The 60,948-nt window shown below is 35.5% G+C and overlaps 1 long non-coding RNA gene across 1 annotated transcript; it reads left to right on the forward strand.

Annotated features, from left to right (window-relative positions):
- The first annotated feature begins 17,190 nt into the window (after positions 1-17,190).
- Positions 17,191-58,831, forward strand: LOC141523440 (uncharacterized). The gene is made up of 3 exons (XR_012478487.1): positions 17,191-17,309; positions 21,785-21,893; positions 56,559-58,831. It is a non-coding gene; the product is annotated as an uncharacterized LOC141523440 (long non-coding RNA).
- Positions 58,832-60,948: the final 2,117 nt, after the last annotated feature.

The following is a 60,948-nucleotide window of genomic DNA, read 5'->3' on the forward strand; positions in this document are numbered from 1 at the left end:
TAGAAAATAGTTGGGAGTCTACCATTCAAGACATACACAGGGGCTATGTGATTACAATTACAAAATACTTTTCTCATAAAACAAGATACAAAGAACTGGAGAAATATTGATTGTTCATGGAAGGCTAAGTTAATAAATTAAAAGTGATTATTATACCTAAATTAATTTTCCTTATTCAGTGCCACAGGAATCAAAATACCAAAGGAATATTATATAGGGTTATAAAAAAATAATCAAATTCAACTGGTAGAAAACAAAAGGTTCAGATTATGAAGGGAATAAATGAAAAAAAATATGAAAGATAGAAATCTAGCAAGATAAGATTTCAAAATACATTACAATGTGCTAAATAAAAAAAAATTAGCTAAGAAAAAGAGTGGTGGATCAGTGGAATAGATTAGATACACAATATATTGTAGTAAGTTTCCATAGTAATTTAGTTTTTGATAAAAGACAAGCTATTGATCTAAGAACTCAGAATATGACAAAAATTACTGAAAAATACTAGAAATCGATTTGGCAAAAAACTGGGAATAGATCAAGATTTTATTTCCTTAAACAAGAAATGGACAAAATATATGTACAATTTAGACATAAAACTTGATGTCATAAATAAATCAGGGAAGCCTGGAAAAATTTATTTGCTAGATTTTTGGATAAAGGAAGATTTTATGACCAAATAAAAGATAGAAACACAAGGAGTAAAATGGATAATTTTGATTACAAGAAATTAGAAAAATTCTACACAAACAAAACCAAAATGTGGTAAAAGAAGAAAGAATTAAGGAAACTGGGGGTAAATTTATAGCTATTTCCCTGATAAAAATCTCATTTCTCAAATATATAGTAAATGAACTCAAATTTATGAAAATGACCACTCATCAATTGATAAATGGCCAAAAGATTTGCATATGAAAAGAACTCTAAATAATGTCTTATACCTATCAGACAGACAAACATGACAGGATAGGACAATAACAAGTACTGGAGGAGATGTGGTAAAATAGTTCCACTTATGGAGTTTTGAACTGTAAAACAATTTGAAACTATTTCCAATAGGCTAAAAAATATAACTACTCTTTAGCTTAAAAGACAAAGGGAAAAGACTTACATATGCAAAAATATCTGTAGCAGATTTTTTTTTGTTACATCAGAGAATTGGAAATTGGGGGGATGACTATCAATTGGAAAATGGCTGAACAAGTTGTGGTAAAGAGTTGTTATGAAATATTTTTGTGTTACGAGGAATAATGAGTGATGTTTTCAGTATAACCTGAGAAGACTTCTGTAAACTAGTGTAATGTGAGGTCAGCAGAACAAAATTCAGGACACAGTTCACAGAAATATTGTATTAATGACCAACTATGAAGGACTTAGCAACTCTAATCAGTATTTTCATCCAATGTAATTCCAAGGATGGATGATGATAAATTATATCCACCTCTGGAGAGAGAATTGTTGAATTCTGAGTTCAGATTGAAACATTCATTTTTCATTTTATTTTTCTTGTTTTTTTCCACATTGCTAAAATGAATTCTATTTTACATGACTGTTCATGTACAATTTATGCCATATTGCTTGCTTTCTTACAGGCTAAAGTAACAACTTAGAAAGTACCCATTCTTTGTCTTTACTTAGAAAATTCTTCATTCTGGGACTTCTGGTCAAGATAGTAGAGAGAAGCCAGGCACTGTCTTAAGCCCTCTTGTCTTTCCCTCAGAATTAAGATGAACTAAAACACAGAGAGGAACTTAGGAGAAGAACATATACCAATAAGGTCTGTCTCAAGGGAGTATGGACAAAATGAGGGCAGAGAGCAGAGAGCCAGCATAGGGGAGGAGGGATGAGGCCTCTGGACCAAACTGAGAAGAGTGGTGGAAGCATTTGCTGTGTGCATGGTGGCAGAGAAAGTTCCAACTTGGAAACATTTTCTGTGTAGGGTAGGAGAGTTCCAGTGTGGGAGCATCTGCTCAGTTTGACTGTGAAGTCCCTGTGTTTCCAGTTAAGTCCTCTTACCCCCATTTCTTGTGGGAGAAAGTGACTCTTCCCAGAACAAAGGCAGTAACAGTCTCCCCCCTCCCCCCCTTCCCCAGTCTCAGGTGTGGTTGGCAAATCTTCCCCTAGTGCTAATTGAAGATTAAGTTAGTTAACAATATAGCCTGAGGGCACAGCTCACATTTTTCAAGTATATCCCTGATTCTGCTGCCCTCCTGCCCAGGCCTAGGGAGTGGGTTACTAATCAAGGTCACAGACATTCCAGAGAAAGCATCCAACATCCCCTATTGGCCTACCCACTTAAAGTTACTAAATCCAGTGAGCAAAACCTCTAGATATCTCAACACCAAAGGTCCATTTACATGCCCCTCCCACAACACAAGATCCTAGGAAAATGAAGAAAGGCCAGTGAAAAAATGGGGTCCATCCAATGTTATCCTGAAGACAAGGATCCTAACTCAGAACTAGAGCTTCAGAGGAGAATATGAATGAGCTCATGTTCAGAAAGACTTCTTAGAGGAGATCAGGAAGGAGTTTAAAATCAATTGGAAATATTAGAAAAAGAAACACAAGAGGAAATTAACACTTTGCAAGAGAAAATTATCATCTTGCAACAAGAAAATGAAACTACAATTTGACAAGTGCAAAAAAGAAAATAATTCTCTCAAAACCACAATTGTGCAAATGGAAAACTCTTTCAAAAAATATAATTGACCAAATGGAAAGTCAAGTGAGTTGCAAAAGGAAAATGATGAAAATTTTTCTCTAAAAAAATTTGGAATCTATGGAAGCTAATGACTTCATGAGACAAAAAGACTATTAAACAAAACCCCAAACAATGAAAAATAGAAGAAAATGAAAATATCTCATTGACAAAAGAACTGTTCTGGAGAATAGATCCAAGAGACACAATTTAAGAATCATTGGGCTTCTTGAAAACATTGAGGAGGAAAAAAAAGCCTGGACTCCAGACTTCAGGATATAGTGGAGGAGAACTGCTCTTGTATCATGGAACCAGAGGACAAATAGTTATTGAAAGAATACAGTGATCACCTCCTGAAAGGGGTCCTAAAATGAAAATACCAAAGAATATTGTGGCCACACTCCAGAACTATCAGATAAAAGAGAAAATCCTTCAAGCAACCAGAAAGGAAAAAATTTAAATACCAAGCAGCCACAGTAAGGATTACACAGGACCTGACTACATAAGGGATCAAAGAGCCTGGAATATGATATTTTACAGAGCAAGGGAGCTTGTAATGCAGCCAAGAATTCACTATTTTGCAAAATTGAGCCTTCTCAGGGAGAAGAGATAGACATTTAACAAAATAGACTTCCAACGTTTTCTAATAAAAAGACCAGAGCTTAATAGAAAATTTGGACTTCAAAGAGGTGACTAAAGAAATATATGGAAAGGTAAAAAAAATGGGTAAAGAAAAAAAAGCCTTAGTAGGCTAAAAGCACTAGAGAGTGTAGGTGTTCCTTTGAATGATAAGAAGTATCTATTGGGGGGCAATTAGGTGGCACAGTAGATAGAGCACTGGCCCTAGGATGAGGACATGAGTTCAAATGTGACCCTCATACACTTAATAATTGCCTAGCTGTGTGACCTTGGGCAAGTCACTTAATTCCATTGCCTTGAATAAATAAGATTTAAAAAAAGAAGTGTCTATCTGCCACTATCAGCAAGCAATGGGGATAAGTTAATGGCATTTCCAATAAGATCATTGGTTAAACAAGGATGCCTGTTGCCTCTACAATTATTCAATATTGTATCAGATATGTTAGTTTCAGAAATAAGTGAAGAAAAAGAATTTGATGGAATTAGAATTGGGAAGGAAGAAACAAAACTCTCATTCTTTGCAGATGACAGGATGGTATACCTAGAGAACCCTAAAAATTATTATAAACAATTAGCAACTTTAGCAAAGTTGCAGGATATAAAATAAACCCATAAAAATCCTTAGCATTTCTATATATTACTAGCAAGATACAGAAGCAAGAACTAGAAACAGAAATTCCATTTAAAGTAGCTTCAGACAATATAAAATACTTGGGAGTCCAACTGCCAAATCAGACTCATAAACTCTATGAAAACAACTATAAAACAGTTTTCACACATATAAAATTAGATTTGAAGAACTGGGCAAATATCAACTGCTCATGGATAGGCTAAGCTAATATAATAAAAATGACAATTCTACCTAATTTAAACCATGTATTTAGTGCCAACCAAACCTTCAAAAAATTACTTTAATGAGCTAGAAAATATTGTAACTAAATTCTTTAAGGGGAACCAAAAAGTCAAAAGTGCAAAAGAAGGGGGGCGTCTAGGTGGCGCTAGGGGACGGCTAGGTGGAACAGTGGATAAGGCAATGGCCCTGGAGTCAGGAGTACCTGGGTTCAAATCCTGTCTCAGACACTTAATAATTACCTAGCTGTGTGGCCTTGGGCAAGCCACTTAACCCCATTGCCTTGTAAAAACCTAAAAACAAAAAAAGTGCAAAAGAAGGCAGGTTAATGTTATCAGATCTAAAATTATATTATAAAGCATCAGTTATCAAAACTGTCTGGTACTGGTTAAGAAATAGAGTGGTGGATTAGTGGAATAGAACAGGTGCAAAAGACACAGCAGGAAATGATTATAGCAATCTGCTGTTTGATAAACTCAAAGATTCCAGCTTCTGGGATAAGAACTCATTCTTCGATAAAAACTGTTGGGAAAATTGGATGATAGGATGGCAGAAACCTGGATTAGACTAACATCTCACACCCTATGGCAAAATAAGATCAAAATGGGTGCTGGATTTAGACAGAAAAGACAATATTATAAGCACACTAGCTGTCAGATCTGTGGAAAGGGGAATAGTTTATGATCAAGGAAGAGATGGAGAACATCATAAAAAACTGGATAATTTTAATTCATTAAATTAAAAAACTTTAGCACAAACAAAACCACTGCAACCAAGATAAAAAGAAATTTAGTAAATTGGAAAATAATTTTATCAACTATTGTTTCTGAAAAAGAACTCATTTCAAAAATACATAGAGAACTGAGTCAAATTTATATAAAAAACAAGCCATTCCCCAAATGACAAATGGTTAAAGGATATGCAAAGGCAATTTGCAGATGAGGAAATTGAAGCTATCTATAGTCATGAAAAATTGCTGTAAATCATTACTGATTAGAGAAAAACCACCTAAAGCATCTTTGAGGTACCACCTCACACCTCTCAGATTGGCCAATCTTGCCAAAAAAGACAATGATCCATGTTGAAGGGATGTGGGAAATCTGGGATGTTAATGCATTTTTGATGGAGCTGTGAACTGATCCAACCTTTCTGGAGAGTAATTTGGAATTATGCCCAAAGGGAAATAAAAATGTACCTACCCTTTAATTAAGCAATAGCACTACTGGGTCTATATCCTGGAGAGATCATGAAAAAGGGTAAAAATATCACTTGTACAAAAATATTCTAAACAATTCTGTTTATGGTGGCAAAGAATTGGAAATCAAGGGGATGTCCATCAACTGGGGAATGGCTGAACAAATTGTTCTTTTAAAAACCAGGAAGGGTAGGAATTCAGAGAAGCCTGGAGAGACTTGTATGAACTGATGCTGAGTGAGATGAGCAGAACCAGAAGAACATTGTACACTGTAAGAGCCAACATGGGGGTGATGATCAACCCTGATAGACTTGCTCACTCCATCAGTGATAATTTAGAGAAAGACCTGTGGAGTTTTAACAAAGACCAAAGTTATTACCTTCAATTTCCTTTTAAAAATTGTCTTATACATCATAATTTTACTATTTCTAATATTTTATTTATTCCTCAAAGCTACATTTTTTATCACATTAAATTTTGATCAGTGCATAGCATGGAAACAATGTAAAGATTAGTTTCTCTCTATACATTAAACTGCTATTGTATATAATTGGAAAACAAAATATTTATATAATAAAAATGAAAAAAATTATTCACTCTATCTATAGGGAATACATAGTTCAACTTTCATCCTCTTGTCTTCTGAATTTTTTTCATTCTGTTTCTTTCTGAATTTTTTAGACACTTTGAAAGAATAAGGGGTGGCTAGGTGGCATAGTGGATAAAGCACCGGCCCTGGAGTCAGGAGTACCTGGTTTCAAAACTGGTCTCAGACACTTAATAATTACCTAGCTGTGTGGCCTTGGGCAAGCCACTTAACCCCATTTGCCTTGCAAAAACCTAAAAAAAAAGAAAGAATAGAGTGTACATTCCTGAGAAGATATAAAGTATTTTAAAAACCTCTATGTTATTCAGGAGGTTTGGGTGATATCAGCAAGGACCAGTGACATGAAGTCAGAGGCTGCCATTTACTTGACATGATCATTCACTCAATGAGACAATGCACATTATTTTTTACCTTTGGGGTTTCCAGTTTCATCATTTGTAAAGTGAGAGGGTTGGATCACATGACTCAAAGGTCTCAACTCATCTAAATTAAACCTTAAAGTTGACAAAGCGCTTTCTTCATCACGGTCTCTTGAAATGACCATGATAATTTTTCTTATTCCCATTTTATGAATAATTAAACCAAGACTCAGAGAATTTATCTGTGATGATTTCCAAGTTTTATAGAATGAAGCCCCAGGTATATAGAGAGTCCTGTGCCACAGGAGCCCATTGTCTCACCTCTAGCAGGGGCTGTCTGTGTGTGGGTCAAAGGGAGGAAGCTCACCTTTTCCATCAATCTGAGGGAGATTTTAATCCCTCACAGGAAGGGGAGAAGGAAGTGGAGCCAGAGGCCACTGCGCTGTTCTTCTTAGAGAGATGGAATACTAAGTTACAACCCTCTCTATTCTTTTAAATCTTATTGGTCTAGGAGAGCATGATACAATTGAATCCAACTTTTGATCACTGTTATTATTGTTATGGAGGATCCCTAGTTTTCCCACTGGGAGAGAGGTTATCTCAACTCAATACAAGAGTTCTAGATCTCACCAAAGAGAAAACTTCCTGATGACTGCTCCATCAAGTTATGGTCAGGGACATGATGACTAGCTCCTCTCATATCCTTGTAGAATCTTTTTATTTCATTAACCTAAAGTGAGACTGGCCTCTTCCATCTTGGCTTTTGAAGCTGGAAATCATAAACACCTAAAGTGCCTGGAAGTTGAAGAATCCCAAAGAGAACAAAGAAGACTGGAGTTTCTCCTCCCCGCTCCAGAATCTGGGTTACCTCTTATATGGGCAAGGCCTTCACCCCCACCAATAAGGAGAGAGACCCATGCCAGTGGACTTTGGAACTGGGGTACATAAATAACTATGCTGAGATTCAGAAATTTTGGCCATGGTTACAAATCAAGTTTAAACCCAGGTTTTCTACTACTCTCTCTACTATGTTGTAATGTAAAATGAATGAGCAAATAGTCATTCATTAATCATTTTGTATGTACCAGATATTTACTAGTCACAGAGGATATAAATGCAAATAAAATGAAGGCAAATGAATGCAACAATTAAATCAATTCCATTAATGCTAAAGAAAGTGAATACATGTATAGGCATGGTGATCAAGAGGGGTGGTCTGCTGCAAAAATGTCAATAGCATGGTGAGTGGAGTCACAACAATTGGTACAAAAGAAGAGTTTAGACAAGTGATATAAATTTTTAAAAATGTAATGAAGTGGGGTGGCTAGGTGGTGCAATGGATAAAGCACCGGCCCTGGAGTCAGGAGTACCTGGGTTCAAATCCGGTCTCAGACACTTAATAATTACCTAGCCGGGTGGCCTTGGGCAAGCCACTTAACCCCATTTGCCTTGCAAAAAACAACACCTAAAAAATGTAATGAAGGAAAGTTTTATGGAAGAGGCTTCATTTAAATGGAAAACTTTGAGAGCAGGTCATTCCACCCTCTCATGGGTAGTTCCTGAAGGAAGAGTAGAAATTCAAGAAGCAGAAATATGAGGGAAGAATTTGCTGGTATAGAGAATAAGCATATGCTAATAATACTGTGACTATAAGAAATTGAGAAGACAGAATAGGATATGAAGTAGATAATCTCTTTTTTGCAGACATATATACACACACTCACACACACACATACATACATGCACATAGAATTATCCAGGATATTTCCAGGATATTTTCCAGGAATTAACTTTATTAGATTATCATCTACTCTCAAAGTTTAAAGAGGTATGCTAGTTTCTGCCTTCCCACCACTACCCCAGGAGCTAAGACAATCTCTTGGGTAATTTTGCCCCTCATAGAAAGTTATCATAATTGTGCTCTTTAGTTATATTTCATGGGAGCATAAACAGTACAAAGTATGAACATTTATGTAAAGCACTACATCACATAGGGCTCAGTAAGATTCAGTCCAGAGGCCAGCGATATCCAGCTCAGTAGCAAACCCAATAGAGAACCTTGCACATATTTAGTATTTAATATATTTTTGTGTCATTGAATCATAGTTTCACTGATATTCCTATATATAGAATTCTTGTATTGTCCAATGTGCTGTTTGTCTAGGGTCCTTTTGTCTTCAACATTCAAAAATCTACACTCTCAACTCCTAGTCCTAACTGAGGTTGATTTTCTTCAATCCCAAAATTGCATCTTTTTGATTGTCCTAATTATATTTTGAAGTTATTTTTTCAAATGTTCTTTTTCATTTTATCTAATGAGATGTGCCACAAAGTCCAATTTTATCAAATATCCCTGCATCTGGCCCATGCAGAGCACTGAGTGTCTACAACATCACCAATTGTGACTGCATTTGCATTGTGTAGATCATGAAAATGATACCCACAGAGGAATGAGAGTCACACAGATGCAATTTTTTTCAACATTTCTGAGATGTACATGTTATTTCTATTCTCATAGATAGAATTTTTGTCACAGAGACCTCTTCCCTCATATATGGAAATATGGAAGGTTCAATTGACTTTTGAATTTTTTTTTCTTTGGAAGGTGAAGTTTCTGATATTGATTGAAATGGCTCCCAGCACAGGTGGCATGGTCAGGAGCTGAATCTATATATTCTTCTCCTATTGCTATATGTCTCTCATTACTGAATGATTGCTCTGGTGTCTCTCAGGAGAACTGGGGGCGTCAGCATGACTTTAGAGAGATTTCCCATTGCCTAGAGCCTAATCTTCCTTTTCTTCAGTTTCCTAATGCCTGCCTCTGGTAAGATTTCACTTTTCTTCCTTCACAAGGTCTGAACCACTAGTAGCTGAACTGAGATAGATGGGGCTGCTGGACATGGGGAAAAATTATTAGTCAGAAAATGATAATATAATATTTATTTCTATTTTGGGTAATGCAAGGAGATTACAGTTAGCAAATGTTTATTCTCTTTTGGGGACCTTCTCAATTAGGCTTGGAGGAGTATTTTTCATCAAGAGAGATAATATGGAGCGGCTAGGTGGCATAGTGCCCTGGAGTCAGGAATACCTGGGTTCAAATCCGGTCTCAGATGCTTACTAATTACCTAGCTGTATGGCCTTGGGCAAGCCACTTAACCCCGTTTGCCTTGCAAAAACCTAAAAAAAGATAAAATTTTTGTATCAGAATTAGATTTTGCAAGCAATGGTCTGAGTTTTCATGTGACTTCTAATATGGTATATGGTCAAGGAACTAATAAAAGGTTATTTAGGGCTAATCGAACTACTACTTTTGACCTACCCTGGAGCATCATCACAGTACTTCTAAAAGACTAAAAGAAATTTCAAATTATTTCCATTTGTCAAATTCAGTATATGAACATGTGAAAGTAAAAACTTCACACAGGAAGGAAACAAAGAAATTCCCTAATCTAATGACTCCAATCATGTTCTGACCTGACCTGGATTGACTGACTGGGAGGACATTGTGACTTTGTGAAATCAACAGAACCTTTTCTATAATCCCTGTGGTTGAGAGAGAATTATTGATATTAGCTCCTGTAAGAACTCAGTTACTGTGGACCTGCTGCCTAGGTCTGAACCCCAATCTTGGGTTTCTGCTTTTAAGACCTTTACCCCTCCTTTAAGCAAAGTAATTTGCAAATATTTTGCTCCATAGGAAGTTCTGAAGTACTCTCTCTGAAATTAGTCCTCCCAATATCTAAGAAACTGGTCTATCACATCCGCATTATAAAGATGGTGAATAACCTGATGTCTCCTCATAATCACTGAAGGGGACAGTGAGGAGTGGAGTTGGGATCTGGCCAGAGATTCAGGAGTACCTAAACTCCTCTAATTAGATCCGAATTTTATGTTTCCATAGTGATTGTTTCCAAGTTTCCTGTGAATGCTTAGAATTTCACATGCTTCTATATTCCCTGGAATGTCAAGCCCTATTCATGATAAGTACTCAATAAAGATGAGTTCACTGATTTCTTTTGTGCTAACCTTTCCAAGGAAAGAAACTGCACAACTTACAGGCCTCTATTCTTTCTGTAAAATAAACTTTTAACTATAGTGGAAACAAGACTGGTTGTTGTTAGGATACCTTGACTTTAGAAAGTTGCTTTACCACTTATTTTTTTTTCTTTCATTTTTAATTTATTTATTTTCAATTTTACAATTTCCCCCCCCAATTCTCACTTCTCTCCCTCCACCTCCCACAGAAGTCAGTCCGTTAGTCTTTCCATTATTTCCATGGTATACATTGATGTAAGTTGAATGTAATAAGAGAGAAATCATATCCTTAAGAAAAAAATAAAGTATAAGAGATAGCAAAATTACATAATAAAATAACAGTTAAAAGAATTAAAGGTAGAGGGCAGCTAGGTGGCACAGTGGATATAACACTGGCCCTGGAGTCAGGAGTACCTGAGTTCAAATCTGGCCTCAGACACTTAATAGTTAGCTAGCTGTGTGGTCTTGGGCAAGCCACTTAACCCCACTGCCTTGCAAAAACTAAAAAAAAAAAAAAAAACCTAAAAAAAATTTAAAGGTAACAGTCTTTGGTCTTTGTTCAAACTCCACAATTCTTTCTCTGGAAAGAGATGGTATTCTCCATTGTAGGTATCTCAAAATTGTGCTTGATTGTTGCACTGATGAAATGAGCAAGTCTATTAAGGTTGATCATCAACCCCATGTTGCTGTTAGTGTGTACAATGTTCTTCTGGTTCTGCTCATCTCACTCAGCATCAGTTCATGCAAATCTTTCCAGGCTTCCTTGAATTCCCATCCCTCCTGGTTTTTAATAGAAAAATAGTGTTCTGTCACATACATACACCACAGTTTAAGATGTTCCCCAATTAATGGACATACACTCAACTTCCAGTTCTTTGCCACCACAAACAGGGCTGCTATGAATATTTTTGTACAAGTAATGTTTTTTATGCTTTTTCATAATGTCATCAGGGTATAGGCCCAGTAGTGGTATTGCTGGATCAAAGGGAATGCACAGTTTTGCTGCCATTTGAGTATAATTCCAAATTGCTCTCTAGAAAGGTTAGATGAGTTCACAGCTCCACCAACAATGTATTAGTATCCTGGATTTCCCACATCCCTTCCAGCATTGATCATTGACCTTTTTGGTCATATTGGTCAGTCTGAGAGGTATGGGGTGGTACCTCAGAGATGCTTTAATTTTTATTTCTTTAATAAGTGATTTAGAGAAATTTTTCATATGACTATGGATTGCTTTGATTTCCTCATCTGTAAATTATCTTGGCATATCATTTGACCATTTGTCAATTGGAGTATGGTTATTTTTTTAAATTGGCTCAGTTCTCTGAATATTTTAGAAATGAGTAATCAAAATTATCTAGTTTGTTTATAATGATGTTCTCTATCTCTACCTTGGTCATAAAGAGCTTCCCTTTTCATAGATCTGACAGGTAAACTATTCCTTGATCTCTTAATTTGTTGACAATATTTTTTTTATGTCAAAATCCTGTATCCATTTTGATCTCATCTTGGTATATGGACTGAGGTGTTGGTCTATTCCATGTTTCTGCCATACAAATTTCCAATTTTTTCCAACTTTTTTTTTGAAGAGAGAGTTTTTATCCCCAAAACTGGACTCTTTGGTTTATCAAAAAGCAGATTACATAATTGTTTCCTGCTCTTGCACCCAGTATATTTCACTGAAACACCACCCTATTCCTGCCAACACCAGACAGTTTTGATGACTGATGCTTTATAATATAATTTTAGATGTGGTAGGATTAAGCCACCTTCTTTTGTTCTTTTTTCCATTAAATCCCTGAAAATCTTTGGCTTTTTATTTCTCCATAGGAATTTTACTTACAATTTTTTTCTAATTCATTAAAGTAAATTTTTAGAATTTTGATTGGTAGGAACTAAATAAATAGCCTAAATTGTTGTTGTTAAATTGTTGTTAAAATTGTCATTTTTATTATATTAGCTTGGCCTATCCATGAACAGTTGATACATGCTCAGTTAATAAAATCTGATTTTATTTGTGTGAGAAATGTTTTGTAATTGTTTTCAAAAAGTTTCTGAGTCTGCCTTGGCAGATAGACTCCAAGTATTTTATATTGTCTGAAGTTACTTTGAATGAGATTTCTCTTTCTAGCTCTTGCTGCTGTATCTTGCTATATGACTATATATATATATATATATATATATATATATATATATATATATATATATATGTGTGTGTGTGTGTGTGTGTGTGTGTGTGTGTGTGTATAAATGTTGAGGATTTATGAGGGTTTATTTTATATCCTGCTAACTATTTCTAGTAGTTTTCTTAAGTAATTTTAAGTAGTTTTTTAAGATGATTTTTTTGGAATTCTCTAGGTATACCATCATGTCATCTGAAAAGAATGAGAAGTTTGTCTCTTCCCAATTCTAATTCCTTCAATTTCTTTTTCTTCTCTTATTTCAGAAGCTAACATTTCTAATACAATATTGAATAGTGGTGGTGATAATGGGCATCCTTGTTTCACCCCTAATCTTATTGGGAATGCCTCTAGCTTATCCCTGTTGCATATAATGCTTGTTGATGGTTTCAAATAGATGCTGCTTATTATTCTAAGGGAAAATTCATTTATTCCTATACTCTCTATTGTTTTTGGCAGGAATGAGAGCTATATTTTGTTGAAAGCTTTTTCAGCATCTATTGATTTAATCATGATTTCTGATAGGTTTGTTATCATATTCTCCTTGCCTGATTTAAGGATTGCTGGAAGGGTAGACTTTGAGAAACTATGAGAGGAATGAAATGTTTAGTGTTAGTAAAGGATTGGAGTAAAATGAGGTGACCAATAACAGATAATATTAACTATCTTGTGAAGGCTGATATTTCCAGACAAGCAGATATTTACTCATACATTATATACATTTGCAAATATTTTTATGGCAGTGAGAAGAAGAAAAAGTAGGCCAGAGAAAGAAGTTAGAATTAAAAGGCAGAGAGTTGAAGATGAAAAGGTGGAACTAGATGCTGGAGGTCAGAGGCTGATAGATGAAAGTAAGACTTGGAAGTCAAAAGGGAGGGACTGGAGGTTTTAGATTAGAAAGAAGGAAGTGGTTGGAAGATTAACAATTCCCCTGCAGCCAACTCATCTTAATTAAATACACAAATCAGATACTGAGATAACAATGGATAATACTAGGAAAAGCAAAAGATAGTCACTGTTCCCAGGTAGCTCATTGAAAGACATTATGCAAATAAATAAGCAAAAAAAGTTGTGTGTAGAGTAAATTGAAGATAATCTTGGAGGAAAGGCACCAAAATTGTGGATTAGAAAAGACTTCTTGTAGAAGATAGGACTTTCACTAAGGACTTGAAGGAAGCCAGGATGTATAGATGAGAAGGAAGAATGTTCCAGACTTGGAAAACAGCAAGTGATATTGTCTAGAGTGAGATGTTGGATCTGATATGATCAGAACTGTATTTCAGGAAGATGCATTTAAAAGAACTGGTGTGGAGAGATAACACTACAATAATCCAGGTGTGTGGTGATGAAGGCCTGACTTAGGATCTTGAAACTGTCAGAAGAGTTATGGGGAGATATGTTTAAAAGGTAGGCAAGATAAGACTTGATTTAGAGAGAATTAAATAATGATAACTAGCTTGTAAACTGAATGACAGGGAAGGGGCTGGTACCCTCCATACTAATTGGAAAGTTAGGAAGGGGGAGAGTTTGGAGGGGGAGAAAGATAATAAATTTAGTTTTGAATTTGTTGTGTTTAAGTGAATTTCAAATAATTAGAAAAAAATTAATAAGAAATGAAATTTAAACTGTCCAATAGACAGTCAGGAATAAAGAGACTAGAGGACGGAAGAGAGGTTAAGACTGAATAGATAAATCTTAGAAACATCTGCAAAGACAAGATCATTCAATTCCTGGATCCTGGAGAGATCACTAAGTGAAAGAATTGAAGAAGAATAAAAAAAAGAGACTGAGAGAGATCACAATGGTACACAAATGATTAGTGGATATATAATGTCAGTGAAGAAATAGGAAAAGAGACTGAGAAGAAACAGTTAGGTAACCAACAAGAGCAAAGGAGAGAGCATTTTCCCAAAAACCTAGAGAACTTTCTCCTATCATGGAGAAGAAGATTATGTGTAGTGTCAAAGGTCTCTGTGTTATCTATTAACAACCTGAGGCCTTGTGCAACCATGACAAACCATTTAACTTCTTTGGGCCTCAGTTTCCTCATCTTTTGCATAATGGAGTTGAATCCATTCACCTATTTTTTAATTGTGTATTTCTGTTTGTGTCTGTCTGTCTGTGTGTGTTTGTGTGTGTGTGCTTGCAATAGATCCCTTTGGCAGTCTGCTGAAGGCAATGAATCCCTTCTCAAAATAATGTCTTTAAAATATATAAAAGAAGGGGACAGCTAGGTGGCAGCAAATCACTTAACCCCATTGCTTTAAATAAATAAAAAAAGTTTAAAAATAAAATGTATGAAATAGAATGCAAAAGTTTACAAAGAAAGCCAAAGATTAGTGAAAATAAAGATGGAAATTTTTTTTCTTGGTAAGTTCATAGATATCTTTACATGCAAATTTGATTAAAGAAGCCGCTAAACTTGATGATCACTGAATTTCCTTCCAGCTCCATTCCAAGAGATGCCAATCAGACATTATTTATATGCGTAATTTTAGTCAGTCAGACCAAACTCCACACATATTAACATCCTGTTTATCTTATTACAGTTAATTAGAGCTGAAGCTCAACACCTTGTGGTTTTCCTCCTGCCAGTCATTTACAGTGAGCCTTGCTTATCACAAGTTTAGCTAGATGCACATAACTCTTAAGTGCTCCCTGACTGGGAAGATAAGGTCATCTCTGATCTTGGCAGGATAAAATTAAATTGACTTTACAATGTCTTGTATTATCTTTACCTCAAACCAAATGTTAGATTTGGAAGGCACTTTAAGGGTTTATGAGTGTCTTTAATTTTGTAGGTGGGTTATTTTGCATTTGTGTACAAACTGTACTAGAGCCTTCCAAGGTCACATAAGTCTGATCATCCATGGTCAGCTACACTGGACCTTGGCCCCAACATAGTGATGCCATTTTGATCCTCTTCAAGCAAGAAGGACGATCACCATTATCAGTTTTGTACATGAAAAACTGAAATTCACAGAGATAGAGCATGATTCAGAGACATTCAAGGAAAAACTTCAAGACTGAACCTGGTTTATGTAAATCTAGAACCCTAATAAGTGGCTACATTTATTAACATATAAATTTATTTTTCAGTTTTGTGTATTAATTTGTCATCTGTGACAAAGTTGCCATGAACTACTTTTCTTCAATGAAAAGTAACCATCATGAAAGTTAAGAGACTCAGTATTTGAAATATGTTCTTCTTTTTCTCTTGGTCAGAAAAAAGGAAATTAAAAAGAGAACTATAGCATTAGAAACTTTCCTGGACCAAGAAAGTAAATACTACAAACAATTTGAAATACTATAAAGTATTATCTGAAATAAGTACTTATTAAAACAGTATAATGGAAGAAGGGAAGTAATTTGTACCTGGGTATTCACTTTTAATTACATCTTGTCTAATATTTGTTTCTTTGTTTTTGTAATGGGTGGATTTTTTTGTTATTGTTCAAGCACCATCATCTGGGGAAAGTTCTTTCCTAGTCCTCTCCCTGAACATGCTCTACTGTTTACTTCTAAAGTGGTCCTTTCTTCTGTCCTGTCTGAACCTTGTATGTGCTTATTTATTTATGTTTTATTTGCCATTAGACTACAAGCCTCTGTCAGTTTTTTTTACTTTTCTTTGGATCTACTGTACTCAGTACAGTCCTAGCACAAAGGAAGCACTTAATAAATATTTATTGGATGACAGATTGGTTTGGTGAAAAAGAGTTTTGTTCTTCTGGGGAAAAAGCAACTTTTAACTTTTATGCTTATTACTCTAATGCCTTTGGAGTGCCTCATAGATGTGTCTGAACTCAATGATTAGGTACCAGAGTCTGCTTTAATGGAGAGATTATTAGAAATGAAATCAGAGAACTGATGCCTTTTCTTATTTCCTATGTGAGCTAGTTCCTTCATCTCTTTAAGACTTCAGTTTTATTCATCAATATAGTTATCATGGTTAGACTGGGTGACCTCTGAAATCTTTTCTAGTTCTAAATTTCTAATTTAGCCTCTGATAACTGAGCATTGTCAGCTTCTGATATAAACATAATGCTTATGTGGAAATGATCAGTTTCTAGGGGACACCTAGAATGTATGAGTTTGAAAGCACCTTAGGGGATCTAATGCAACTGACAAAAAACTGCTGTCTAAGTAAAATAATAATAGCAATAATGGTAAATTATAATAACTGTTTTTCACAGTTATGTTCATGGTAAAAAGATGGATTTCTTTAAAACAGTATTCAACCTTTACTTTATAAGAGCTTTATAAGAGTCATTGATTATCTCCCCTTATGGTGATTACAATCTCAGAAAGAATAATGATCAAGATGCTGGAATATTTTGGATGTGGGATTTCTAAAACAACTAGGACAAATTTTGAATCTAACCAAAGCTGGTTTTGAAATAAAATCAATCGACTACTTTTTCAACTTAATTGCTCTATTTTTGAATTTTTGTTTTGCCTGAAGATGAACTATTTTCTGGATTTTACCTTGGTATTCTGAAGTTCTTTTCTCTGGTAAGAATCCATGGTTTAAGGCCTCTGAATTCTTCTGGTTACTGAAATTCTTGCCTCTGAGAATTTCCTCTGATTTAGGCTCCGGGTTCTTCTCTTGATTTGCCAACACCCCACTGTGTGAGAGCCTTAGTTTGGGTGCCTCACTCTATTTTGATGGTTTTTAGGGTTGTGTCTTTGGCACCAGATATGTGAGTTCATTTGGGTAATGCTTCGTTTTTGGAGTATGTTCAGGTACCTGTGTTTATTTGTTCCTCTGCTCATCTTTGCTATTGACTAGTACTATTGTTTTCCCTGCCTGGGAAGTTGGCTTCTAGTCATCTTTCATTTCACTTCTGTAATTTGTTTCAACTGTAAAATGATAAGGAAGAATTAGATTTTCTCACTTAAAATTTGTAATTTAGACACCATGGATTATATTGTCAGAAATTACAGTTTTGAGGAGAGAAAGTCTACTTTTCCTATTCCTAGATTAGGTTAAAAATGGCATATTTATTTCTTAAATTTTGCTCTGAAAACTAGACTGCACAGTTCTCTCTCTTATATCTCTCTTTTTTGTCTTACCTCATTCACATGAGAGGTTTTCCTAATATCTTACCTCTCTCTCTTTGAAAATCTTAAAAAAAAATAATGCAGGTTTGTTGCTATTTTGAAACACAAAATTTGTTTTTAACAAAACTGGACTCAAAATACTAGAGATATTTAGATTTTGACTGAGTATATTACAAATTGAAAAATTATGGATTATTTAATATAAAAATTCCTGTTGATTTGAAAGGTATATTGTAGAAATTTAGAATGTAACTGTAAATTATATATGAAAGATGAATCCATTTAAAAATTTCAAAAATCTGCATTTTTAATTTTAAAATAAATGTCTTTCAAGACAGGAAGAAATATGAAAATATTATGTAAGTGATTTATCAGAATTTGAATAATAATAATAAGACCAATGATAATAATAATAATAATAATAATGATAATGATAATAATAACAATAACACTGTTTGTCCTTCATTCTTGAGGAAGACCATAACATGAAGGAGGTAAATCTGAATAGATATTGAAAGTTTTTGTATTTGTGTTTTGTATTTCATAACTTTATACATATAGTGTATGTAAATATATATGTATAAAATTATGAAATCTTTTTAGGAGTGTGGAACTCAGATTTGAAATGGTTTTAGGATGTTCTCATGTTTGGGATAGAATGAATTATAGCATCATGAAAATGAGTGCAGTTCTTGTTTGAGAAGTTCTGAGGAAGTTACTAGAATTTGCTTTCGAAATAGAAGTTGGTGGGTTCAAATCCAGTCTGACACTTAATAATTACCTAGCTGTGTGGCCTTGGGCAAGCCACTTAACCCCATTTGCCTTTCAAAAGCTTAAAAAAAAAAGAATAAAAGAACAAAATAGAAGTTGGAAGCTGTAAAATTTTGTTCTGATATTATCTGTTTTGAATGTATGCATATTCATATATATTTATATACATACATATTTATATACATACATAACTTAGAATGCTAATTTATATATATAAAACAATTTGACAACAGTTGGTCAATAAAATCCATGGGCAACTAAGTTTATTTCTAGTCACAGATTCTTGTCACATTATAAATTATTTAGTAAATCAGGTTTAAACCAGGAAAAAAAGTTTGAAATAAATACATCTTGTTAGCAGCAAGTTGGTTTGTTTTCAGAAAGAAAATTTTTAGTCCAAAAGGAAAAAGGAACAAGAGTATCTAAGTTAAGAAATGTATTCAAGTTATGTGATCTCTTTTTAAAATAATCATATGTATGGACTTATCTTTTATGCATTACTAAATATATATTAACTTAAGAAGCTTTAAACTTTTAAAATGTAGCATTGTGATTATGTTATTTTGAATGTCCTAAATATTCTAATATATAGAAATATTTGATAAATGTAATAGCTAGAATTATTATTAAAGGACAGATTCTCTCACAAATTAAATATGAAGGAATTTAAAAATGTGATTCTCTGACCAGTCTTAATAGACTTGACCTCAAAGAAATTTTAAACAGTCTAGTTTCTTCAGGGGTGGCCAGAGAGGCCATTTGTGCCATTCTACAGTAGCATAAGCCACTGCATATGTCCTAGACATTTTTGTAGTTATTGAACATGAGGGAACAAGAGACCTGGAACTCTTTGACAGGAAAATCTCTGAGTTTTTTTTAAAAATTAGGAATTTAGTAAAACAATGTCTTTAAAGGTAGAATGTGAAATTGATCCATTATAGTTCATATGTAAAACTAATGTTAAATTGAAATTTAGTATCATAATAATATTAGGTAACTTGTAAGTGGTTTTTAAGTCAAGTTGTCTAATCTGTAAAAAAGAAATTATAATTCAAATTTCTGCAATAAGCTGGAAAATCTAGGTATAATTTATTTTGGTCTTATGTTAAGTGAAATTTAGTCTAAGATATAGGATTTATAAAGGGGACTTCCTTGATCACAGTGAAAGTCATATAACTGTATAATGCTTAATATAATGTTTCCTTTTTATTTCCTTAATAATTTATGTCCTTAAAAATATCATTTCCTTGTAATTCTACATGTTTTTTTAAATTAGGAAATTCAATATTTTTGATGCAATTTTCTGCATGGAACTCTGGATGGGTATTTAATAAAGTTTAAGACATTGAATTGGTAATTCTAATTAATTTATTTGATAATAAATGGGTTACCCATGTGCTCTTTAAAGCCTAAATTTGAAAAGAATTTGACAAGATTACTTGACTTTATAAACATTGTGAAATTTTTAGTTTGAATTAATGTAGTAGTGGAAATATTAAACTAAGAATATTTTATACATAAAGAATATAACAGAAATCTATTTCTGTTTCAAGAGTATCAGTCATATAGAATTCTGGCAAAATTCTTGCACAACATGGGGCTGTAATTGTGCGATTGTAATTGTTATGCGTGTTTCTTCTAAAGATATATTTATATGTTAAGGTGGAAGATATACGACAAATTTGTCAGTGCTACTCAAATGAAGTATTTATTTAGGATTATTTCTAGTGATATGGCTAAAGACGATATTGAGTTAACTTTAAAGGTCTGGTCAAATTTCATGATAATAAGAGTACTTTATGTATTTTCCCTATCTGACTTAGAAAGCTTAGTCACTCTAAAAATCTTAGTCTCCTTACTTTGACCAAGGAAAAGTGACGTTTAGAAACATTGTGATATAACAGACTGCCTTCTGGGGGGGGGGGAGTGAGATTATGGAAAAATTGTAAAATTCAAAATAAATTAAATTAAAAAAAACATTGTGATGAAAGTGTAAACTTCCCTTACTTTGAAAAACTTTTATGCACAAGTTAAATCTTTATAATATTAATCTGATATTGATGATCATAGCTGTGTCAAACCTACTTTAATTGATTAGGTTGTAGGAACTCCATATAGGCTTTAAATAGCATTGTGTAAGGAAAAACTCCGGGAGCATGCTAACTTCATGCTGCTATCTTAGTTCTGCCCCAGGACTTAAATAACTCTCCTTTAAATTAAATAATGTCAAAGTTTTGAGAATGGTGTATGGAGGACACAGCCATTTCAGACTCTAGGCTATCCATCAGATAAAAGATATTCCAAAACCCCTGAGGAATCTAAGAACTCTGAATGGGCAGATCTGCTGGACCTGACTATGGGGGAGTTGGCCAGTTTGTACTTCTGTATCTAATTATCCCAGTCCTAGTTCACTTTGCCCCATAATATTTTTAATTTTTCCTCACAATTCTGCAGATAACCACACAGAATCTTATGTTTAACTATTGCTCCTATGAGATGATCCAAAAAGACTTTTGAAAACTGGATGAGTGTAGGCTTTTCTAGCTTCAGTGTTTGACAGAACCAAAAATAATTCTGCATATATGAAAACTGTTGAATAAGTAAATTCTCCTGATTGATCAACTGATTCTCTAAGTAATAGTAATCTTGATCTTGAAATTTTATCTTATAAAAACTGCAACATGCTCATTCAAATTTAGATCATTAGGTAGTGACAAGTCAGAAGAGCTATACTGTAGACATAATCAATTCCTCAGTGTGGATATGTGTGTGTGTGAGAGAGAGAAGGGTTGGAAAGGGTAAAGAAGGAGGGGAGATAGAGAGATAGAGAGATAGAGATAGAGAGAGAGAGAGAGAGAGAGAGAGAGAGAGAGAGAGAGAGAGAGAGAGAAAGACAAAGACAGAGAGAAAGAGAACATGTTACTTCAAATAGATTACTAAGACAATAAAAGAAGTAATAAAATTAAGGACCAAAGAAGTAATATATTTAAAGCAATTTAAAAGCATGAAGCACTACATAAATGTAAGCAATTTTTATCACTAAGTAGCCTTGAGGTGAGTCCTAGGGCTACTGTTATTCCCTGTTCTATGTTGGAAAAAATATTAAAGAACAGGTGACCCTAGAATTTACATTAGTCAAATACTAAGTGATCTACTGAGTCAGGACAGGACAAGTGAGAAACATCATCAGGTATAGGAGATTTCAGTAAAAAGAAATCAGATTTCTCTAAATGGAAAGATTTGCATTTTATTTTCTAAGTCTAGAGAGAGAGAGAGACTGATGCTAAAAATCATTTACTGATTTCCTAAATCAGCACAGAGAGGTAACAACCCCAGAACTGGTACATTGGAGTAGCTGCCAAATCCTTCTTCCTTTTCTGATTTAGGACCCAGCTGCTAAGCAAATGGAGCAGAAAAAAATCTCATACTTTCATGACCTTTAAGCTGTCTGATACCTTTCAGCAGTTATACACCTATAGGTCACAAAAACCACAGGTAAGTGTTCGTTTAGTCACAAGTACCATGAAATCAGTTATTGACACATAAACCTCTTCCTAGTGACACTGTCGTGGCTGATCAGGGCTAGACCTTTCAAAGTCTTGTGGGTTTCCACCTACCAGGAGACTGTGTTGTGTCTTCTACACCTGAAGAGGCAACAAGATCTGGAGGAAAAAATGAAAATTTCTCTAATTGATTATCTGAGAAGCAAATCTTTCTCTGGTTCTGGGTGTGGTAGGGTTGAAATTTTGTGGTTTTGAATGTATATTGTCAACCCCTTTCTGTGCTGTTCTCAATTCATTCTTTTTTTTCTAGGATAAAACAGATCACATTGATGCTGGATAATCCTGAGTCTTTGGGTTTAGTTTTTAAATCATGACTTTATCATGTACTAGTAATGTAATCATGGTCAAATCACTTGACCATCCTGAATCTGTTTCCTCATTTATAGAATGAGATTAATAATATTATATTAATAAGTATTAATAAAGATGAATAAGAATAATGATAAGTAGTTAGGTGGCAGAGTAGATAGAACACAGGGTCTAGAGTCAGGAGGACCTGAGTTCAAATCTAGACTCAGATACTTATTAATTGTGGGACCCTGAGCAAATCAATCTGACTTCCTCAATTTCCTCAATTCTAAAATAGAGCCCTTCACAGTGCCTGTGTTATTGTGAGGATCAACTGAGGTAATATTTGTAAATATTTGGCATAAAACTTGGTTTATAGCAGAAATTGTAGATCCCCTTCATTCTCCTCTTAGGACATGAGACAAGAGGCTTGATATAACTCATTAGCTTTCAGATTATTTGTCTTCCTTCTCAGGTTAGTCCTTGACTCCCAGCCTTTTAACATTAACAGCAACATCATGAGATTATCAACCCTGATGGATGCAGCTTCTCTCAGCAGTTAAGCCTACTAGACAGTCCATGGCAAATGCCATCCCCATCCAGAGAATGAAAAAAAATTAAAACAGAAAACAAAACTAAAACAAAAAACAACAAAAAAAGACTCATCTATAAACATGTTTAACTCAAATGTGTATGTACAATATTATTTTGACTATTTTCTGCTGAGTGGAGGAGAATGGGAAGGGAGAGTGGAAGTAAATTTTGAAACTTAAAAATATACATATGCTTATGGATGAATGTTGGAAAACTTTCCTAACATGCATTTGGAAAAATAAAAGATCAATAAGAGACCAAAATAAGTTAATAGTGCATTAGTATTCTAAGTTTTCTAACCCCTTCAACAAGAGATGTTTATTATTACCACTAATTTTTAATATTGTATTAGAAATACTTGCTAAAGCAATATGACAAGAATATCAAACTAGAGTAATAAAGAGACAAAACTATCATTCTTTGCAGATGATATGATGATATACTAAGAGAATTCTAGAAAATCAACTTAAAAACTGGTTGGAAACAATAAGCAATTCTAACAAATTTTCAGGATATAAAATAAATCCATAAAAATCACCCAGCATTTCTATATATGACCAAGAAAACTTGGTAAGGAGAGATTAAAAAAAAAAAAGAAAAGCCACTGAAAGTATGTGTAGACATCAGAAAACAATTGGGACACTTCCAGCCAAGATGGTGGAGAGAAGACAAGCACAGTTCTAAAGTCTCCTTATCTTCCTTCATAAATAATATGAAACAAACCTCTTAACAGAAATCTGACAGACAAAACCCAGAAAGAAAAGCCAGGAGAAGAACATCTAACTCAGGATTTGTTTTCTGAGATCTTGGGTGAGTCTAGGCGCAGAGGGAGGACTCTGTTAGGAGCACAAGATAGGATGAGAGCTTGGGAGCCTGGATTAACCTGATTAGTGGCAGGACTGAAGCCCAGAGCCTGAGGGCCCAAGAACCCGACTGACTTGATCAGTAGCAGGGCTAGAACCTGTTCTACTGAGGGGGCTTGGGTCAACTAGGGAGCAGAAGAACTGGTTGTGGCTCTGACTGTCTGGAGCTTGCTGGTGGAGCTGGAGGGAGAATTCCTGTGCAGCAGAGTTGCAATCAATGATCCCTGGGCCCTCTGGTCAGGAGGAACTCAGTGCATACCTCCATTTCAGCTGAAGCTTCTTCCCAGAACAAACACAATTTCAGACTACTTCTGCCCCAGAAGCAGTTGTGTGAGCAGCAGATTACCACCTCAGCTGTCAATAGGGAGAGAGATTACCTCACCCTAGGCTATAGTCCACCACTGATCAAAGACAAAAGTATTTAACAGCTTCAACCGCTCCCTCCAGGCCAAAGGAAAGGGCCTCGATCAAGGTCACAGACACTCCAGAGAAAGTAACCAGCACTCCCTACTGGTCAGCTGGAGATATTACACTGTGAGCAAAATCTCTACCACCCCCTGCTGGGCCGCTGGAGATACTGCACTCAGTTAGCAAAACCTCTAGCACAACCTACTGGCCAGCTGGAGATATTACACTCAGTGAGTAAAACCTCTAGGGATCCCAACACCATACCTCTGTGAACCAGCCTCTCCCCAACACAAGGTCTTAGTAAAATGAAGAAAATAATTGGGAGTCTAGCATTCAAGACATATACATGGACTATATGATGACAATTACAAAATACTTTTCTCACAAAGTAAAATACAAACAATTGGAGAAATTATGATTTTTCTTGGAAGGCTAAGGTAATAAAATAAAAATGATTATTCTACCTAAGGTAATTTACTTATTCAGTGCCACACCAATCAAAATACCAAGGGAATATTATACAAGGTTAGAAAGAATAATCAAATTCAACTGGACAAAAAGAAAAGGTAAAGATTACGAAGGGAAAAAGCATGAAAGAAGATAGCCTAGCAGAAAAAGATTTCAAAATACACTACAATGTACTGAACAACAAAACACTCAAACTAGCTAAGAAAAAGAGTGGTACATGGTCCATCCTTTTCATTATCTTCTCACTGCAGAGACAGTGGAGATAATCCTGGATTTTGGTCAGATAAACTGAGTTTTAGCTATATGAACAGCCAACTTATTTTTCTAATACTATTGGACAATGGACCATGATATGATACTTACAGTTTTCTATGAGAAGAGATCAGTACTGCAATCTGCTTTCCTTTTTGTTTTCCCAAAAAGTACCAGCTGCCAGACTGAGCCACTTCCTATTTCCTTCAGCTATCTGTGCAGACCATGTCTATTCTTGAATGAATTCTTACTCAAATATTTCTTACCAAGGGACTTACCTTCATTTGCTTCTATGCTGCAGAAGTAAAAGGATCAGGGGTGGCTAGGTGGTGTAGTAGATAAAGCACCAGCCTTGGAGTCAGGATTACCTGAGTTCAAATCTGGTCTCAGACACTTAATAATTACCTAGCTGTGTGGCCTTGGGCAAGCCACTTAACCCCATTGCCTTGCCAAAACCTAAAAAAAAAGAAGTAAAGGGATCTCACATTGTAGGGTGATAATTTTCTTTCAAAAAAAAGGCAGGGAGTGGTAGGGGAGAGAAAGATTTAAAAAAAATTTCTTCAAAAATCAGGCCAAACCCAAAGACTGCTGCATTTTCAACAAACATGCAAAGAAAGATAGAAAAATAATCCCTAAACCAGATCATTTCTTTATTGAGAACAAGACCTCTAACATGTGCTTCTTTATTGTAATTCAGGTCTATAAAATGTTCATTGGAAGAAAGTTTGCAATTTTTTCTAAGGAAAGAAGTAGTGAAAATACAGTATATCTCAGTAGTAAATGTCTTGCACTCTTGGCCACCAACACTTTCTAATTGGTTGGAAGGCACTGAAACTGACAATTAGAAAATAATCTTTAATAGTATACCAACACCACCAAGAGTTCAGTATTTCCAATTACTTGCCATTTAGCATTCACATCAACTTGCCCAGTACACATTTCAATAGTGGCACCATTTCTCCTAAGCTAGAGTTCTCTTTCTGTAGGGAACTTGGCTATTATAATCCTGGGAGTTGGTTTTTTTTTGGATCTCTTTCCAGGGGAGATCAGTGGATTCCCTCAATTTCTATTTTTCCCTCTGCTTCTAGGATATCTGGGCAATTTATCTGTAGGAATACTTTAAAAATGAGGTCAAGGATCTTTTCTTGATCATGACTTTCAGGTATGCCAATAATCTTTAAATTATCTTTCCTTAATTTTTTTTCCAGATCAGTTGTTGTTTCAATGAAATGTTTCACATTTTCTTCTAATTTTTCATACTTTTGGTGTTGAAGTATTGTGTCTTGATTTCTCATAAAACCAGCAGCTTCTCAGTTCCATTCTATATCTGAAGGATTTGTTTTCCTCAGGGAGCTTTCTTATCTTTTTTTCCCATCTGGTCAATTCTGCTTTTCAAAGCATTCTTCTCCTCAATAACTTTTTGAACTGTTTTATCCATTTGACCTATTCTGGTTTTTAACATGGTATTTCATTCAGCATTTTTTGGATCTTCTTGACTGAGCTGCTGGCTTCTTTTTTCATGTTTTTCCTGTATATATCTCTCTCTCTTTTCTTTCCCCAGTTTTTCTTCTATCTCCCTTACTTGATTTTCAAAATCTTTTTTGAACTTTGTCATAGCCTGGGCCCAATTTTCATTTTTCCTGGAGTCCTTAGATGCAGGAGCTTGTACTTCCTCATCTTCAGATTGACTATTTTGATCCTTCTTGGGATCATAGACAATGCATTTCTCAATGATGTTCCTCTTTTTTCTCTGTTCATTCATTTCTCCAGTCTGTGCCTGGTTTGGGGGTGCTTCCTGAGCTTTTGAGTATTATTGGGACACCTCTCTATAAGGATCTCAGTGTGTAAAGCTCTAACTTCCCTCCTGGTCTGTGTTTCCCAAGCCACAGGCCTGGGGGGGGGGTCCTTGTTCTTGGGGAGGGCCTAGACTGTGATCAGAATCTGAATGTGGTCAGAGCCCCAGAGTCTTGTTCCAGGTACAGAGGACAGACCTCTGAAGTCTCTCTCCACTCCCCTACATTCGGTGGGCTGAGCACACAAGGCTCAGTTGGCTAGGGACTTTTTCTTACCAGCTCCATGCCTGCATCCTTTTCCTGGATCTGGGCTGCCTTGTGGTTGCTGTTGACTGCCACAACTGCCCTGAGGGCCTGGGCTTTGCATGGCTTCTGACTTCTCATGCTTGCTCTGGCAGAAGTCCCCTCCACTGATCCTCCAATTTGTGCCCAGTGCTCCCCTGGGTATAGGTCAGGAAACTGCCCCCACTGCCATGAGCCATGGCTCTTAGGCACTCTGGGGCTGCCTCCAGGAACCTGAAGTTTCTTTATTCTGGCAGGTCACCCCTCTAACCCAGTGGAGCTGGAGCCTTTTCACTATTTGCCAGGTTACCCTGGTCTGGAGAATTGCCTCATTTGACCTTTCCTTGGGTTCTGTCTCTTGAAAATTTAGTTAAAGGCATAATTTAAAGATTTTTGTAATATTATGGACACAGCACCTAAGAGAGGCTCTTCTCCTGTCACCATCTTGGCTCTACCCTAAGGATATGTAAAGTTAATTTACAGATGAGGAAACCAAAGCTAAACTAAATCATATCAAAAATTGTTCTAAATTGTTATTGACTAGAGAAATGCAATTAAAGTATCTCTAAGGAACCATTGCACACCTATCAGATTCACCAAATTACCAGAAAGGACAATGTTCAATATTGAAAGGGATGTGGGAAATCTGGGTTACTAATATGTTGTTGATAGAGCAATTTGGATTTATACCTAAATGGCAAAAAAATGTGCATACCCTTTAATCTAGATACTGGGGTCTATAATCTGAAGAGATCATGAAAAAGGGTAAAATAATCACTTGTTCAAAAATATTGATAGCTGCTCTGTTTGTAGTAGCAAAGAATTGGAAATCAAGGGATGTCCATCAATTGGTGAATGAATGAACAAATTGTGGCATATATATATATATATATATATATATATATATATATATATATATATATACATATATATATATATATATTATGAAACACTATTGTTCTATTAGAAACCAGGAGGGATAGGATTTCAGAGAAGCCTGGAAAGATTTGCTTGAATTGATGCTGAGATTAATTATAACAACAGTTTTCCTAATATTGAACCAACCCTCCATTCCTGGAATAAATCCTACTTGATCATAATGTATTATCCTAGTGTTAACTTGTAATCATTTTGTTAAGATTATATTTAAGATTTTTGCATCTCTATTCATCAGGGAGATAGGTCTATAATTTTCTTTCTTTGTTTTACCTCTTCCTGGTTTAGGTATCAGCACCATATAGGTGTCATTGAAAGAGTTAGGCAGAGTTCCATCTTCACCTACATTTCCAAAGAGTTTATATAGTATTGGAACCAATTGTTCCTTAAATGTTTGATAAAATTCACTTGTGAATCCATCTAGTCCTGCAAATTTTATCTTAGGGAGTTCAATATTGGCTTATTGAATTTCTTTTTATAAGGGTTATTTAGGTTTTTAATTTCCTCTTCATTTAATCTGGACAACTTATATTTTTGTAAATATTCAGCCATTTCACTCAGATTGTCAAATTTATTGGCATAGAGCTTGGAAAAATAATCCCAATTTATTGCTCTAATTTCCTCCTCATTGGTGGTGAGTTCACCTTTTTTCATTTATGATACTAGCAATATGGCTTTCTTCTTTCTTTTTTTTAAAATCAAATTGAGCAGAAGTTTAACAGTATTATTGCTTTTTTGGTAAAACCAGCTCTTGGTTTTATTTATTAGTTCAATAGTTTTCTTGCTTTTGATTTTATTAATTTCTTCTTTAATTTTTAGAATTTCTAATTTGGGGTTTTTAATTTTATCTTTCTCTAATTTTTTTAGTTGCATATTTAGTTCATTGATTTCTTCTTTCTCTAATTTATTCATGTAAGCATTTAAAGATATAATATATCCCCTGTCAGCACCTTGAGTTTTTTATCCCATAGGTTTTGGTATGTTGTTTGATTATTGTCATTATCTTGGATGAAATAATTCTTTCTATAATCTGTTGCTTACTCCATTCATTCTTGAAAATGTGGTTATTTAGTTTCCAATTAGTCTTGGCTCTATATCTCCCTCACCCAGTATTGCATATGATTTTTATTGTATTATGATCTGAGAAAGGTATATTCACTATCTCTGTCTTTCTGCAATTGATCATTAGGTTTGTATGCCTTAGTATATGGTCAATTTTTGTGTAAGTGCCATGTACTGCAGAAAAAAATGTATATTCCTTTCTATCCCCATTCAGTTTCCTACATAGGTCTATCATATCTAGGTTTTCTAACAATCTATTTACCCCCCCCTTAATTTCCTTCTTGTTTATTTTATGCTGTATTTATCTAAATCTGAGAGTAGGAGGTTGAGGTCTCCCACTAGTAGAGTTTTGCTATCTATGTCTTCCTGTAGCTAGTTCAGCTTCTCCTCTAAGAATTTGGATGCTGTTCCATTGGGTGCATGCCTATTTAGTATTGAAATTATTTTATTGTCTATGGTACCTTTTAGGCAGATATAGTTTCCTTCCTTATCTCTTTTAAAGCTATCTATTTTTGCAGTTGCTTTGTCTGAGATAAAGATTGCTACCCCTGCTTTTTTCACTTCAGCTGAAGCAAAATATATTTTATTCCAACCTTTTACCTTACTCTCTCTGTATGTGTATATGTGTGTGTGTGTGTGTGTGTGTGTGTGTGTGTGTGTGTGTGTATGTCTCAAACGAGTTTCTTGTAGGATTCTGGTTTTTAGTCCACCTTGCTATCTGCTTATGTTTTAAGGAAGAGTTCATCCCATTCACATTCAAAGTTATAATTACTAACTCTTTATTATCCTCCATGCCATCTTCCTTCTGTTTGTATTTTCCCCCTTTTTTCTCTCTTTATCCATATTCCCCAGTGTTTGTTTTGTTTCTGAATACCACTACCTTCATTGTGTTTGGCCTCTTATATCAACCCCCTCCCCTTTCTTTCCGCTTTCCCTTTCCCCCTTCTTCCCTTCCTTCTGTTAGTCCCCCTTTTTCTCCCACTCCCTGTCCTCCCTCCTCTTCTTCCCTTTTAATTCTTGAAAGGTAAGATAAATTTCTTAACTTAACTTAGTGTCTAAGTTAACTTTAAGCCAAGTCTGATGAGATGAAGATTCAGGTGGTTCTTATCTCCTCTCTTCTTCCCCTCAATTACAATACATCTTCTGTAGCTCTTGATGTAAGGAGATTTACCCCATTCAGTCTCCTCCATCTTCCCATCTCCTTACTGTCCCCCCCTTTTAAGGAGGTATTGTTTTTAAATCATTCTCTCTGAGTCACAGAAAAGCTATGAGTGTCCATCACTTCTGGCTAAGTATATTCTCTCTAATAGAGTTACAGTTCTCAAGAGTTATGAGACTCTTTCTTCCAAGTGGGTATATAGCCAGTTTCATCTTATTAGATAGCAGCTTTTTTTCATTACCCTTTTTTCTTTACCCTTTTCATGTGTCTCTTGAGCCTCCTATTTGATGTCCAAATTTTCTATTTAGCTCTAATCTTTTCATCATGAAATATTGGAAGAGAAGGCTCAGCTTTGCCGGGTAGCAGATTCTTGGCCACATTCCAAGCTCTCTTGCCCTTCGTAATATCTCATTTCAGGCCCTTCGATCCCTTAATGTTGCTACATCCAGGACCTGTATAACCCTTACTGTGACTCCTTGGTATTTAAATTTTTTTCTTTCTGGCTACTTGCAGGATTTTTCCTTTTATCTGATAGTTCTGGAATTTTGCCACAAAATTCCTTGGTGTTTTCATTTTAGGATCTCTCTCCAGAGGGGATCGATGTATTCTATGTGGAACCCTCTGGTTCCATGATATCAGGGCAATTTACCATCACTAAATCCTGTAATATTAAGTCCAGGCTTTTTTTGTCTTCAATGTTTTCATAAAGACCTACAATACTCAGGTTGTCCCTTTTTGATCTGTTCTTGAGGTCAGTGGTTTTGCTGATGAGGTATGTTACATTTTCTTCTATTTTTTGATCTTTTGGTTTTGTTTAATAGGCTCTTTCTGTCTCATGAAGTCATTAGTTTCCACCAATTCCATTCTTTTTTTAGGGAATAAGATTTTTCTTCATTTATCTTTTGCAACTCCTTTTCCAGTTGGTCAATTCTATTTTTGAAGGAGTTTTCTATTTGCCCAATTTGCCCAGTTTTGAGAGAATCATTTTCTTCATGCATTTGCCCAATTGAAGATCTGAGAGTTAGTCTCATTTTGTATTTGTCCTATTATATTTTACAAAGATTTGTTTTCTTGTTGTGAAATGTTAATTTTATCTTGCAACCTATTGATTTTCTCCTGAGTTTTTTTCCCCAATTTTTCCAATTGATTTTTAAATTCCTTCCTGATTTCTTCAAGGAACTCTTTCTGGGCTGGAGATCAATTCTTATTCTCCTCAGAAATATAGATCTCTCTGGGTTAGAATTTGTTTCTTCCAAGAATTTCTCTATGGGCCCCCCTTTTCTCTTGGCATTTCTTCATCTTTTTAGCATCTTGTGTTGGAGGGGAGTTGTCTCTCAAAGGTTTGTTTCTGAAGATGCTAGAGGCTTTATTCACTTGACTTAGTAATTACAAGGGTCAGCCAGTAAGATGTGCTGATTGCTTTCTCTGGAATGTTTGTGCCCCTCAGCTTCAGGGCCTGAGTTGGCCTTGATCAATATGTTGAGCCCTGGGGGAGGGAGTTATACTCTTTCCATTGAGTGAACTCTGTTGCCCTGTGGCAAAGGGCTCAGCTGAAAGTATGGTGCTCAGGTCCCCGGGCCCAGCTGATTGCTCTCCAGGTGTGCTCTGAGACTCTGTGCTGGAACTCACCCTCCTGTAGCCCCTCTCCCCCTGGCCAAAGACTCAGCAGCTAAGGCTGGATCTCTCACCCGCCACTCACTGAAGTCTCTACAACTGAGGCTGACCCCCTAGCTTCCCTTAGCTGCTGTCCCAGTGCTAACTCTCTGCTCCTGTCTCCTGGTTCACCCACATTCCCCTGAGACAAACCTTCTCATTGGTGTTCTTCCCCCTTAGCTTCTCTTTCTGGGTTTTGTTGATCAAATTTCTATTAAGAAGTTTCTCTCATGTTGTTTTTTAGGGGAAAGAGGAGCACTTAACACAGTACCTATCTTCTCTCCGCCATCTTGGCTGGACCTGACTTCATCTTGTGATTCAATTTTGGAGGTAGCTCACTTCTCTTTTTAAATACTTATGGATCTAGTCTAATTCCAGGCATATAAAAGTACTTAATTTAATTTTTGAAATTGAGAAAAAACTGTATTGCACTATTTGATTCTAGTCCTGCAAGACAGGGAAGTGATCCACCTCTACGTGATGCTTAAATAACAGTCAGATCCAAAGACTGATGCAAGGAATTTTCTTCTAAGAAATATTTTATCTGAAAACTAAACTAGTACTGGTGAATCAGTTATTGTTCCATATTCTTTTGACTGGTACAGATATATGGGGGGAGTAGAATCCTTGGATAGTCCTTAATATTTCCTTTGTTTAGAAATTACATTATCTAATTTTGTTTCCTGGCTAATTGTTTTCCTTTAGTTTATTATCTTAATATAAAAAAAAACACTTCTCCCATCTATTCTTATTTCCAAAATTGCAAAAGATCAGTGGTCCTGATTTGTTATGCAATCTGGCAAGTATTGCTTAATAAATTAATAATCTTGGAAATTCAAACCTTTGTTTCCTCAGTCATTTCATCTTTCATATATCTCACTATCTATTCCATCAAGTTTTTTTTAACTCAGTTTCTGTCTGACCTGCATTGATCCAACACAACCTGCTTTGTTCACAGAATCCAGCTCCTTGGATCCTTGATTTAATATTTTTATTCTGAGTGCTGAATGATTTATATGTCTGATACACATAGAATGCCGTTGAGAAGGTTTTACCCTCATTCAACTTCTATTACCTCTCATAAATATACAGAGAAGAAAAAAATTGTGTAATCTTTAGCTCAAGAGTTTATTAAAATAAGAATTGTTTCCCTGATGGAAATTGATTTTATAAGGTGAAGTTAGTGAGAGTTGTAGAGAAGACAGATCCCAATATTCTTATTCAGGAGTTCTCTTTGTTTCTGACCAGAATAGTTCTTTTCTCTAGCTTTCAAAAAATATAAACTTAAATAAATCAATTCCCACCAGTGAGAAGTTTTGCAAATAGCCCTTTGGGCCAAGGATCATAATTTTCAAGGAACAAACCATTGGAATTTTATTGTAAGATGTGATCCACCAAATAGCAAATAGCCTCCTGGTATCTAAGATCATCTCTAATCTGTCCTTGTAGTGTGATCTTGATATTTTGCTCTGGGGAAACACACTATTTGTAAATTTAGACTATTCCTAGTCCTTCTAATCTAAATTTGTTCATTTGTGGACTTTTCCATCAATGCCCAGAGTCACTTTATCTTTCTTCACTGTTAGTACTACACCTTAGCACAATTCTACACTTTCCATTCAAATGTGCATCTTCACTATCTGGGAATTCTCAAGGAAAAGTCATGAATGAATGATGGCATAAATTAAGTATATCTGTGCAATTTCCATGGACAATTCCCAATGACATGATTGGAACTCTTAATACTTGCAGAGAAAAAACTGTCATGGTTCTTCTCTGAATTCTGAAGATGGTTCCATGACTGTTGATGAATATAGACACTTCTGCCTTTTCCTTCCTGCAAGTATTATTACTTTCACTGATCCATCAACTGGAGATATGTTCTGCATCCAATTTGGAGATTTCCCATTACTAACCTGAACAGAACAGAGAAGCAACTCTTCCTTGGAGCATGGAGAAAGAAGTCCCCAGGAGAGTCACAGGACAATTCCATAAATGAGACCCAGTCCCTGTACAATAAAATGTATTGCTGTTGACCTGGACAGCTCCTTTGTCAAAATGTCCATCTTCATGACAATCTGCCAGGTCCCAGTTGGCATCACAGAGATTTCTCCAGGTCCCCAAAACTTGGATCTCCACTGTTCCTTCACATTGGGAGCTTCCATTCATCAGACATAAGTCTGTTTACCCTGAGGAGAGGAAGACAGGGCTTAAGAAAAGCATTTGTAACTTTTTAATCTCAGCATCAAGCACAATACAGGAGCAGAATAAATGAATTGTGTAAGCTTAACTTGAACAAATGACTCCAACATTCATGCTGAGGTTGCATTTTTCCTGTGGAAATGGTACTGTGGGGCACATTGAGAGATGTGCTTCACTTCCATTACATTGGAATTCTTTATCGGAGATGTGTCCATTTCCTCCTCCAAAGTGAGCTCTTTTCATAATGGAGACTGCAGTCCCATACTGTAACTCAGCACAGATGACTTTGGTAGTAGAAAGACTAAAATTCCAATCACAGATAGTTTTCCAATTTGATCCAGAACTGACTTCCATCCTCCCAGAACAGAGTCCATTCCCTGCAGCCCATTTGATAAATCCTAGAAAGAAAAGAAAGAAGGTCCTGAACCTTTCTAAACTGAGGAAAGAGACACAAGTAAGTATGTGAAACTCTGACCATAAGGTTCCCAATGGAGAAGAAACATAGGAATTCTTCTTAACTGAGAATATAACAGTTAATATCTTGAATATATATTGACTTTGGTTGAGACTAAAATAAAACTGCAGATACTTAATTCCTGGAACTCTTTGGAAGAGCATGTCTGCCATATGTGGGGAAGTGCTGCCCTTTCACTATTTTAGGCAAGGGAGAGGCACAAGGGCAGAGAGGATTGATGCCTCTCCCTTATGGTGCAGAAAGATACAAATGATATCTCATATTTAGAGAAGTAAGCATCTCTTCTGCCCCTAGACCTGGTTACTCTAAGTAGGTTTTCTTTTTTAAATTATCTAGGACTTTGTCTTTTCTCCTTTTTATAGATAATAAATGATTAAAGTAGTTGATATTTCAATTTTCTTGCAGTCTTTATAAAGGGTTTTTGTTCAAGGTTATTTCTATTCTGTATACCAAGATTACTCTATAGTTTCCTTATTTTTCCATGGTTAATTAATTACTTGCAATTTTTGAAATATCTGAGAACTAGAAATAGTGCTAAGAATTAAGGGCATTGGACAAATGAGTTTGCAAAGTTGTGATGACCCACTGCCAAAATAAGAAATCGGGGAGGAGAAGGAGGAGGAAGAGAAACAAAATTATTTAGAATACAACTACCAGTACAATGAGGTTCAGTGCACATGGCTAGATTTGTGCTTTGTGGAGCCAAGGCAATATTTTTTCTGGTGTTATTGTCCCTCACTTAAATACAACTCATTTGCATTCACTTGCATACATATGTTCCATTTATGTAAGTGAAGAAAGAGACAAAGAAGAGAGAAATAAAGAGAGTGGACAGAGATAGAGAGATAGAAATTTAGAAAGAGAGAGAGAGAGAGAGAGAGAGAGAGAGAGAAAGAGAAACACAGTGAGTGAAACAGATCCAGTGAATGTTTTTTTTTCTGATTTGATAGTACAATCCTGTGCAAGCCATTTTTCTCATTGGGTGAGCATTGAACAAACCCACAATACTTTTACATTTGTGGCCTCTATTCCATCTACTTCAGAGAAGTTTGTGGCTCTGATGATGAACATATACTTTGTGGATTTGAGAATGGACTATGATAAGGACAGAATCGATGTTATTGGTTGTCAGAAAATCATCTTTAGAGGGGATCAGGAAATTTTCTTTTTTTTATTAATCAGAAATATTACCCTTATAGCAGGAGCCCCATGTTAAATCTCACTGGGCTAAACTATGAGAATAGAATTGATGCAGGTCAGTTGTATTAAGCGCCTTCATCCAGAGGAATGGTAGCAACATGGAGATAGAGAAACCTAGAGGAAATGATTAGAATTATTGTTTGAAGCACTAACTTGAAAGGAGCTCTTCCTCCTTCTGTGCTTAACTTTATCTCTGCTCCTCATAATTAGTAAACTCTCATTTGCTAGGTTTGCTTGTATTAGAATGAAAACTTTATCTCCCTTTGTCTACCTTTAAGCTTGAGTATAAACTGTACAACTGAAGCAATAGAGAAAAGATGACTGAATAACAGGAATTAGCAAAAAAAAAGAGTGCCTCCCACCAAAAGAAAAAAACCAAAACTCCTCCAAGCATATATATATATATATATATATGTATATATATATATATACATATATATATATATGTATTGCATCAAATCATGATAAAAAAACAAAAAAGTGAAGAAAAATAAAATTATTTTTCCAGTTCAGTTCATGAAAATGAGACAGATATACTATATGCTATTAGCATAATAATCTTGTCAGGAATTTGTAGGACATGGAGATCTCCATAAAAAGAAGAGGTTTTCTTCCCCAAATACAGAGATCAGGAAGGTTCTCAAATCCCCTACATACTCTATCTCCAGGAAAAGCAAATTATTCTTGTTAGTCATCGTGGCCTTATGGTAGTCATATAAATCTACTGGAATTCAATTTCCCACTCTGCAAAGAAAAAAGATTGCTCTGGGGATCATTAATTTGCTTTTAATTCTAAATTCTATGTTGCCAGGGTCAGATTACAGCCTCTCTTGGGATTAGAGAACAAAATTATGGAAGTACCATTTATATTCAAGCCATGGCTTCATGTCCTCCAGCTCAGTGTCTGTTCTCAGAACTCCCAGCATTTCCTTTCTGGTCACCTGAACACATCACACCAGCATCTCTCTCATGAACACAGTTACACTGCCCCCAAGGGTTCTTCTTGCAATCCCACAGAGAGGACTGTCTCCCTGTGCACTCTACATAATGTAGCCAGACTCTTCCATTTCCTGGGCCAAATACAACCCTTTACAGGGCACCCACAGCAGAACCATAGCCCAGATGCTGACAAACCACATTAGCACCTTTTAGGTCCCAGAATACTTCACATACTATCCCCCAGGAGCCATTGTGCCAGATCCCTACTCATACAGAGCATCAGTTCTCTCCTCCCCTAAGTTGGAGTTTGTCTCTTTCTGGAAAGAAAGAAGAATCTCCTATTACACCCCAAGATTGAAAATGAGGAACCTCTGAGATTCCCAGATATAGAAGGGGAGGAACATATTTATCTAGGCAGTGATAGGGGGCAGAGCAGATGGTGTCCTTGTTTATCTTGTGTTTCTACAAACCTATTTTCATGTTCTCTCCCCCCAATCTTACTTTAGCTCCTTGAAGACAGGAGCTGCTTTCTAATCCTTCTTTGTATCCCTAGGGCCTAGTACAGGGTCCACACACACTTTAGTAGCTTTAAAACTTATTATTGACTTATAAACAGGCTATATAAACAAGGAAAAGGCAGGGAATCATCCAGCCTCTCCCAAAGTCTCCTCCAAACAACTTAAAATGATGAATCTAAGTAAATTCAAGATCACGAAAACCAACAAAAGCACTGGGTGAAAAAATATTCCAGTTCAAACCAACTTAAAATTTGGCAGGAAAGTTTTGTCTCAAGTGTTCAAGGGTAATGTCCAGTGTGAGTCACAGCAGCTACAAGGTATCAGGTCTTAAAACAGCAAGCAGCTGACCACTGTCCATACTAGCCAGCAGCAGGTTTCAGGGCAAATGAATTTGGAGCAGGATCTTCCAGAGTTCTCAGCCCATGGATAGGGTCTGACAACTGGTCAAAAGAATACAAAGGATACTCTCCTGGTCCCAGGAGCAGGACTCTTTTGCATTACCCATACTCTGTTATAAGTCATAGTCCAGGGCAGGGAGGAGTATTTATGCAGTAGCCACAGGGAACCAGGGACTCCAATCAGAGTTAAATAAATAATTTCATTAAAGAAAATAATGAAACAAAAAAGCCACAAAATTTAAGTGATGCAGTCTAAGTTGTACTTAGTGGGAATGTATAGATATATAGATATGTATATGTAGATCCCTATGGGTATATGCACATAAATACATATGTAGACTTCTATGGGTATATGCACATTCATATATATATATATATATATATTAATACATGCATGGATATTTCAAAGTATCTGCCTTTAGGGAGTTCAGAGTATACTTAGAGAGAAGGATAATGAATATAAACTGGAGACTAAATAAGGAAACTGATCCCAGTGTCCCAAGGAGAAAGTGAAGAAGTATGAGATAGAATAAGGCTGACTGCTAGACAAGGCAGTGTAGGAGGAAGATTCAGAGAGAGTAATCAGTGATAAGAATGAATAAGGATATACTTCCTTCCTTTCTTCTGTAATAGGAGGAAAAAGAGAAAGATGAATAATGTTACTAAGAAAAGAGACAGAAGAATCGAGGATTACACTTAGAACTTGGTGACTGTGGATCAAAAGTTTTGGCATCCATAGTAATAGGAAAGTTAGAAAGATGGAAATGTTTTGGATCAAACTACATTAAGTTTTTGAAAATGTGATTTTAAGATGTCTGCAAGTCAAGATTTCCAGTAGAGAGTTGGAATTGTGAGACTGGAAGTCAGGAGAGAAATCAGGTTTAGATCGATCTGAAAATCATCTGGATGGAGATGACACTTTAACTTCTGAAGATAATGAGATCATAAAATGAAATAGTATAGACTTTGAGGAGAGGTGACCTGAGTTCATGTCATACAGCAAGGAGAAGAGCCATAAAGCAGCATTGACATGAAATCCTAGAGAGAGGAGAAAATCAAGATGATTATTGGCAATGACAAGGGCTACAAAGATATTGTTAAGTATAAGGATCGAGAAAATTTTATTATATTTGGAAATTGAGAGATCATTGATTACTTTTCAAAGGACGATTTCAGGTGAATGGTGAAGATTGGAAGTCAGATAGCAAAGTTAAGACAAGAATTTGATTTAAAGAAGAGGAGGCATCTTTAAAGAGAACCTTCACAAGGTTTTGAGCCACCATAGGCAGTGAAAATATAGGATGAGAGTATCTAGTGATTATGTTTGTATGTGGTAGTGAAATAAACAATTGACAATTACTTTAAAAAGAAGTTCATCTCTTTATGTGATGATGGGGTGAAAAGGGGGTATATGGATTACATGATATGTATACAGAAGAGCAAGGAGAACTTGATAATGACTTCAACACTTAATAATGCTGTATTTGCTTTTTGGAAAAAATAGGGAAAAAAGTAGGAATCCTACAAAATTCCTTTCCTGACCAAAATATGACACTGTTACTTAAAAGAGGAAGGGTGAAAATGGAGAAAGAAACTATAGATCAGTTTCCCTGGAAATTTATACCAGGAATACAGGATTGGTTCAATTTAGGAAAATTATTGGCAACTGATGATATCAATAAATCAATAAAAAACAAAAACATCTTAACAGATGCAGAAAATGGAGGTGGAGTCTAAATGGTTCCATTTAGAGCCATTTAAAGGCAGGGACTCACCTGAGGCCTTTCCCAAAACCATCAAAAAAATTTTCAGATAATAATTCCTTACAAATTCAAGAGAAGTAGAACCCAAAGAACAGTTTTCCAGTCCAAGACAAGTTTAGAAAGTCAGCAGTGCAGGTCTGTGGCACCAGGATGAGAGGCATGACCAGGAAAAAAAAGTGCTAAATTAACTCAAAAAATTAAAAAATAAATGCAAAGGATTAAAAAATGATTTTTGTCAAAAGTACAATTTGCATTAAAACCCCTGGAAAACAGAAATAAAGAGAGCTTTATTAAAGGGATACTCAGGGGCAGCTAGGTGGTACAGTGGATAGAGTACCAGCCCTGGAGTCAGGAGAACCTGAGTTCAAATCCGACCTCAGACACTTAATAATTACCTAGCTGTGTGGCCTTGGGCAAGTCACTTAACTCCATTTGCCTTGCAAAAACATAAAAAAGTTATCATTTGGACCCTCTGAAACCCTGGGATAAAGAGATGGACAACAGACTTACAAAAGGGTTTTATTATCTGTTCTTGGAATGTTATACATACATTTTAAAATTCAGGCTAGTGTTACTTTCTCTGCAGGACAACTTATTACAATAACTTCCAAATTTGTTTCTGCGCTTTCAGGCTTTCCCCTTCAATCTATTCTCTGGCTAGCTGCCATGTTGGTCTTGTTATTGCCCTCCTCAAAAATCTCAAGTGAGTCCCCCTTGTTGCCTCATGAATAAAATACTATGAAAATAAAAATAGTAAATAAATAAATAAATTGAATAAATAGAATAAATAAATTGAATAATATATAAAATAAAATAGATGTTTGACATTTGAAGACTTTTCATTCTACTTATAATTTATTTTTCTAATATGATTTCAGATTAGTTCTCTCATTCAGTCTATGCTGAAGTGCACTAGATTAATTGCTGTTTCCCATTCATGATATTCTATCTTTCATCTCCTTCCTTTCTAATACATCTTGGAATTCCAAAATTCCTTCACACCAATTATTTCATTTAAACCTCCCAATTTCCTGATTTCCCATGTCTTAGAACTCTTTTTCCTCCAAAAACTTTTGGCTATATATTTTTCCCTACTTGTCATTGTATATATTTTCTTTCTATATCTAGTGTCTTATCTCCACCATTTCCCTGGCAAAGAGAGGGTGCTTACCAAAAGTTTTATTCATAAATTTCCTAATGGGAATCCATCCTGACCTGAATACAATTAACTTCCTCTTTGTATAACTCAAAGATAAACTAGCAGGTATATCCTTTCTCTCACTGAAATGGAGTTGGGGTAGTAGGGAATCAAAGCAGAGATGGTAGAGGGTGAGAAATATCAGTACCTCAGAGCTGGAAAACTCCTTGGAGAAATTCTTTCAAGTTCCTCTTTTTTTTGACAAAAGAGAATAATGGGATTAAAAATGGTAAAGTAACTTTCTGAAACTCATATCTCTAGTGACAGAACTTGGGTCTCCTGACTAAAACCAGTCTTATTTCCACTAGAGCTATGAGTTTATTTTACAGCAGGGATAGAGGCATGTTTTTCAAGTCCTTCCCCTGGGAAGGTCAGCACAAAAGAAAAAGAAATCATCCTTACTGAGCACTGTAATATCTTGTACTTAAATTGAGTAGTCTTAAAATCACAAGCCCTAGATTGGGATGAGGAAGTATACAGTTGGAACAGAGTAGTAGCTGATCTCAGTATTTCTCTTCTCCCATTTACAGAGACTATACAAAATCTTTAGAAAATTGACAAACTATAATGATTTCCCAACTAGACAGCCTGGGATAGACCAGCACAGTACCAAGAAAGCCTATCGATCGCCTTATAGATTGAGGAATTAGATCAGCACATCTCTCTACTTGATTCATGTATGAAACCTTCTTTCCACATACTCATAAGCTGAATTTGACAAATAGAAATGATTTGAAATGTTCTTTAGTCCTTTGAAGTATGTCAGAGCTGGCCAAAGACAATAGAACAATGAGGCCTAAACAATGCAAAGTCATGGGTCTTCTATGCAAACTCAGAAATAGCTAAAACAAATAGGGGACTTGGCAATCTAATTTTATGATAAAATACTAAATAATGCCCCTCCTACTCTAAATGCAATCCCCCTCCAAAGTGAAGAAAAGAAATTTGGACTTTTAATTACTTTACATTCCTCAAAACAGCAAATATTGTATTATGACTTTTTGAACATTAATTTTTCCCCAAGTTCAACTCCCAATAAATACTCCATGAGAAGGAAAATGAAATCTTTTTTATTATTTAGACAATATATTTTTTAAGTACAGCTTTTTTTAGAAAGATTTTATTTATTTTGAGTTTTACAATTTTCCCTTATTCTTGCTTCCTTCCCCCCACCCCCCAACAGAAGACATTCTGTTAATCTTTACATTGTTTCCATGGTATACATTGATCTCAGTTGAATGTGATGAGAGAGAAATCATATCCTTAAGGAAGAAAAATAAAGTATGAGATAGCAAAATTACATAAAAAGATAATGGAGTTTTTCCCCCTAAATTTAAGGTCTTTGGTCTTTGTTCAAACTCCACAATTCTTTCTCTGGATACAGATGGTATTCTCCATTGCAGATAGCCCTAAATTGTCCCTGGTTGTTGCACTGACGGAATGAGCAAGTCCATTAAGTTTTCTATCTAATGAAACCTTGATTGCCAGGAAACTGAAGAAAAGGAGAACTATATTCTGGACAGTGAGAAATCTCTCTAAGGCCATCCTGAAACCTCCAGGCCTGTTGTATCTTTGAAAGCATGATCTTTTTTTGAGAAACTCCAGTGCACTGAATGAAAGATATAGAGCAATAGGAAGGGGTTATATAGATTCAGGTCCTGACCATGCCATCTGTGGTAGGAACAAATGGAAGCTACCTTTACCATTTCAGACACTATCAGAGAATTCATCTGCCACAGTCTGATATTCAAAAACCAATTACATTTTTATCCCTATATATTTCCTTATATGAAAGCAGATGTATTTGATACAAAAATTCTATCTATGAAGATTGGAATGAGACGTGCCTCTCAGAAGTGGGGAAAAACTGTATATCTGTGTGAATCTAACTCCTTTATGAGAATCATTTCACTTTCATGATCCACAAAATATGATTCCAGTTACAATCAAGGGAAGGTTTTGGTCACTCACTACACTGCATGTTTTAGATCCAGAGACATCCTTGATATGACTGATCTTATTTGTGTGTATATTAAGTGAAATAAATCATTAGATACAATCCAAGGTAACATTTGAAACAGGCAAAAAAAATAACTTCAATATATAATAGGAAGCAACAAAATGGCATAATTTGGTAATTGGAGAAAATAAAAAAACTCAAGACTAGAAGTTGAGAATGTCAAATTTAAAGGTTGCAGACAAAAAAGAGCTCAGACACACAACATATTGGAATCAAGGATAAGCAGTACAGTGAAACTATGACTCCATATCAGATACACATTAAATGATAAATATGCACAAGATCCTAGGTTGACCTGGTTGGACAGTACTGGCCACTGGACTGAATTTTCTTAAGCTCTATGAGATTTGGTACCTTACATAAATTCTTACACCTTGTACTGTTTTTGCTCTCAAAATGCCAGACATTAAAGTACAGCTAAGAAAACAACTCACTATGAGGATTTGGGGAACATTATCTAGCAGATGGCCACTTTGGGTGCTGGTGAAAAGGAAAAAAAATCTATAAGTCTGTGCTGCGTAAACATTGAGATCTGATGATTATCTATTGAAGTTAATTACTGGAAAGTATATGTTTGTGTGTGTGTGTGTTTGTGTGTGTGTGTGTGTGTGTGTGTGTGTTTAAATAGAAAATAAGTTATTCACACTCAATTCTGTCTTTGAATTATTTTTTGACACTTGCATGGGTTATTCTCTAGGCTTGGAACTTTCTCATATTTTTGTTTCCTGAATTCTTGCCCTTCCTTCCAGAGCTTCTTTCATGAAATTTAACCAAATTCAGTTTTTCTATATTGTGACTCTACTCACCATCCTAATGACTTCTCTCATCCTTGGTCAGTACTCTGATGCATGTGTTATCTTTCTTTAGTATAAGAAAAGTTTATTTTTTCATTTATAGCCCCTGTAACTAGTAAATGTCTGGTATATATAAAGTGTAAATTACTGCTCATTCACTCTACAGTAAAATGTGATGGAGAGACATGTGAAAAGTCTGGAATTCAGTGTACTCCAGGTGTGTGAACATGGGCCATATTTCTGAATCTTAGGTATTTATATGAAACATCTCTCCCCAAGTCCATTGGCATAACACTCTCTCCTTTTTGGTGGAGATGAAGGCCTTGCCCTGCCAGGAGACCTTGAGGTAGGGACAGAACTAGGGTGAACAGGAGAGCTCCAGTATTCTTCAGTCTCATTTGGACTCTTCAAGTTCAAGTCACTTTGGCTTTTGGTTTTCAGTTTCAAGAGGCAAGATGGAAGAGGCCCCTCATACAAAAAGACTCTGGAAAGATGTAAGAGGACCTAACAGTCTCCACCTTAATGTACTACAGTAGAGTCATCAGGGAGTTTTTCCTTGTGTGAGATCTAGAACTCTCTAGTTTAGCTGAGTTTACCTCTCTTACAATAGGAAAGCTCTTTCACTCTTTCTACACTCTATATTCTCCTATATTTATTTATCTTCTCTAATGCTTTACTACTGATTTGACTCAATGTATTCTTTTTCATTTGCTAGATGTGTTTTCATTGTGAAAATGATATTTGATGGATAAGGGATACAGTCTTGGATATAAAACTTGGGATGCTCCATCAACCCTTAAAGTAATGACATAGTGTCTGGAAGTTAGATAGAATCTTATTAGATCTCCTAGACCAAAATCATTTAAAGGAGCAGATGTAGTTGTAACTTAAAACTCCCTCTCTAAGAACAAAGCACTGGTCTCTGGCCCCACTCCCTGCTTTCCTTCCCGGGAGGAATTAAAATCTCCCTCAGATTGGTGAAAGCAGAAGAAAGACCAAGGATGTCTGTGCTTCTTCCCTTTGAGTTACACAAGGACAGCCCCTGCTAGAGAGGAGGCTACAGACTCTTGTAACACCAAAGGCTCTCTATATGCATGGGGGTTTATCACATATAAAAATAGAAACAGTAAATACTTGTGTTAACATGAGCATGTCCAAAAGTAAATGTTCTGAGTCTCCCTTTGATTATTTATAAAATGGGAATAATTCTTGCCCTAAACATCTCAAGAGGTTGTGGCAAAGAATGTACTTTGTAAACTTTAAGACCCTTTGAGACAATGTGACACCAGCCTCTCACTTTACAGATGATGTAACTGGAGTCCCCAGAGGTGAAGAATCATATCCACAATCTCACTAAGTGAAGAATCATAGCAAGTACACTGAGACCCTCTGGTTTCATACCACTAGACCATGTTCTTATCACCCCAAATCTCCTGAATAATAAATGGATTTTAAAACATTCATTATGTTCTCAGTAACTTACACTCTGCTCTTTCAAAATGTCTAAAAATTTAGGGTGGCAGCTAGATGGCCCAGTGGATAGAGTACTGTCCCTTGAGTCAGGAGGAACTGAGTTCAAATCCAGCCTCAGATACTTAATAATCACCTAGCTGTGTGGCCTTGGGCAAGACACATTAACCCCATTGCCTTAAATGTAATTAAAAAATATTTTAAATGTCTAAAAATTCAGAAAGGAACAGAATGGAAATTGAACCTTGTAATTCCTATAGACAGAGAAAAAGATTTTCTAAATGAAAGCAGAGAATGGGTACTAGCATGGAGCTGATGACCTCAAATAAAAAAGAGAGATAATGTTATTTCTTTTTAAATGCATTTTTTTTTGCATTTAAAAATCATGAATTTAAAAATAAAAATTTTGGGGTACAGATCATCTCCCTATTTTGAGCCCTTTCCTCATTATTTTTCATTTTAATAATGCAGACAAAAAAGGAAAAAGAAAATAGAAAACCAATCTACACTAAGAGTTCAATAGACCTCTCTGTAGAGATGGAAATATTTTTTAAGTCATGAATCTTTTAGAATTGTATAGGATGAACATACTGATTAGAGTCAATAAGTACTTCAAAGATGGCCATCAATACAGTTTTGCAATATATTGCATACTGAATTGTATTCTACTCAACTCATATTATACCAGTTTATGTTGAGGGCCAGCCCCTAAGAGTGATTTATACATTTTTGGTGACCTTTGCCACCAGAGATATGCATGTATTCTTGCTCATTAAGTGGATTTGTTGACTCACCAGTGAACTCTGACCTCATTCATTCTGTGGCTACAAGAGGTATTTGAAGACTTCTAAGGATAAATATTGTATATTTAATTCAGGAAGTTATGCAGCAGGGTTTCATCTAACCTCTCATGTCTGAGATAAGTTTTTGTTATAAAAGTCTGAGTATCCAAGAATAAAGCAATAGAGTTTGACAACCTTTCACATTGGACATCTTTATTTGCTCTGATTCTCATCAATGCCCAGAAGGACACCTGAGTTATTGAGGGTGATAAGTTTATATAAGTTTTCTCAGATTTTTTAGAAACCAAGACCTAACTAATGTCTTTGAGCACAGAAATAATTCATTAGAATCATTTACCACATGTTGTTCATCCATTTCCCAACTGGTGTGTGGGCATCCTTCCAATTTACAATTGTCACCATAAAAAACGCTGCTACAAACATTTTTGCCCATAGAAGTCCTAGGTCGAACAGTATGCACATTTTTAACCCTTTGGGCATAGTTTCAAATTGTTCTGCACAATGGTTGGACCAGTTCACAACTCCACAAACATTTATTAGTGTACCTTTTTTCCACATCCTCTCCAGCATTTGTCATTATACTTTTCTGTCATGTTAGCCAGTCTGATAGTATATCTCAAAATAGTTTTAGTTTACATATCTTTTTGGCCATTTATCAATTTAGGAGTGTTTACTTTTATAAAATTGATACTATTTCCTATATATCTGAGAAATGAGGGCCTTATTAGTGAAACATAGTGTCAATATTATTCCTAGATTCCCACATTCCCTCTAATCTTTATTGCATGTGGTTTTGTTTGTGCAAACCTTTTTTAACTTCAGGTTATCAAAATTATCCATTTTGCTTCTTATGATTCTATCTCTTATTTGGGCAAGGGGAAAACGCTTAGGGGCTTTTATTGTGTTTGTTTAATTCTCCCATAGGAATTGGTGGATTGGGGGGTAATTCAGCTGGAAATACAGGGGCACAAGACCCTGGTCTTCCAGAGTAGCAGAGTTGACTGAATAGATGTCTGGACCTCTATGCTGGATCTCTCCCACCCACCACACACACACACAGCAGACCTTCCCACTGCTGTTCTCAGGTCAGTCCCCTGGTCTCACTTTGTACTAGTTCTCTGCTCTCTGCTCTCTTGACTCCCCCACAGTTCCCTGTGACAGACCTTGCTGTGGGATGTTCTCCTCAGTTCTTCTCTGGGGTATATAAATCCAAAATCTGTAAAGAGGTTTGATTCATGAGGGAAATCTAGGAAAGCTTAAAACAGTGTCTGGGTTCTCTCCACTATCTCGGCTGGAAGTTGAAATTTTTCTAACTCTGAGAGGGAGAACGAGAGCAAGAGCGAGAGTGAGAGTGGGGGGGGGGAGAGGGGGAGTTGAGATCCCCCTCGATTATAGCTTTGCTCTCTGTCTACTTTAGTTTCTCCTCTAAGAATGTGAATGTTATACCACTTGGTGCATATATGCTCAGTAATGATATAGCTTCATTATCTATGGTGTCTTTGAAAAAAATGCAGTTTCCTTCCTTATTCCTTTTAATGAAATCCATTTTTGCTTTTCCTTTGTCTGAGATCAACCTTGCTATACCTGATTTTTTGACTTGTGCTTAAGTATAATATAGTTTGCTACAGACTTTTACTCTGTGTGTATCTTGCTGCTACAAATGTGTTTCTTATAGACAACATATTGTAGGTTTCTGACTTTAAATCCATTCTTCTGTCTGCTTCTGTTTTATTGGAAAGTTCATCCCATTCTCATTTAAAGTTAAAATTACTATTTCTGTATTTCTCTTAATGCTATCTTTCCCAGTTTATACTTTTCTCTTTCCTTTCCTCTTATCCTTAGCTTAACTTTTGCTTTTACGTTCATCTTGACTTTTGTCTGATTTTTCTTACTTATTCTGAATATTGTTGCTGGGCACTGTTTCAAACTTCTCATGTTGGAGGAGGACCTTGCTCACAGACTTTCTGCTTTGAGAACCCTAGAGGCTGGAACACTGGACTGAGTCATCTAGTCTAATCACACTACCTGAACAGAATTCGTGAGTGCCTATGTCGGAACCCTTCTAGTTTTTCTGCTGTGCCCACTCTAGTCTTCTGGGAACAGCCCATGGAGTGCTTGGATCCCTGGGGGCACCTAGGTCCTTGGCAGCAGGAGAGGTTTCCAGATGTCTCAGCCCAGGTATCACCAAGGACAATATAGAAGATCAGTGGGAAAGCCCTGCTAAATCAAAGTGAATGAGGAACCCAGGCCAGCACAGGTCTCAGGACAACCCTGTCCTGGGAACCTAAATAGACACCCAACAGCTGCTTCCAGAGCACTCAGCCCACAGACAATTAGGGGGTTTGGAGAGACTGCAGAGGTCTCCCTGCTATCTCTGGCTCTGCTGCTTTGCACATATTCTGATCTAGGGGCCCAATCTTAGCTCCCATACTACCATAGCAGAGCAGGAGCCTCCTCACAACTCCAGGGCAGAGGGGAGTGCTTGTAGTTATATACAGACCAGAGCATAAACCAGTAGAGCAATTAGAGCCTCTCATAAAACCTTGAAAGAATTAAGATCCCTTAGGTGTTGTCCCCAAACCTCACCCCCCCCCCCAAATTTTGGAAGTACGTTAAAATCAGGTCATAGATTGGGAAAATTTGCAACCAACAGGAGAGAAAGAATCCAACCATAGAAAATTACTTTGGTTCCATAGGTATAAAAATATGCACTCAAGATGACAAATTCATAGCTTTTTTATCCAAAGTCTCCAAGAAAAATAGGAATTGGTTTCAGGCTATGGAAGAGTACAAGAAAGACTTTGAAAAGCAAGTAAGGGAGGGAAAAAAGGGAGGAGAAATGAGAGTGATGTGTGAAAATCATGAAAACTAAGGAAGCAGCTTGGTGAAGGAGATACAGATAATACTGAAGAAAATAAAGTTAAAAACCAGTTTAGGTCAAATGGAAAAAGTAGTCTAAAAGGTCAATGAGGAGAATAAAACTTTTAAAAAGCAAAAATGACCAGATGGAAAAGGAGATAAAAGAACTCTTCAAATGTAGAATGGAGGTAAGAGAAGCTGATCAATTTGTGAGAAATCAAGAAACAATAAGACAAAACCAAAAGAATGAAAAATGAAAAGAAAATGTGAGATATCTAATTGGAAAACCAACTGACCTGCAAAACAGATCCAGGAGACATAACTAAAAAGTTATTGGGCTACCTGAAATTTATGACCACAAAAATGTCTAGACTTAATTTTTTCTTTTCTTTCTTATTTTATTGAATTTTACAATTTTCACTTAATCTCATTTCTTGATCCCTGACCCCCCACAGAAGGCAGTCTGATAGTCTTCACATTGTTTCCATGATCTACATTGATCAAAATTGAAAGTGTTGAGAAGTAAAACCATATCCTAAAGGAAGAAATAAAATGAGAGATAGCAAAATTACATAAAAAGGTAACTTTCTTTTTAAATTAAAGGTAATAATCTTTGTTCTTTGTTTAAACTCCACAATTCTTTCCCTGGAAACAGGTGTATTCTCCATTGCAGATACCCTAAAATTGTCTCTGATTGTTGTACTGATGAAATGAGCATAGTCTTTTCCCAGATATACTAGAAGCAGAATGCATATTGGGAATTGATGTAATCCACCAATCATCTCCTGAATGGAATTCCAAAATAAAAGCTCCCAGGAATATTATAGTCAAATTTCACAACTCCCAAATCAGAGAAAATTATTCAATCACTCAGAAAGAAACAATTCAATTATTATTGCACTACAGTCAGGATTACACAGGATTTATCCATGTCTACTTTAATTGCTTGAAAAATTTGGAATATGATATTCCAGAAGGTAATAGAGTTTGGATTAAAACAGAGAATCAACCATTCAGCAAAACTGCACATCCTCTTTCAGAGGAAAGATAATTGTTCAATGAAATAGGGGACTTTTATATTTTATGTTGAAATGGCCAAAGCTGAACAGAAAGCTTGATTTCCAAGTAGAGGATTCAAGTGTAGCACAGAGAGAGTATATAGGAACTAATTATGAGGGATTTAATGATGTTGAATTGCATGTATTCTTTTATGGGAAGAAGATGCTGATAACTCATATGAACCTTCTCATTTCTTAGAGCCATTAGAAGGAGAATATTTAGACAAGGCACAGGAGGGAACTGAATATAAAGGTATAATGTATTGTAAAGAGGGACTCAGTGGATGAAAAAAAGAACATGCTGGGAGAAAGAATGGGGTAAGATAATTCACATAAAAGAATCGAGAAAAAGCTTTTTTAATGGAGTAGAAGAGGGAAATTAAGAGGGAATGAGTGAGCCTTCATTCTCATCGAAGTGGCTCAAAGAGGAGATAGGACATAGAAATGTATCTTACCCTAGAGGAAAAAGGAGGGGAAAGGGTTGGGAGAAAGGGAACAGGAGGAGAAGAGGGGGGGTTATTTGTAATAGAAGAGAAGGAAGATCATGGGAGAGGGTTATCAGATACAACATATTTTTGAGGAGGGAAAGAAAAGAAAGGAGAGAGAGAGAGTAGAACAAATTGGGAGTGTGGATGAATAGAATGGAGGGGAAAACAGTTAACAACTGAGAAAAAATATTGAAGCAACTTCTCTGATGGACATGATAAAGAACTCAACCCATTCCATATTCAGAGCTGATGGTATCTGAACACAAAATGAAGTACACTTTTTTCTCGCATTTTACTTTCCTTGAGGTTTTTCTAACTTTGGGGGTGGGGTGGGGGTTATGTTTACTTTCACAAATGAGATTATGGTAGTAATGTGAATATAAATAAGTAAATCATAGAAGATTAAAAAAATCTATTCACACTTGCTTTACCCTTATTTTTACTGGGAAAGCTTTCAATTTTTCACCATGACAGATATTGCTTGTTCTTTCTTTTGAATTGATAGCACTGATTTCAAGAAAGGCCTGATATACTCTTATTCTTCCTAGCATTTTTGTAGTAATGGATGCTGTATTTTCATATATCTGTTGATACAATTAAATGATTTTTGTTTTTATTGAAATGTTCAAATATGCTTATAATGACCTCAATATTTAATTAGACTTAGATTCTTTTTTATAAGTCCTACTTGATCACAAAAGAATAATCCTTGTGCTATATTACTGAGGTCTACTTCCTATTATTTTATTTAAAATTTTTATATTTATGTTCATCCTAGAAACTGGTCCATAGTTTTCTTCTTTATTCTATTCTCCCTAGTTTAAATATCAAAACCATATTTGTGTCACAGAAAGAAATTCATAGTACTCTTCCTTTACCTATTTGTTTTCAAATTGTTTACATAGGTATTAAAATGTTTGGTACAACTAACTTGTAAAATCATGTGGTCCTGGATATTTTTTCCCTTAGGGATCTCAGTTATGGTTTATTCAATTTCATTTTCTAAGATAATCTTCCACTTCTCTTAACCTGGATAGCTTTTATTTTTGTAAATATCTATTCATTTAATTTTGATTGTTAGATTTATTCCATGTAATTGGGCAAAATGCCTCCAAAAGACTGCTTTGTTTTCATCTTCATTAGTGGCAGATTTATCCTTTTCATTTTTGATAATGGTGATTTGATTTCCTTTCTTTTATAAGTATAATTAATAAATAACTTTAATTTTTAAAATAAAAATTAGTTTCATTTACTAGGTTAATGTACTTTTTCTTTCAAATTTTTAAATCTCTCCTTTGATTCTCTGGATTTCTATTTTGTTGTTTAATTGGGCATTTTAATTTTTTTCTACTTTTGAAAAATTGCATGACATTTTAGGTTACATTTAAGCTACAATTCATTGGTCTACTGATTCTTTTCTTTTTTTGTTAATGACTGTATTTAGACAAATAAAAATTTCCCTAAGTACTGCTTTGACTGAAATCCAGAGATTTTTATTTGTTTTCTCATTATTGTCAATTTCTTTGACAAAATAATATGTAGTTTATATGATTGGTTCTTTCATCCATTCATCATTTAAGGTTGAATTATTTTCCAATTTGTATTAATATGCATACTTAATCCTTTACTGAATGTAACTTTTACTGCATTGTGGTCTGAAAGGAATACATTTAATATTTCTACTTTTCTCCATTTGTATGTGAGGGTTTTATGTTTCAATACATGGTAAATTTTTGTTTAGGTAGCATTTAAAGATGAACAAAAGATCTAAATTCCCATTCAATTTTCTTATATAACTTTCAAAAATCCTTTCATCTCTTTAACTTTTTTCTAATTTATTTTGTGATGAGATTCATCCACTTAGAGGGGAAAGTTGAGGCACTCCATTAGTTTACTTTTATTATTTCCTCCTGTAATTCATTCAACTTTTAAATATTCTGATTCTATGGCATTTGGTTCCCATATTTTTAGTGTTGATCTTATTTCACTGCTATAGTACTTGATGATCTCTTTTAATTATAAACATTTCTGCTTTTGTTTTGCCTGAGAACATGATTGTTACCCTTGTCTTTTATTTATTTATTTAACAGAAACATAATAGATTCTGTTATAATTTTTTAATTATTTTTGTGGGTGAGTTAATGTCATTCACATCAATAGTTGAGATTGATAATTGTATTTCCCTTCATCCTATTTTCTTCTATTGATCCTTCTCTTTCTCTCTCATTTTAGCCAGTCCCTCTACAAAAACCTATTTTGCTTCTGATCTCCATATCCCTAAATCTAATTCTCTTTTCATAAAAACTTCTACTTACCTATTAAGATAGATTTCTAATACTGAATTTTGTGTGTAAGTATATTTAAAATAATTTTTCTTCCATCTTTGTACCAGTTCAGATGAAGAGAGAGGTTCAATTATTACCATTCCCTGACTTCTTTTCCCTTCTATTGTGTAAACTTAATTAGGCACCACTTTGTGTGAGATATTTTTTTCCATTCTTCTTTTCCCTTCCCTCTTCTCCCAAAACATCTTTCTTTCTCACTCCTCCATTTTTTACTTCCTTCCAACATAATTAACTCACACCTGTGCCATTTGTCTCTGAAGACTTCTCATAATTGTTCTAATTATGATAAAGTTCTTAGGAGTCACATGGATCATAATTTCATTTAGTAATTTGGACAGATTAACTTTATTAAATCTCTTTCATGTTTACCTTTCTTTGATTCTCTTGTGTGTTAGCTTCAAATGTTAGATTTCCTATTCAGCTCTGGTGGTCAGATCAAGGATGATCAAAAGTCCTCCTATTCATTATATGTCTCTTTCTTCTGAAAAATTATACTCGGTTTTGTTGGGTGGGTTAGTTTTGATAGTAATCCTATGTCCTTTGCTTTAAGGAATATCATATTTAAAGCCCTCAGTTTCTTTATAGTAGTACCTACAAAATCTTTTGTGATCATTCCTAACTATGGCATTTGAATGACTTCTTTCTGACTTCTTTTTTTAAATTTGTTTTATATTATTAAAATAATCTCATTGTGAGAGTAAACATAAACCTCCCTCCCCCCAGAAAGTTGAGAAACCTCAGGAATAGTGAAAGAGAAAAAAAGTGTACATCAATTTGTGTTCAAATTTCAATGGCTCTGTCTCTGGGATGAGTTTCTTTCTTTAAAAGTCCACCAGAGAAGTTGCTTCAATATTTTTCCCACAGTTTCTATTACTAGCTGTATTTCCCTCCACTCTATTCCTCCAACTCTCATTTATTCTATTCTCTCTCTCCTGTCCTCCTGTCTCTGTTCAGAATTGTGTTGGGTCTGAGTACCCTCTCCCACAATCTTCCCTCTCTTCTATCACCTACTCTTCCTTCCCTCCCCCCATTCACCCTTATCCTCTGTTTCCTCTTATTTTTCTCTAGTGAAAGATAGATTTCTATACCCTAGTAAGTGCATATATTATTTCCTCTCTGAGCCATTTCTGAGGACAATGAAGGCTCACTCATTCTCCCCTCGCCTTCCCCCCATTCCCTTCCATTGTAAAAGCTTTTTCTTGACTCTTATGTGAAATATCTTAGCCCCTTCTTTCTCTCCTTTCTCTTCCCCCCAATGCTTTCCTTTATCACCCATTGACTCCATCTTTTCACTATATTATACCATCATATTCCACTCTTTCCTGTGCCTTGTTTATATATGCTCCTTCTAACTGCTCTTATAAATGAGAAAGTTTATATGAGTTATCAGTATCTTCTTCCCAGATGGGAATACAAACAGTTCAACATCATTAAGTTCCTCATAATTAGTCCTTGTCCACCACCTCTATGGTTCACCTGATTCCTGTTCTTGGAGATCAAACTTTCTGTTTAGCTCTGGTTGTTTTGATAGGAAAGTTTGAAAGTCCCCTGTTTCATTGAAAGACCATTTTTTCCCCTGAAAGAGGATGTTCAGTTTTGCTGGGTAGTTGATTCTCAGTTGTAAACCAAGATCATTTGTCTTCTGCAATAACATATTCCAAGCCCTAAGAGCCCTTAATGTAGGTACTTCCAGATCTTGTGTAATCCTGACTATAGAGCCACAGTAATTGAATTGTTTGTTTCTGGCAGCTTTTAATATTTTCTCTTTGACTTGGAAGTTTTGTAATTTGGCTTTAATATTCCTAGAAATTTTTCTTTTGGGATCTCTTTCAGGAGGTGATCAGTGAATTCCCTCAATTTTTATTTTACCCTCTGCTTCTTGGATCTTAGGGCAATTTTGCTGTATTCTCTTTTTTTAATTTTAGAAATGTTTTATTTCTTTTGAGTTTTATAATTTTCCCCCCAATCTTGCTTCCCTCCCCCATCCCCCACAGAAGGCAGTATATTAGTCTTTATATCATTCCCATAGTATGCATTGATCTAAATTGAATTTGATTTTGTATTATTTCTTGAAAAATGAAGTTTAAGCTCTTTTCCTGATCATGACTTTCAGGTTGCCCAATAATTTTAAAATTATCTCTTCTAGGTCTGTTTTCAAGATCAGTTCTTTTTCCAATGAGATAGTTACCATTTTCTTCTAATTTGGGTTTTTTTTGGTATAGTTTTATTTCTTGCTGATTTCTTGTTATGTCATCAGCTTCCTTTAGTTCTATTCTGTATAATTATTTCCTTCAGAGAGCTTTTTTATCTCCTTTTCCAGCTGGTCAATAATGCTTTTTAAAGCATTCCTTTCCTCATTTGCCTTTTGTGTTACTTTTCCCATTTGACCTAAACTGGTTTTTAACATATTATTTTCTTCATATTTTTTGGTATTTCTTTCACCAAACTTCTGATTTGTTTCTCATGATTTATCTGCCTCACTTATTCTCCTCCTTAGTTGCTTTTTAGTCTTTTCTTGAGCTCATCCATATCCTGCTCCCATTTTCTATTTCTCTTGGAGGTTTTGGATACAGAAGCTTCAACTTTGTCCTCTTCTGTATTTTGATTCTCCATGGGACTAAAGTCATTTTCTATGGTCAGATTATTCTTTTCCTGTTGTTTGCTCATTTCCTCAGCCTATGACGAATTTATCACACTTCCAAGGCTTTGGGGGGCTTTTGTGGACAACCTACAGGGACCTTTATTCCTCCAAGGTTTTATGAGAGGCTCTGACTTCTCTCTGCAGATGACCACAGGCCCTCCCTTCTGCCCTGGAGCTGTGAGGAGGGTCCCTGCTTGGCTATGGTAGAATGGGAGGCCAACCTGCAACCTGGGTCTCAGTGTGCTCAAAGCAAACAGCATAATCTTGCTTCAGGGAGAGCAGAGAGACCTATGCAGTCTCCCCTGAACCCCTTATCATCTGTGGGCTGAGAGTTCTGGAAGTTCTGGGTAGCTCCCCTTGCTGCAGGTTCTCACCACAGGTATGCTCTGTGGTTGGTGCTCCATTATGGTCTAGCAGAGTTCTCCCACCACCCCTTCCAGCTGTCCCTGGTAATCCCTGGGTCAAGAGATCTGGAAACCAACCCCTCTGCCATGGACCCTCTTTCTGACTTCTTGATGCATTTGTCATTAATTTGGGAAACCTAAAATTTGTCTATGATATTCCTGGGATTTTCATTTGGGGATTTCTTACAGGAGGGAACCAATTCATTCTTTTATTTCTATTTTTGACTTCTGGTTCTAAGATATCAGGGAAAAATGAATATTCTCTTTGTTAGTGAAAACAGAAACAGAATAAAACTCAAACTCTCCACTATTATCAATAACAAAACAAAACAAAACAAATCCTCTTTCCTACTTCTACACCAATATCTCTCCACAGTCTAGTCTTGTTTCCTTGATCACAGCCAAGGTTTCAAGCAGGGTACAGAATAGTTGAGCCTTTGGCAGATCTGTATGTAGATATACAAATTATCACAAAAGTGGTAAACAGCTGTGATAATGTAAGCAAGATGTTAAGTTCTTTATAGTGTGCTGTGATTAGAACCACACAAACACAGTTATGTGAGCCTCTGAGCCTGTGAATTGTATAAATTTTGATGAAACACAAAATTTTGTACTTGGAAGAGACATCTCCTGGAAGCCCCTGCTTTACTGCAACATCTCTTTCTCAGTCATATGGCCATCAATTTAACTACCCAAGGTTTAAGGTATTCAAAATAGCAGATTATGAGCCCTCATGAATGTGTTTCTTTTCCTCCCAATCAATGAATGAATGTGACCAGTTAAAAATACAGAGCATTTAATGAAAAAATTAATAGTAATAAAATAAAAAAAACTATTTTCTTCATGTATCTGAGGCATAAATGTATAAATCATAAGTGACACATACAGCCATCCACAGAGATCTCACATGATGGAAGAACATACAGCCAGAATAAATGTTTACAAGGACCTGTGTCTAAGAAGCATCCATAACCAGGGCACTGCAGTAGGAAAAAGAAAAAAAAACCTTATGACTCTGTCACTGCAGAGTTTCCAATGTCTTCTGACAATGTCATTTCTATGCCCTTTCATACTGTTGGAGATTGCAAAATGGTGGGTCTATACCACCTTCACACAAGTTGTGAACTCAGCCTCCATGCCCCCAAAATTGTATTGCACATATACACACATACATACATACATACATACATATGTATATAGTTATATATAAAGCTACAGGATTATTCATTAGATTTTGAGTTATCAATTTTTATATTGCTTATAGGTTAGCCTTCAGAGAAGAAAACTGGAAGGATTTGAAGTGATCCCCGCCAACCAAACTGATGCCTCTGACACAGAAATTCAAGTCATTATCTTGGTAAGAAAAATCTAAAGAAAAGAAACTGATAAAATTAGGTAAATGGGAAGATACTTCTCTTTATCTTAAAAAGCTCACATCAGGAGCAACTAGATTTCACTCTAGTTCCAGTACATTTTTTTCTGAAATGGTCTAATCAGGTATGAATTTGAAATAAGGGACTTTATGGAGTCTTTCTGGAGGTAAATAAAGGAATTTATAAAAACCTGTAATATATTGAGTAGGAAGAATGCTATGGTTAAAAGTAATTATAGAAAGGGGCAGCTAGGTGACTCAGTGGATAGAACACTAGTCCTGGAGTTAGGAGGACCTGAGTTCAAATTTGAGCTTAGACACTTAATAATTACCTTGCTATGTAAACTTTGACATGTCACTTAACCCCATTGCTTTGCAAAAAATATCCAAAAATATAGAGGAAGGAGCCTTAGACAAAGGGTAATTTTATCAAAGAAGGCTAATTAAATAGGTGGAAGTGGAAGGCAGATTTCAGAGGGCATCCAATGCCAATCAACGTGCAGAGACTGAAACCGTTTTTCACAATTAGACCTTCGTAAGATTATTTGGGGCAGAGGGTGGATTACAGAAGAGAAAGAGTTGAGTTGATGTTTAATATTAAATTCATAGTCAATTATTTTGAAATTTTTAAAATCATTTTTCTTTTAATTCTGAAGATGGTGGGGCTACTAGGTGGCTCAGTGGATAGAGTATTAGCCTTGGAATCAGTAGAACCTGAGTTCAAATTTGTTCTCAGATACTTAATAATTTCCTAGCTGTGTGACCTTGGGCAAGTCACTTAACCCCATTGCCTTGGAAAAAACAAAAAAAACTTATGAAGATGGTCCAGTTGATTTCCAAAATTAGAACTGTCTGACTGGTTAGAAATAATTGATCATGGAAACTGCGGAGACTGATGACAGAGGAATTGGGGATAATTGAGTTGACAGCAACACATATATAACTGAAGTTCTCATATATGTTTGAAGGATTAGGGAAGAAAAAGAATATGAATAAATTACTACCCAGGGAAAAGAAGTAAATAACATGAAAGTTAGTGAATTATACCAAACCTCTTGTCTCATGTTGAAAGAAGAGGATAAAGGGAAATAGGGAACAAACATTTATTATCTACCTACAACACACGAAGTACTCTGCTTAGAATGTTACCAATATTAGCTCAGTTGATCCTCACAATAACCCTGTGAGTCAGGCAATACAAAGAGTCCCATTTTACAGTTGAGGAAATTGAGGGAGATAGATGAAGTGACTCATCTAGGGTATGTATCTGAGGCTAGGTTTGAACTCATATCCTCCTGACTCTAGGTCCAGTGTTCTATCTATTGTGTCACCAGCTGCCTTTCATTATTATAATTTTTCTCTTTTTTCCAAGCCAAATTCAATTAAATTTAAACAGTATGAAATCTTTGTTATGTACCAGACATTGTTTTAGATTCTGTTTATCATGGAATCAAAAATTTGTAAATTTAGACCTGAAAATGTATTTAGAAGCTAAGATTCAACCTTCGTGATTTTTCAGAAAAAAATGGAGCTATAGAGAGTCTAAGTGATTTCATGAGTAGTAAATGAGCATGCCTCTCATTATTATTATCTCATTATTTAAATGAGGAAACACATTCAGAGAGTTTTAGTGACATGGCTATGGTCACAGAGCTAGTACATGATGTGATCACATTCTAAACAGAAGCAGAAAGATTGAGAACTATTTAATATCAAAGTGAACTGTCTCAAACTAGAAAGAAAGCTTTGAGAAGAGTAGCACCCAAAGGATTCACAATAAAATAATCAAAGCCCACATCATTTCAGCCCCACAACCCCCACCACCCCCAGTACTAGAGACAGACTTGTCTCTCAGATCATCAAGTAGAGGAAACTTTAATGTTTCCTCCAGCTCTCGATGTCTTCTCAGGTGTAGAAAATGCAAACACACCCTCCTGGCAGGTGGAAAGATACAAGACTTTGCTTCTAACCCTGATCAGGCAGGGCAGGTTCAGCAGGAGGGAGTTTCTGTGGTTTGGCAGAGTTTGTGATTAAACCCACACTTACAATGATATATGAGACTTGCAGGTGTATAACTGTTGAAGGGTATCACAGATGCTCAAAGATGGTGGAAGGGTGAGATTTCCTGGTCTTTTTGTTTAGCTGCTAGGTCCCAGATCAGAAAAGGAAGGAAGACTTACCAGCTACTTCAATGCACCAGTTCTAGGCTTGTTACCTTTCTGTGCTGATGCAGGAAATCAGTAAATGCAAGTATCTTCAATCCTTCCCCTAGGCTTCAGATAGAAAGGTGTAAGTCTTTCCATTTACAGAAATCAGATTTCTTTTCAGTACTATATATCTGGTAATGTTTTTCATCTTTCTTGTTCTAATTCAGTAGGTTACTTAGTATTTAACTAATGTAAACTCTGGGTCAAATGTACCCTTTAAAATTTTCTCCAACAAAGAGCATGAAAGGAGAGTAGCCCTGGTGTCCACCCCTACTTATGGCTGCCTAGCATTAAAAATTGCTTACATTGATTTAGTGCTTGATGGTTGTAAAATGTTTCAAAAATATCATTTCTTTGGTCCATAATTTTATTATTTCTTTAATCTTCTGCTCAAATGATTTTTGCCAAAGGGGGAAAAAACAAATAGGAAAAGCAAACTGTTCTCTCTTTCTTTCAGACTCTGCTCTGGTTGCACATATTCTTCAAGTGTGTGCCCCTTTATGAATGTTCTATGAGCAGACATATTCTCTGTCTGTGCCCTTCCATATTTATGCCCTATTTCATATGTATATATACATGTATATACATACATAATATGTATGTTGATTAGAGCTCTTAATCATGAAGAATTAGAAATGAAAGAAATGTATGAAAAAGCACAGTGAGATGCCACCTCAGGTCTTTTCTTTTCCTTTAGACTTGTCCCTCATGGATTTGAAAGAAAAGCTTTCCCCAGGGGCAGTAGCAAAGGAGTAACTAGAGAAACAGCCAAGGTTAATAGTGAAGAGGTGGTGAGGGAATAGGAAGAACCTGGAAAAACAGTGGTGCCTATTGTGAAGCATAAAGTTGGATAGAAGGATTAAAATAGCCCCTGCAAAAAATACAGTAACATACTACTCTCTATTATTACTAGACATACATAATGCATACACTATGATATTTCACACCAGAAGAAAGCATCTCATGAGTCTGATATGACAGGCTATAGGTGTAATGTGCTAAATACTGGTCATACATTATAATGTACATTCTTTTGTATCATTGACAAAGCAGTAAGTGCATCTTAGAGCATATAATAGATGTTTTAAATATGCTTATTATGAAAGAATGGAACATATCTCACAAAACAATGAATAAAGTACAATGAAGTAGGGGTGAAGGGATAGCACTGGCTTTGGAAGGGACAGGGGAGAGGAAGTGGGATGAGTTAACTTCATATTTTCAATTTAACTTATAACTAGTAGACATTTAAAAATGAGTTATAGTTTTTTATTTAACATTAATTTTATTAATAATGCTATTATAGATAATCAACTATGATACTAAACTTTTCTCAAAAATACAATGATCAAAAACAATTCTAGAAGACTTGTGATGGAAAATGCCATACTCATTCAGAGAAAGAACTACAGAGTCTGAATGCAAATCAGAGCATACTGTTTTCAGTTTTTTAAATATGATTTTTGATTTTCTTTCTTATTACTTTCCTCCTTTTTTGTTCTACGCCTTATATCTCAGCATGACTACTATGGAAATATGTGTAATAAGACTGTGCATGTATAACCTATATCAGATTGCTTGCTATCTTGGGGGGTTAGTAAGAGAGGGTGGAACTGAAAATTTTTAATAAAATGAATGTTGAAAACTCTCTTTACAGGTAATTGGAAATTAACAAACAAAAGAAGAAAAAATAATGCTATCATATTATCAATAAAAGGGTTTAGAGATCCTCTCAAATATCAAATATCCCTTATGGACCCCAAGTGTTTCTTAGCCTTTGAAAGAGTGGGTATTCCCAAGACTGGTTTATAAGTAATGAAAAAGAATGAAAATTATCATGAGAGCTGGAACTGCTCTAATGAGGGGCTGTAGGATATGACTTTGATCATGCCATTTACTTCAAAATCACCCCAATCTTGGGAATTAAATCAAAGAATCTATATGCATCCAAACAAGAGTAAAACATAATAAGCAGGAATTCACCCAAAGAAGATAGTATAGGTGAAGCAAATTTTTTTACAGAAATTAGTAATTTACTTTAAAGACTGGACTTCAAACAAGGAAATAGAATAGGA

Source organism: Macrotis lagotis, chromosome 5 (genome assembly GCF_037893015.1).
Source record: "Macrotis lagotis isolate mMagLag1 chromosome 5, bilby.v1.9.chrom.fasta, whole genome shotgun sequence".
NCBI classification, from domain to species: Eukaryota; Metazoa; Chordata; class Mammalia; order Peramelemorphia; family Peramelidae; genus Macrotis; species Macrotis lagotis.